The sequence below is a fragment of the Marmota flaviventris genome, chromosome 10 (genome assembly GCF_047511675.1).
Source record: "Marmota flaviventris isolate mMarFla1 chromosome 10, mMarFla1.hap1, whole genome shotgun sequence".
In the NCBI taxonomy this organism is placed as follows: domain Eukaryota; kingdom Metazoa; phylum Chordata; class Mammalia; order Rodentia; family Sciuridae; genus Marmota; species Marmota flaviventris.
Window position 1 is genome coordinate 46,925,825 of NC_092507.1, and position 72,089 is coordinate 46,997,913.

The following is a 72,089-nucleotide window of genomic DNA, read 5'->3' on the forward strand; positions in this document are numbered from 1 at the left end:
ACCCTGCACGTATCCACCACAGAAAGAGAACTAGGCAATGCTTTAAGGAGAAGACAGATTACTAAGCATCTTAAAATAGGGGCTTTTCAGGTCAGCCAGGGGAGAAAGGCTCTTTCGACAGAGGATACTGTGTGTATGATAGGTCACTCTACCAAAAAGCACTTAGATGACCCGCAACAGTTGAATGTTTTAAACTTATTGTCTTAAAAGAGCTCTTCGCAAATTGTTCATTTGAATTGCAAATATTTTCTCTCAACCCATTGCTTGTATTTTTATTTTGCTTTATGAAATTTTAGCTTTATAATGGTAAATGTGTCAATTTTTTTTCTTGCAACTTCTGATGTTTGTGCCTTGCTTAAAAGCAATCATTAAAAGAATGAATGTTTTAATATTCACTTGCAACATCAGGCTCAACTTCATGGTAAGCTCTCTTTGTTCAGACCATCACTATTTTCATGTGATCTAAGACACTAGTCCCTTCCCAGGGTACTGAAATCATGAATGACTTTTCCCTTTAGATGGCTTACTTTTTATAGAGGTTAAGCCTTCTGCTTAGTAGACCTTCGTACATACCTGCCTACAATGCAGTGTGCCTCCGTTATTTCAACCTGTACTCCAGTTGCTCCTTCTAATTGGAATGGTGGAAAACTAACAATTTTGCTTTTCATAATATCAATTCCACATGCTAATTAGGTTCTATCCCTTAGATGTTCCTTCAGGATATCTGTTAGGTGGGAGTGAGAGGAAGCCTTCTTTCTGCCTCTCTTGGGAAGTTTTTTGCTGGCAAGTGGGACTGTGAAACTGTGTGTTCCGTATTACTAACTCCCAGAGTCCATTCATGGGTAATGAGGGATGCTTCCTGATCTCTGGATGGTCACAGCCACAGCTTCCCAAGGTTTAGAGGAATCAGAAGGAGTAGTATTCATTGCAAAGGGGTAAATCCTTAATTCCAGCAGGCGTTAATGGTGAGCTCAGAGGTTTTTGTCTCTCTGGATGGTCATTAAGAATAACCTGCTGATCATTCTTGACAACCTCAATCAGAATCAAGACCTTTCTGTATTCCCAATGTTTTTGTGTCTAATTTTCTGTATCAATCCCTTCCTACATGAAATACCTATAGTGGTTTCTGTTTCCCACGTGGAAACTTTATGATAGGATATCTAAATAAGAATACTAACATCACTAATAAAGATAGTAACAATGATAAAAGCAGTAATAGTGACAACTAACATTTACTGAGTGTTCTGTCCTAGCCACTATTCTAAATGTTTTTGCAAGCTTAGTCCTTACACAACCTTCAAGTTAGTTATGACTGGTAACTTCATTTCCACATGAAGAAACTGAGACACAGAAAGTTTTCCCAAGGTCACACACCTAGGCAGCAGTGGGGGTGGATTAAACTTGGGCCATACGGACATATATACCACAGAATAACAATGTCTAGGAAGATGTCTTTCTTCTCTGTCTCCTCTGTTTCTCCCATCAGACCCAGGAGTTCACAGCCCCTCACTATCTTTAGCATTCTAAAAATACTTTATTAGCTACTCATAAAGAACTAGTCAGATCTGACCATAAAATGGACAATCCCATTATTATGATTCACACTCAATCTCTTCTCCATATGTACCGCAAAACCTGGTCAGCAAGCTCTAGGTAGGGCCTTCCCTATGTCAAGTCTAAATTGGGCAACAGGAAAATTTGTCTATTGACATTAGCAATAAATCATCAGGCTTTAAGTGTTCTAGAAAGATTTCAGAAAGGCAAGACCTAGGCTTAATCTTGGGTGAATCTGGAATAGTTCTCTTGCTCCTGAGTTATCACCACATTATCTTCGGGGTGTGGGGAGACACTATTGACTATCTTAACTGACTCTGTTGATCACCAATGTTCTGGGTAAAGCAGGGCTTTGATTCTGGGTGGGTTGTATCCAGAGAAACTCAAAAGGGCCTGTCAGAAGGAACTGGCAGCAGCAATAGGGAAAGTTTGGGATTCTGGCTGGGATTTCAGTCCCTAGTGGAGGGACCAGGGACAGAGGACAACAGGTGGACTTAGCAGTGTCTGAGGAGGCAAGAGCAGAAATGGTGCCTTATCCATGGGATGATTATGAGGGCTGGGGTGCGAATCAGAGAGGAATCTGGGACTGGGCCGACAATGCTAACCCTTCCAGAGGCTGATATGCCCTATGTCTTCCTCCTTCCCCAATAAACTCAAAACTGTTCCCCAAATTATAGGAAAGGGAAGAACCTGGGGAGGGAGGACAGCAGGAGGTGTCATATGGCTCCAGCTTTCAAGGCCAGGGATACCTGGGGTATTAGGCTAGGCCTGTAGTGTCACTGCATACCAGCTTGGTCACTCTGGAGACTCAGGCTACCCAGGGATCCAGAAACCAGGCCTAACTTGTAGGTGGGAGATTGGGAGGTTTCAGAGACAATCAGAGCCAGCTGTGGGGGTCAAGCACCTCATGGTGCCTTCCTGCTACACTCCCTCTTTCCCTTCCTCCCCTTTCTCTGTTTCTTTCCTTTTTTCTAAGATATAATCCAACACCATCAAAGTCACCGTATTAAAGTATATTTTTTAGTGTGCTCAGTGGTTTTCAGTGTATTTGCAGGGTTGTACAACCATCACCATCACCACCACCTAATTCCAGAACATTTTCATCACCCCAAAAGGAAACTCCATATCCATTAGCCACACACCCCTCCATCTTCCTGCCCCAGGTCCTGGCTACCATTAATCTACTTTCCATTTCTGTGGATTTGCCTACTGTGGATATTTCATGTAAACAAAATCATACCTATGGGCCTTTCACTTCTGGCTTCTTCACTGAGCACTGTGCCTTCAACTTTATCTCTTTTGTCATGTGAGTCAGGATTTCACTGCTTTTTGTGGCTGAACAGTATTCCATTGTATGGATACACTGTGCTTTATTTATTTTATTTATCCATTTATCAGTTGATAGCCAATTGGGTTGTGATATATGCTTTTTTACTTATGTATGATTTTCTTTAATTTAACTAGAGATGTCTGGTTAAATTACTGTCTAAGCAGTTCTGCCTTAGAGGACTCTCTTCCATTTTGGGATTTGATGATAGCTGTTGATTGCCTGAATCTCTTTTCACATGAAACACAAATATACCCATCTTTAAAATGGCATTTGACTCCCTCGAGGATCTTACCCCACTTCTGTGGCTCCTGATTAAGTTACACACAGTACGTACCACCTCACGGAAATCTTTATTTCTTGGCACTACTGCTGCTCTGCTGGACCTTTGGCCTAGTATGCTTTCTTTCCCCACCTCTGCTTGTCCAAATCCTGTTATCCATTTTATTGAGATTCCATTTTTTTTTCTAAAAATCCAGGGCTCCCAGTGTATGGTCCTGCCTGTCTGCAAGACCAAAAGAAAGTGCATGCTCCAGGCAAGACTCCCAGCTGGACTCCGTGTGCACAGATCAGGAGGTGGGGCTGCTGTATTCCTAAAGCACAGTCATGGCAGATTTCTTTTCTTTTCCTTATGCAGCAATAAAAAAGGCCCCCATTCTTTCAAAGCCTTGTTTTTATGTTGTTATTTTATTGTTCTCTCTCCTAAGGAGGAAGGGAAACTCCCTTCTGGGTCCTTGGATGGCTGATTCCCCCTTGCCCTGGGTGAAAAGAAAGTGCAGTTCATATGGTTTTGTCCAAGTGGAGAAAGGGCTGGGCTGCTCTCCTTGCCCTGCTCAACCAGGTCTGATGCTCTTTCTAATCTTCATTTGCCCCTGATAAACACTACCTGCCCCAGCAACACAGAGCCCACTTTATATTTGTCCCAAATCAAGTCACCTACGCACCTGTGCTATATTAAAAGGGATACTATCTCACTGCCGGTTTTTTTTTTTTTTTTTTTTTTCATTTTGAATCATTTTCTCCATCTACAGATGCTGTGGAACAGAACACAAGATGATGATGGAAATGCTTGAGCAGCTCTCCCTGTAATCTCATCTGCAGTGATAAAAATACTCAGGCTGTACCATGTTGTAAAGCAAACGAAGCCTCATAATTACCCATATTATGTTGCACTTTTGATTAGCAAATACAATTATGTATACAGTTTATAATCTCACCTGCCTTTGTGTTTTTGAGGAAATTGTAAGAGAATAGGTCTTCTGGTGCAAGCTGCCCTTGCTAATCAGTTGATGCAAGCCTCCTGAGCTGTCATTGCACTTGAACAAATGAAGACAGGCTGCTTCTTGGAGGGGCTTGTTAGCTAGCTTTCTGTCACTGTGACAAAATACCTGAGATAATCAACAAGAGGAAGAATTTATTTTGGCTCTCACAGTTCCAGAGGTTCCAATCCATGATCACATGGACCTGCAGCTTTGAGTCTGTAGTGAGGCAGAACATTCATTGTGGGAGCACATGGTAAAGTGAGGTGTTCACCAAATGGCAGTCAGGAAGCCCCAGGGACTGAACTTCCTTCCACCAGGTCCAACCTCTTAATGATCCCACCACCTCCAAATAATGCCATGGGCTGGTGACCAAGCCTTTAACACATGGTCTTTGGGGGACATTCAAGATCCAAATGATAGTAGGTGTTCAACTCCCACCCAGACTCTGGGCCTCATTTTTCAGAACAAATGGTTCTGTCTCAATTCTTATCTTCTCCTTATATAGTAGTACCTTCTCAACCATGTTCCAAGATCCTGCTGAATGCCTGAAAATAAGTATAGTACTGAACCCTATATATGCTGTTTTTATTTATATATACATACCTATGATAAAGTTTATAAAAAAGGCACAGAGATTAATAGTAATTAATAACAAATAAAAAATAATAAAACAAAACTGTTATAATGATTTACTATAAAAAAAGTTATTTAAACAGGAATTAATTGTGGAAATTTCTATTTAATATTTTTGGATCACAGAAAGAGAAACTGCAACTAAGAGAGAAAACAAGAAAATCTGATATTTGAATGTTACAGAACCCATTCCCCATCAAAAGGAAGGATCTGCCTTCCATTCTTCTTTTATTTCTCCCAATTATTTATTTATTCATCAAACTGCTATCAAGTGCCTTCTAAATTTATGGTAGACGTTATTTTAGGATCTGGAGTTACAAAGTTTAAAAAGGTTTGGCTCAGTTGAGTGAGGCAGCAGAAAAGTAAAGAGACAAATTAAAAACCAAAATATGACTTAGGCCACTAGAGAGGTAAGCACTGGGTATTAGAGGAGCCCAGCCCAAAGGCCCTTCACGGGGAATAAGAGTAAGAGAACAGGAAGGCTTTTTGTGGAAATGACATTTGAGTTGAATTTTGGAAGTTGCATAGAAAGATAAAAATGGTGTGACCAGGGAGATGTTTTGAGTATGGGGAAAGGAGCTGGAAAGCCTGCGGGAACTGCACATTTGGGTTGGCAAATGACTCAGAATGACTGGAGCTAAGAGCCCAAGGTATGTGTGCTTTGGAAGGCAGAGGGGGAGTGGCAAGAGCTGAGACTAGAGGGAGGAAAGGGCACATGTAAGGGTCTTCTATACTTCCATGTTGCATGTGATTCAGAAAACTCAGCAAGCCACATTTTAAGCAGAGAAGCTGACACAGATCTGTGCTTCATTAAAAAAAAAAAAAAAATCCACCTTGGCTGCAGTGTAGATGACATGGAGGTCAGGAGATGAATTATTTTTGAAAATGGAAGATGTTCTCCTTATCTGAATCCACTTCCCCTAGGCTTGGTCATAATAGGCAAGATAACAAACCATTTGGAGCAAAATTTTCATCCACAGATGAATTTCTTCTATTGTCAACATAAGAGACAAATCATCCCATGGTTTCAGCTTACATTGGGGTGAAACATGGCACAGGATTTATAATCACAGGATTTCTTTGGTTGTTCGGGGAAGGCAGGGATTGCTATGAGGTGGAACCCAGGAGCCCTTAATAGGGAATGTGGAGACCCCAACTTTACAACCTAGACTTGACTGGGTCTGTGGCTTGGATGAGTTACTTCTCATCTCTGGGTATCATTTCTTCCATCAAAAAAACAAAACAAAAAACACAAACAACAACAACAACAACAAACAAACAAACAAACAAACAAAAAAAACCGAGGAACTAAATCATTCCTTGGGTGCCTTCCAGCTCTGAAATCAGTAATATGAGTTTTGTCAGCTGGTTTTAGAATCATGTGGCTCTCATTTTGGATTCTGCCTCTGTCTTCTGGCTGCATGATTTGGATCAGTTACTTAAGTCCTCTAAGGCTAAGTGTAAAATGGTGATAAGAAAACTATTCTTGCAAGGTTGCTGTGGGAATTAGATACGATACTGTACATAAAGCTCTTAGCACAGTATCAATGTATAAATGTGTGGCTATTATTATAAATAAACTTCTAAAGTGAAGCTGGATAACTAAAGAGACTAGGGAACAAGGAAATTCAGTCCTAGATCACAGGACAACATGGAATTAGAGAAATTCAGCCACATGTGAAATCCTTTCTGCCTCAGACCAACCAACATAAAGGGCATGAGACTACCATGCTAACACTATGATGGGGCGCCTTCTAGTGGCTACATGTAGACATTGACATTTTCATTAAAATGATTGAACAAGTGTGGCTTTGTGGACATATAGATAGACAAACAGGGGGGATTTGGGGGCTCTTTAATCTTAGGTAAAGCTAATAAAGCTAATCTTAGAGAAAGATAGTAAAGTCTCATTAATTACCTCCCTCCTAAGAGTCATTCCTTAGTCAACTTTTCCATAAAAAGACATGTTCTTGGCATTTATAAGAAAAATACTGCAGTTCTAAAAGAGAAAATTACATTTTAAATTAAAACATAAATTATTCTGAACACTTGAATTGCACATAAAATCTTTAGGGTAGTTCTTTATGCCATTAAATTGAAAATAATCTTAGAGAAAGAAATCGCCCAAAAAACCATGCAATAGCACTTGTGTTAAACAGAAGGACTAGGGTCTTCCCAGAGGTAACCCTGAAACCAAGTTGACCGTATGACTTTGGCCAAGTGGCTTCATTTCCATGGACCTCAACCTTCTCACGTTAAAATATAGAACTCTAAACCCAAACATCTCCAAGGTCTTTCCTAGCTTTAGTATTTCTTTGATTTGAGAGGAATGTTAATTCTGCTTTAATATAAAGTATCAGACTTCAAAGAAAGTTGATCTCAGTTTTCCTTTTTGAACTTGCAGTCCCAATTATAGTAATTTAATGCCATTTAGATAAGTGTTTTTAACATTTTATAAAATCAACAAAGGCCATCTGGAGTAGAGATGGCTAGTCACTAACAAAGATTCATGTTACTCTCCCATTGTGTAGAACTTTGTGGAAAAACAGCTGTCCAATCAGGGCTGCATTTAGCTGTTCCTTTTGCATCTGGGTGGAAGTGTTTTAGTAGTTTTGGCCAAAGGAATGTAAGCAAAAAGTGTGTATTTCCAAGCTGAAGTAAAGAATCAGGTGTGTGATTCTCTGTTCTTCCTCTTTCCTCTAATGGAACACTTGTGTTACTTGGGGTCACAAGAGGGCTTGAATTACCTATCAGAGATGAGCCACCCATGAGAGCCACCCAATAAGGAGCACCTGCACTGGATTTTGTGTGAGTAATGGCCCCAAACATTGGGGGTGGTTTGTTATAGCAGCTAGTTTAAAATGTCCTGATACACTGTCCAACTTCATGATGCTGGAATCCAATTTGAGGCACTGCATTAAAGCAAACTCATCTCTCCAACCGATTGCATTAAAACAAATTCTGAGAAGGAGAAAAGTGAGGGAGAACTGGGAAAAAATCAAAATAGAAAAAGATTAGTCTGGTCTTTATTCTATGATTAAGAAAATAGCTTTGTTCTATTGAAAAGATTTATTTTTTTTGTTATTAGCTTTGCATTATTGTGACCAAAATGCATGATAAGAACTTAGAGAAGGAAAAGTTTATTATATGTTTGGGACTCATGGTTTCAGAGGTTCAGTCCCTGGTCTATTGACTCCATTGCTCTGGGCCTCAGGTGAGGCAAAGGTGTGGCAAAGGGAAACTGCTCAGTTCATGGCAGATGGGAAGCAGAGAGGAAGGGGCCAAAGGCAAGATATCATCCCCATGGGCAACCTCCAAAGATACTTCAGTGATGTAGACAAATATAAACAAGAGTCAAAAAAACCATCATAGTACAAACAGGACTGCGGGACTGATACTGGGAGATGGGAACATCTGACCCAGTTATAGAAATGAAACCCAAAAGCACGAACACACAAAGTTTTAATTAGCAGCTTTGCCTCAAGGAGAGAGAGACAGCACTGATGGAGATCAGGTTGCTCAAAAAACAGAGAAAGGGGACAAGTTTTATTCATGTGTAGGGGGTTGCCTAAGTGAGCTAGAATTAGAATTTTTTCCCTGGTCAAACATCCTGACCAAGAGGAATGGGCAGTCATTTTATTCCAGGAACTGCTGTTTCTTCTGTTGGTGTTGCAGCCTGCACAAACGTCTTGGACTTGTGGTAAGGTTGGGCTTTTGTAGCTACTGAAGGCACGTGGGTGGGGGTAGTTCATGTTTTTAATGACTGACAGGTTAAGGGACCAGGAGTTAGTTTGTCTTTTGTAGTGATCCTTAGCAGTCTCATTCTCCCATGTAGCTTATTTTGTAGGTGTTACTGCAAAGGCGTCCTAGCTTTTCTGATGCCCTAGTTGCTGTGGTTGACAAAACTCTGGGAGAGTGAGGTAGGCAGGGAAGAACACAGACTATACTTTTAATGGGTAATAGGTCATGAGTTAAGGTCTAGGGAGTACATTTGCCTTTTGTCCCCAAGGTGGCGCTGACTCAGGCCAATGCTGGCCTCTAAAGCCACAGGCTGAATAAAATGCTGTCCACAATCAGAAAATTACAAGTGCTTAATTAGCAAGAATCCATAACAACTCTACAGAGGAATGAACTTCTAATGAAATAAATGCCTCATGGAGTTAAAACTCTCAGGATTTCATTGTACTTTACAAACTAACATTATTTTTAGTTAGGTACCTGAGTTTAAATTGGTTCTGTAAGTAAGATGAAATGTCTATACTACTATGAGAAAAATCAGCTTATAGGAATTAAATTTTTCTCTGACACTAACAAAGGGTACAAAGCTCTTATCTAGCAACTAAGCTTCTAGGAATCCATTTTGAAAGTACTGATAGAGGGCAAAACCATTTTTTTTTTTCCATAGAAAAATGGAACAACCTTAAGTTCTTTTGTAAACTGATCAAGTCAATTATGACAAATTTGTACTGTAGAATGCTATGTAACTACTGCAAAGAATGAATAATCTGTGTGGATATGGAAAGATGTTCCTGAGGAGAGAAATACTGACATTAAAGATGGGATCTTGTTTTTTTATACATTTCTTATATGCCAGAAATAAAGACTGAAAAGTTAAAAATCAGAGTTAATATTGATTTTAAGGTGAGATCTGTATTTTATACTTTCTATAGCTTAATTTAGTTGGTTGACTGTGTGCTGCTTTCATATATCCTACTTTGATCAAAATATTCTCATTGTTCTAATACATGCACACCTACACTAAGATAAGGTCAAGTCTCTCTGTAACATTGTCCCTCGAACGTCATTTAACCAAATCCTGCCAGGGACCTCTTCCAAGAGACTGATCTCATTGCTTAAATTACAGAGCACTCTCTTGTCTAACTACCCTTTATCCTTAAAGTTTCTCACAGGCATTTATAATCAATTCCAGCTTGTATCTGAGCATTTAGCTATTGGTGTTCTTTTATATGTTCTCTCCCTTCTTAGGTAATAGGCTTCTTTAGGGAAGAAATCAAGATTTACTCATCTTTGTGTCCCCTACTATGTTCAACATAACAGATGTTCAACAAGTGGTTACTGAATTCATGTTTTTCTTTTTGCAATTCCATATGCATAATATTGCTAATAATTTAGAGACCAAATGACTAATTGTTTTCAAAATTTTATTTACACTGAATACTCAGTATTTTCCTTTAATAATTTTATCAGAAGATAAAATTCCAAAACTTAAAATCAGATATTTTATAGTATGTCACAAATGAGTATGGAAGGAACAGTTTAATCATTTTTGAGAAAGCCTTTTGTAATTCTACAAACACTAATATTTACAATAATCTTTAATATAGATATGTACAATATGGCATTATATTTAAATTTATGAAATAGTTTAAATCATTAATTTTGTTACAGAACATTCCAAAATTTAAACTAATAAAAAGAATCCAATAATACTGGTAACATTTGGGAAAAACATTAGCAAGAGATTTGTCAAAAGTCATGCAATACGTCTAGTAAACTTACACGCAATTACACATGTCAAATCCATAAATTTAAAGGCATATGATTGACTTAAAACATGCTAGAATCCAAATACAACTGTATAATTCATAGACTGAAACAAGTGCTTTGTGGTAACCTATAAAATAGGTATACAAACTGAAAGCATTTGAATAGACTTCATAATTCCTAAGAGACTATCCTAGGAAATCTCAATGACAGCAAATCAGGCATTTTCTCCTGAAGTTAAAAGTTCTTAGGAGTATATTCATAAACATTAACAGAGGAAAATAGAAACAACTCAGGTTTTATGAACCAATTTTACCTATTCAAATTTAGTTCCATATAGAACCCTAATCATAACCACAGCTTCTCTGGGAATTTTCCTTTTCTCCTGATTTTGTGGGAATATATTTATTACCTCCCCTGTTCCGGAAGGATTTAAGGTAGAAGACAGATTCAGAAATACCAAAAAGTACAATAATAGGATAAACAAAAAGAAAACAGAGTTTGGGGATTAGCACTCATAAAAATATTTAAGAAAAGGTCAGGAAATAATAACCAAAAAATTGTGTTACATTATTTTCTCACATTGACTTTCTGAAAAATTTTTGAGAAAACAAATTACTGGTGAACTGGAGATGTGGATCAAATTTCTTTGTTCAATTTTGTTAATATTGATGGAGCACATGATTATCAAAATATTGTGTGCTGTTTTTGTGCTTCACTAAAAGAAGTTTTTCTTACTGCCATACTATGTGACACTAGATTTAGTCACATGGTAGAGGAGAATGCTGGTGAAAAACAAAATGTGGGTACACTGACTCGATTCCCACTGAGAAATCCATCAGCTGGGTACCTGTTGGTGACTTGTAGATAGGTAGCTACAAATCAAGTGGCCAGACAAAGATGGCTCTTCTTTGGCCATGGGACAGAGCACCAATTCTAGGCCTTATGACTGTAGCAGCTTATCCTCCAGCTCCCTTGTTAGGACCCAGCAAAGTAAATGGGAAGAAGTTAAAGTAAAGAGCAGGAGGCTGACTCAGGTTGGTATGGTGAGGCCATAATCTCCTCTGCTGCCCAAAGAGCAGCAGGGATTCTGATGGTGCTTAGAGTGCATATTACACAGACCACTCCTGTGGTTGGGGAAGGAAGAACATTCTGGAGAGTAGGCTGAGGCAGCACACTAAACAGTTTCAGGGAAATATGAATAGGTCTATTTATCTTTATTCTATAGGCACAGATTTCAATAAATGATAAAAGATCTTGTATGTAAAAGAGCTAATTAGTAAAAGCAGCAAGGATAAAGGAAAGGACTTAGGGGAAGTAGGGAGAAAAGAAAGGCAGTAGGCTGTTCTCCTATGAGGTGTGGCACAGGTTTAAAACTAGATTAAGGACCAAATTAAAACCACCTATCTAATGACTAAAATTAACTATTTGCCTTCTTTTTTGAAGATGAGTGTTCCTAAGCAGTACTGCTGAGTTTTGGTTAGGCTGGGATTCTTCCTAACCCAACTTCATTCCTATGAAGTTCAAGTCTAACAATCTGTAAAAGTGGGAACTGCAGTGCTCTTGAATGGGGTGGCAATGACTACTCTAGCCCAATGATACCCTTCAGAACACAGACAGGGCCAACCTATCCAATTAGCAATGCCTCAGGTTCACAATATTCTGAAAGGCCCACAAAAATGTTTTCACATTTTTTTAACTTAATGAAAAAAAAAAAAAAGAAATTTACCATTAAAACAAAAACAAAAACAAACAAAAAAAAAACACCCAGAAAAAACCATTTTAAACCTAAATCTAAACAAATTCATTTTATACAAACATAATTTTAAAATACAGTTTTAAAATTTGTACGGGAGAAGGGGTGCAAGAAAGCAAAGTACTGGGGAGGCTGAGGCACTAAGCAACTCAGTGAGACCCTGTCTCTAAATAAAATATAAAATTGGGCTGGGGATGTGGCTCAGTGGTTGAGTGCCCCTGAGTTCAATCTCTGGTACATCCCCCCGCCCCCCCAAAGAAGGCAAAGTACCTGGGGCAGAGAAAATTCATCAGATACCTCTAACCAACTGTAGAAACTGAAGATCATTTAAAAGGATTACAATCTGTAATTAAAAAGACTGTTCTCTCAAAGAACAATGGTTCAAGGTTAAAATAATGGAGGGTTAAAATAACGGAGGAAGAAAAGAAAGAGAGTCTGATATTACTGGTCTTGTTTCACTGATTTTTCTTCTTTTGAATATTTCTTTGGAATTTGATTTTTAAAGAAAACTGTTTAATATTGAAGAAGTACTTATATCAATCTTCATTAGCCAAGCCAGAACAAGAAACAAAGTTAAGCTCATTATCTTATAATCATGTGCAATAATATTAAATAACAGACTCAGGATGAAGAGACCTGGATATTTTTGAGTTCCTTTTCTACTTCTGGAAACATTATTAGAGGTGGGTTTTTCTTTTGGAGTCGGCCTCCTGAATTTCCTATATTACAAGTTCTCTCAATTCTAGGCTTCCTCTTTGCTTCTCCAAAGCCCTGGCTGCAACTGCCTAAGGTTGGTGGTATGTTTAGAATATGAGAAGAGAATAAAGGAAGCAAGCAGAATGACTAGGAAAAGAGAAGAGGAAAACAGTAAATTTTCTGTATTTAAAAAATATTTTATAAGATAAAAAATACTTAATGTAAATACTAATACTATAAATATTGTTTTAAAGTTATTTTTTAAATTGTTCTCTCAAGGCCCTACACTATGACAATTACCATCCTTGAGTTCCTTATAGTACTGGATTGGTTAGTAAATATGGTTAACCATTGACATTTAGAAGCCCAGAGTTGAGAACAGTACTTTTAACATTTTCTATCATCCAAATTCATCAGGATTATAGGGATATATATCAATCCAGAGAGCTAAAAATTACTACTTCCTAGTGTCCGTTCCTCCATGTGCAATGAGGAAACAGATCAAAAGACGAGCACAAACGAATAAATTATTGCCTTTCATAGAATCATATACTTCTTGTGCTTGAAGGGAACACCAAAGTCATTTAAAATTCATACACTTAATTTACAATCGAGGAGCCTGGGGTTCAGAAAGATTATATGATTTAAGTCACACAGAAAAGCTTTTACCAGAATCAGATTTCTTGATTTTTAGACTAGGACTCTTATATTTGTAACCCTCAAGGTTTTTTTTTTAATCCACACAGAGAAATGGAAAAACTACCAGTTTTCTTTTCAAAATGTTAATCTGAAAACTGCAGAATTTCAAAATATAAAATTTCAAAGAAGTAGACCAACAAATAAATCAAAATTTTAGACCCAGAAAGATACTAGGAAGTTAAATTGGACTCTGGCTACAGAAAATAAGTTAGGTCAGGGAAGATAAACTATACCTCCCCAAAATCACAAGGTTGAGACTCAGATAACCTAAAATTGGAAAGCTGCTTCTTTCAATACTACCTTATTCTTCCTTGGCTACTGATTATAACCAAATAAAACAAAAACATGGATTCACATCCAGTCTAGATATAATAACTGTTATTACTATACCTGGAGAATAGGTATAAATCAATTCTCTGCTTAATAGAAATTAACTAAAATTAATTTTGTTAAATTTTAATGAATGAGGCAGCATAATGCATGTTTTCATTTGATAATGTACTTAAGTGTGGATCAAAATTCTGAGTTTTGTTGTTTTTATTATGAGATGGTGTTTTAGACTCAGGAATCTAATACCAAATTAGACTGTTTGCAGTTCTTTAGATCAGCAGCCTATATTTTGTGAAAGCAATGACCTAAGAATGATTTTTTCATTTTTAAAATGCTATTAAAAAAATTGAAGAATTTCTGACAGAGACCACACATGGCCAAAAAGCTGAAACTATATAGTAACTGGACCCTTACATTATAAAAGTTTGCTGGATTTTGACAGTTCTCTGAGTCAGGGCTATCCCTTTCACCTTGAGGTAAAGACCTTCTCCCTGTTTTCTTTTCCCAATTAAGCTTTGCTTATATACTCATAAAAAAGAAAAGTTTGCTGGCCTCCATTCAGAAAGTACATGAAACTGGGATTGAATATGTAAAAATACATGAAGGCTTTTTTGCTTGTTTGGCTTCTAAAAGTTAAACCTCTAATTTATTTAGACTTTACTGCAATTTGCCTTTCTTCTGATAGTAGACAGTGGAGGAAAAAAAAAAATCTTGTTTGAGGGTTACAATTACCAGATCCAGTTAAATGATGATCACAGACTAATGGAAAGTGAACATATAATTGGAGCTAATTATTTATGCATGTGAAATTCATAAACATTTCAGACAGCTGAGAAAACAGCATATTCTAAAGTATTGTTGGCTTTTTAAAAACATAATGGAAGCAAACGGGCAATTCAAGACTGAGTATTCACCACAGTGGCAGGCCACTGGCCTAACATATATGAAGCCCTGGCTTTGATCCCTAGCACCAAAGGAAGGGGGAACAAAAAAAACCCCACCAAAACCAAACCCTGGTAATTTAATTCTCTTCCTCTGGTTTCTTCTGTTGGTTTTTAAAATATTCTCCTCATGCCTCTCATGGCCCCCTACAGCATGTTGTTATTTATTAATTAGTAGTTCTCCACTATGTTAATTATCTCAGTGACCACCCATCCATATCTCATTTGCAATCCTGAATAACAAATACACAAATCTCACCAGAACATATGCAAATAATGGAAGTGCTTCTAATGAGATGTGAGATGCCAAAATGAAAAATAGTGACTAGTTCAGGGAAAAAGCAAAAATTAAGGATAATCCACTTATCAATCTGAATGTAACAGTAAAGCAGACCACCTGCATAAGTTTTCATAGTCTACTGCACTGCGTGATAAAGGACAGGAACAGTGTGATGGGCCCTGGTTTACACAACACTCTGATAACCACTATATGAAAACAAGTCCATATCTCCTCCTTTCCATAAATTTATGTGGAAAAGTGTAGATTTTTGTTCACTAGAGAAAAATTATCGCAAAGTCATGCCACAGTTAAATTACAATCATTTCAAGGTTATAACTTTAAAAGTAGGATCTATTCTATAGATTAAAATGTCTTACTTTAATAATTACATTAATAATTGCTTTGCAGTATCTTCAGCCACTTCATTTTCTTGCTTGCTTTTGTAATTGGAAAGGAACAAATTTTCTATTTGCGTCAAGAATTCCTCAGCAATGAAGCAATTAGTTACTTTGCTCAGAGTTTTTCTCAGACACTCCAAAAGCTAGTTAAAAAGAAAAAATTTATGAATAAATACATTAAAAAGTATAAGAAGAGGAACTAGTTAAACATCACCATTTTGTCTCTTTCCAAACCTCACATTTCTTAATGATCAAATGAGGAACTCTCCTAAGTATGGCTAAAGGCTGACTTATTTTCAACTGCCTGCTGAAGTATTGGAAACCAGTGAGGAATGCTTAGCTTGGTTCCCTTACAACTTTATGTAAGAAGACAAACCTATGATTGTATATGTGATGGTCTCTACTTTGGACAAATTTGTGACTTTTGCTCCATTTTTTAGTTGTTGCACTCACAAAGTAAAATAATATTAGGATTTTTAAAAGAAAAGCTTTGGATCTAGTGATGTAGTAAAATGCCTATTAATTCATTTTTGTCTCAGATGTAGAACACCTAAAAAAACTTAAGTTGAGCAACAAATAAACTAAGATAACTTTTAAATTATTATGTTTTCAGGTTCTATTCTTTTGATAAAATAGGTGAATGAGTAGTGTTTGAAAAAATATATTTTCATACATATAAACACAGAGGAAATATAAGCTCTAGATTATGAATTTCAATTTATCTTAATGCTTATATACCAATTTCATTGAACTATTTGCAATATTGAAAACTTGAGACTTAATGGGTTAATGTGCAAGGTTCTGGGATCAACCTCCAGCACCACAAAGAAACAAAACAAATCCAAATTAAAAAAACCATGTAGATAAAAACATAAGTCTCTACTGTTCAAAAATTAGAATGTTAGAATCTACTTTCTGAGAAATGTGTATATTAGTCTTTCAATAGCATATGGAAAAATGTGGTTATAAAATTAAGAAGTAAAAGATACTGAAAATTAATGTTTAAAAATTTTCTATTCCCAAATTGCTACCAAAAAAATCCCAAGACAAATGTTGCCAATCTACTCATTATAGAAGCAAAATGAGAAGTGAGATAAAATAATTCAAAGTTCTTATTTCCTATTAGAAATTTAAATAAAAAGACCATTTAAATTTAATTGTTAGATTTACACTATCATTCTTAAAAATGATCAATTGTTAAGGCTAGAGGGAAAACATGGTGCTTTTGAATTTAATAAAATGAGAAAAATGTTCTCCATTGTGCACAATAATAATCTGCTAAGAAATTTATCAGTCAACACTTGACAAATTTATTCTAAAATAGTATTATTTCTCTGTGCAAGTTTGGGCAACAAATACACATTACTAATTATCTTCTAGAAATTAACTTTAGAAAGAAAAAAGCAATAAAGAATCTATATAGAAAATGTATCCACAAAGCATTAGGCATCAAGGGAAAACACATCTAGATGAATAGCTTTGGAATCTGTGAACAACAGAATCAATTAAAATGAAGGCAGCTTACTTTCTGCAGACAAGTCAGGTCAGAATCCCGGCGAAAGATTTTATCCATGGGGACACTGCTGTAGGAAGAAATATGAAAACAAACTGATGAAACAAATACTATAAGGTAATCAGTTGTGTAATAAACTATCACTGATGCCATACATCACAGTTTTATATTTAACTTGGGTTTTCTCTAAAACATAATTTAATGAGAAACACTGCAGATGTGCAACCATCTCAAACCACAACACATACCTAGGGGAGAGCCTGTATTTTTCTATTATCCATCTTGTCTTTTCAAATACTAATCCCCACCGAGGTTCTTCTAACATCTGTTGTACTTCAAATTTGTAAGGTAAACCTAGAAAACCATAAAGAAGCATATTTTCAACTATTTCTTAATCTCCAGTCTTCTTTTAATTACTTAAAATTCCCTTCAGTGTTTTAACAACCACAGCATGGCAGACCAGCTGAACAGCACTTTAAACATAGAGGGCAGTCATTAAATATTTATTGCCTGACTATACTTGGTCCACCAAGCATATTAATGCCAAGCTATTAATAATAATGAAGAAGAGTAAAAGTGACACTTTCATGACAATTCTACACAAGACACTACGAGAGGTGGGGTGAGCACATAATATGTTATCCAAACCAAAAGACTTTTATAATGAAAGGAGACAAAATTAATAACTATGCCTAAACCACAGGCTTAAACTGGGATAGTAGTCAAGACAAGATATATGGCCATCCTAGTGATAAGTTTTTTGTTTTTTTTTTAGGACAAGTGATATCAAGCAGCATTACTCCTATTTTTCAGAGGAGAAAATTCAAGTTAAGCTATGTTAAATACAATGTTCAAGTTAGCAAAATTGGAGCTTAGATTTCACATCACCTCCCTATAGGTGCTAGTCTAAGACTAGACATGGAATGGGATCAACCTTGGAGAGGCAGCAACTGTACTTGAGTCATAGCTGCCATACCAAACTGGAGGAAAAGAGCCCAAAGGGTAGACATCACCACACAATGAGCCATCTTAGCAATCTGTCACATATCCTTCAACACTGCCATGTAAATCTACAGAATATTAAAAGAACAGCTCAAGTGATTCATTACCAAAGGTTTACCATGTGCCAGGCATCAGGTGCTTTAAGTATGTGAAGTCATTTAAATGAAGTAGTTACTATTATTGTCCCCATTTCCCATTTTTCAATGAGGACACAGAGCCAGGAAAAGGTTGTGTATAAGAAGGACTTGAACCCCCAGGCCATCAGGCTTGATAATAAAAATATTTATTTTTTAGTTTAAGGTGGACACAATATCTTTTATTTTATTTTTATGTGGTGCTGAGGATTGAACCCACTGTCTCATGCTTGCTAAGTGAGCACTCTTACCACTTGAGCCACAACCCCAGCCTTATAATGTATGTTTTTAACTTTTGCACTCTACTGCCTCTCAATCAAGGTTTTTTGCCATAACAAGGCTTTTCAGGTTAATAAAAATCCAGCAAGTCAGAAAGCAAGAAAACAGGGTGGGGGGTCGGGGGGTGGGAGTGCGGACATGGTATTCTTCATAATAAAACAAAACATGCTCTAAAAAAGGCCACCCTGGCCCCAAATATTTGGAAACAAAGAAAGGGATAGCAAGACTACTGATGACTAATTTTTTTTTCACTTCTCAATTCTCCCTCCCTCCATTTTATTTCTCCCTTGCAGAAACTTAAGAAGACTGATACATTATAGTACATGGACTATTAAGCAAATTCTTCTGGTGATAACAAATCAACTAAGCAGAGAAGCCAGCTACAATGGTAACTACCTATTTTGCTAAATACTTCACATACATTACCAGAATTTCTCACCCTGTAAGCAAGATAATATTTTTTTCTCACTTTACAGAATTAACAAAAGAGAATGAGAGGGCCTAAGTAATCTGCCTAAGGTAAAATAACTAGTAAATGTAAAGTGGTGGGATCTGAATATAGTTGAATGACTTCTATTCCTAATGAAAACTGAAAATGGGAATAAAGAGAGGTAAAGAATGCATTTTCAATCAGAGCTGATGGAAAAATATAAACACACAAAAACTACACAGAGGTATACTTGGCATTATTTAGAAATTTTCTTCTAAGTTAAAGGCACTAAAGTAAAAATTTCCTTTTGTATAGAATATTTTTATCCACTGAAATATTAGAAAAAACTAATCACTGACTATATTTCCTGACTGATACAAGTACAGAAAACACTTAACCATTAGACATTTTAAAGACAGGAATAGAGTTAAAAGCACTGTAGCACAAAATATCTTGTGACTTCTGTAAAATCTTAATTCTTATACAAAAGGATTTCCAAGAGAAGCAAAGCCAAGGACCTAAGATTAGAATCTTGCATGCAGTTCTAACAATTGACAAGTCATTAACCAGGCAGCTCTACTCAACAGAACTTTCCATAATGAAGAATGCTGAATCTGTGTGCTGTCCAATGAAAGCTTATCCTTTCAAGTAATCCCTCCCCAGCCTGAGCTAGTTCCTTCACACACACTGGTCTGTACTTTGCTAAACATCTGAGGGTTCCTTCCACAAATCTTCAAAATTCACTCTATTATCTGGCTTTCTGTTTGTCCTCCTTACCTCCATCACCTCAACTCTGGTGGCTTTCTCCTCCGGTGCCATACCTGGAAACTTAGGTGGACAGAATGCCTTTATTTTATTTGTTTATTTTTATGTGGTGCAAGCTCTCTACCACTGAGCTAAAGCCCCAGCCCCTGGAAACTCTTTTATGTCAGTAAGTAACAGTAATTTAGAGCTCAATTACTTTGTTACCTGTCTCTTGGAATCATCTTTCTTTGGTGCCTGAAGTTGTGTCCTAAATACCACTGTTGGATATGTTTGTCTAGTGTTTTGGTTGTTTCAGACAGGTCTAAACTACTTCATTTTGACTACAAGCAGAATTGCATGAAGTGAATTTTAAACTTCAATTAATTCCACTGAATTTAAGTCATATGTATCCTATATTTATTGTATTAGATGGCATCAGAATAAAGACTCTTAACCAAGATCTAGCCAATAATGACATAAGAAGTAATTTAAATTGAGAACAAGTTGATGGTGTTTCTTTCCTTTATAACTCTTTGTAAAACTATGCTTAGCCAAAGAATGATATATACCATGTGCTATGCTCAAACAGGCATTTAAGACTAAATCTAATGCCAATGTTATACATTCAGTAAAACCCAATAGTGTTGACCACCTCCTAGATGCAAGACAACTGATTAGGTGCTCCTGGGGATGCAAAGATAATTAAGACATAGTTCCTGCTCTTTAAAGAAAATGCAATTTTAACAAGACTTGCAAAACAGAGAGTATCTAATGGTAAATGACATGGCCGTAGAGCTGGGAAGTCTAATAAATACAGGACATCCAAGTGAGATGATTAGAAATGAAAAGAAATTATTAAACCAACATTCATTTAGTTTAAACGCCAAGTCTTGTACTAGTAACGGGATAGAAAAATGAGCACATATCCATAATGAACTCATGATTTAATTCAGAGGAAATCTGAAATTCTGCAGTGGTAGTAAGAACAAAAAGAGAATAACATCCTAGAAGAGCCAACTGCTTCCTCCAACCATTTCATTTCCATCTACATCCTCTTCCTTTTCTAATCTGGTATACATATTCCCTATCCAGCTAGAGTTGATTAGATCACAATAGACATAAATTCCAGAGAAAACACAATGTCTGATGGGATAAGCCAACCAAATTCTTTCATGAGACAGAATGGGGATTAAAAGAGTTAGTCATTGGTAAACCTAATATCACTAGAAGATGATAGAGAGCAAGGTTTTTTGTTTGTTTGTTCCCTTTTCCATTTCCACTGCAGAGAAAGCCAGTCTGCATTTATAAGCACACTTTCATGAGATCAGGGACTATGCTTATTTACTGCAGTTTCTCCAGCATATACAGCAGTTCTCCTAGCACATACACTGCTTGCCTATAACTTTTCTCCACATTTTCATCCTTTTGCCCAGTTGTCATGGTAACACAGGGGCTATTATGTAAAAGAAGAAGGTGGTAGCACTAAATAGCATAAAAATAGTGATTCTCTAGTTGATGGACAAACTTTTCCATTAAATAGTTTTGTATAGCTGTAAATTCTTTGATTTATAAGATAAGAAATAGTAATTAGTTGTTATTGTTGAAAACTTACGATAGGAGCCATCTGGGCTAATTTCCTCACTTATAACCAGGCAGGTAATCTGGGAATATGGTAAAGGATTGTTTCGATTATAGGGACTAACAATCATCCCAATGAACTTTGCACCTCCTCTGGAGAAGTAACTCTATAAAAAAAGTAAAATTAGTTTCAACTACATAAATTCAAAGGTCAGTATTTAATCACACTAACATCTACTGGGGGGGAAGGGAACAAAAAGGTACATTATGAACTTCATATCCAAACATCAACAAAATGAAATGCTGCATGTATTCATTTCACACTGTGAAATTTTTAATTAATTAAATTTATTTAATTAAAATGTGTCAAATCCAATCTAAAATGACCCTTAAAAAATATCACAAAGCCTACAAAAATCTGCATTTGCTATGAATATGTTTACTAATTATAATGGTTATTTTTCAACTATAATCTACAATAGCTGCCCACAGCTAAAACACTCATATATCAAACATAAAATTGCAGGAAAAAAAAACTTGTTTTCTTCAGATGGGTAAATTACATGAATGTTTCCAACTATTTTAACTATTCCCTGTCCTAATTTTTCCTATCATTTTTAGAAGGCTCTGAAAATATCAGTATTACTTTTGTAGCTTGTCTGTACTAAACAAAATTGCTGACTCTCCAAATGCTTATACAAACATGTATTATTATTACAACCAGAGAAAAGAATTCAAGTTAATTAAAAATCCCAGATGAAAGAATATCAAAAACACTATGCTTATTAAAGAAAAAAAAACACAATAGGATGTGTAATCATGTACAGCAGGCACACATACAATACCTATATACATACCTGGTATTTGGCTTGTGTGTCAATATCTCTTAAGGAAGGATTAGGATCAAATGCAGGATGAGAATGATACCATCCAATAACACTGTAACCTCTAACAGCCAAGGTTTCTGAGGCCTGTGTTTGTGATACAGGATCCATCTCACACTGTAGTCCTGTACTCAGACTGTTACATGGTTCTGCTGCACAGACCTATGAAGGATTGAGCCTCTTATGATTATTCTGAAATCCTCTTAATTCTATCACTTGCAAACAAATTATACTCCCAAAGTGTGATTGTATGCTAAGAACTTTGCATGCATTTTTCTATTTTAATAAGGTCATACTAATGGCTACTTTTCCAAATTGAACTATATAATACAAGTGCTAAGGTGTTCAACAATTCCTGTTATTTATGGCAATAATTTCAAATTGATATGCAACAGAATAATGCATATCAACTTTCAACTACAAGTACCAATACATATTTTTGGCATCTTAGGAGTTATAGCTCTTTATTGATAAAGGTAGTGAAAGGCCAAGGCTTGGCAGTATTCTCTTTCTTGATGAGAAAAAGAAATAGGTGCTCAGTATATATGAAATGTAAGTCACTTCTGGGAATAATTTGCATGTTCTCACACATACAATAAGTAAAGTCTATTTTGATATAAATACTCCATAAAAATATTTAGTATGGCAGCAGGATTAGATAGTAATTAAAACATTTTTTTTAAAAGAAAGAACTTACTTCAACTATCTTATTAACTTCTGAGTATCTTCCTCCTAACAGACCAATTACTTCTGCCATAGAGACGTGAGCATGCTAGAAGAAATACAAGATTACTTAGCTCAAATGCACAAACCATCTGACAAAAATCAGAATTAAACTCACTATTATAGGAGAGTCACTTCTAAATACACCTATGCTATTCTAAAATAAGGTCACATAGGTTAACTAGATGTGAGTCTGAACACAAATTTCATCTTTCTTCACTGCTGGCTGAGAAGTTTTGAAGCAAACACTTTAATACCCCAAGACAGCACTTTTTCATTTAAAAATGAAGACATTATTTGTTCTCCCTATTCAAGAAAAGCATTACAAGGACACAAAAGTAAAAATTACTTTGGGTCCTTCTACAGAAAACACCACAAACTTACACAACTGTTAGAGTATTGGTAGTTTAGTGCAAAAAAGGAACCTCCAAATTACAAGTTGTGCTTTGTTTCAGTACTCTAAAAAGGCAGCAGACATGAGACATTAGGAAATGAAAATAGGGTTAATGATGGCAAACAGTCTGCAAAACTCACATTAATTTATTTTCTCTAAAATATGGAAACATGCACTTGTATGGCTTTTCTTCAAAAGAAAAACTTATTTTTAGATTCCTTGTCTTAAAAGAGGATAATAAAGATCCAAAATAAATGTCTTCCATACTCTTCCTGCAATAAAAGTACAAGAGTAGAAATCAGAGTAAGTCAACACAATAGATTATCCTTACCAAATCCATTATTAAAAGTGCTTCTGAAGCTACTTTCACCTGAAATGGCTCCTGAAATACAAAAAAAAAAAAAGGGAGGGGGGCACATAAAAATAGAGATTGTGTTCTCCCCAACTCAAATGTCCACCCTTTTCTCGTTTGCCTCTTTCAAATTCTCACCACTAATCAAAGTTCAATGCAAATCAGACTTTTTTAAAAAGAAATTTAGCCTTCAAAACCTAGCAGGAAGTAATTCCCTCTCATTTTCCATCTGTACCAATCAATTGGCCCTTAATATATCTTATCTGATCCTTTCATATACATATTTCTTGCATATACAGAATAAGAAAAAGCATTTCTTGTCAGACAGTGACATTACCTATGGTTTGTCATTGATATATAAATAGTACCTGCTTTTCTTCACTGAAAAAATTACAAGGTATCAGTTGGAAGGGATCAAATGAGCTGAAAAGAAAAAAAAATACTTATTTTAAATATAACCTCAACAAGATTAGGATAATTATTATAAAATTATTTACAAATTTGAAAATGTACATCAATAATCTAAATTCAAATTCTGAGAAAAATATAAAATTAGAAAAATCACTTAGTACATTCATATAACCTTTTTGAAAGAAACCATAAGCAACTTAATTTCCTAATACCCAAAGAAAACAGGATAAATGGTCAGCCATGTTTCCTATGCTGAAAGGAGATTTTTAGAAGTTCCAGTAAAGGAAAAAGAAGAAGAAGTTCCCTGACATGAGATACCAAAGTTCATGGATGTTTCTCAAAAAAACTTCTCTCAGTACAAAGTGCCCACTACAGAGTAGATTCAATGAATACTTTTAAAATAAATGAATAACAAATAGTTCTATTAAAGAAATTAATGTACAGAGGAAGTTCTCTGGAAAACTCTTATTATATAAAGAGATGAAAAGGGGGAACCTAAGCAAATCTAAATAAAAAGGCCATGTGTAAACTTGAAAGACATGTCAAAATGCTTTGACCAGTAAAAAACTGAGTTTGGGAAAAATATTAAGCACATTACAAGGTTATTTTAGGCTATGCTCACAGAAAGAAAAACAAGCAAGAATATGTTCATGATGTTATGACTGGAAAAAAATAAGACTATTATGTTTCCATTGTAAGAATGAGACAACCAGTGACAAAAGGACATTGTGTATTATTTAATACTGTATCCCAAGGGCCTAGGACAGTGCCTGAAACACAGTAGGCATTCAAAAAATATTTGTTGAATTAAGAACTTTCAATTACCAAATAAAAAAGAACTAAAGGCCAAGACAGATGAGAAAAATAAAAAGAACAGTGGAAGAACATCCCAGAACACTTAATAACCTTGAACGTAGAACCTCTGTCAATGCTTCTTAAGGGTTAGAGGATGGTGGATTGGCAATTATTGAACCCGGGGGCCCATGAAAAAGCAGACATCAGAAACAAAAATTAAATGCTGATTACCAGGAAAACTCTAGAAAAGATTTTTAAACAGCTGATTTGTGAGCCTTTACTAAGTGGAGGGGTAAATAATGGGTTTAGGAAAATTTAAGTCATAATAAAGAGATCTTTCCATAGATACGTCTGATGGGGATAACTGGCTAGAAACCAGAAGACTACACGAAGATTCAAATTATTTTATCCAAATTTAAGCAAGACATACACTATCATTACTTTTCTGAATAACAAGAAATATGGGTTAATTCTGGTAATAAATGTATCTGACTATGTCTGATATTTATATTTATTCCAGTTAAACATTTTATGTGGCAATTAACAGAAGAAAAGGCAAACTTATTGAAATGTTGATGATTAGTGGCACAAAGGCTAAAATGTGAAAAGTAGATCTGAATTTGAAAAGGTCCTGACACACTGAATCGATTTGAAAATAAAAATATAAAGTATAAGTCTCACAGATTCAAAAAATCAAATGTTTGAATACTGAATGAAGAGGCTTGGTTTATAGATGACTGTATTCATAGTCTAACATATTTTCACAATAACAGTATTAGTTTTAATTTCTACTTCACAGAAGCAATATATAATGTAGTAAATTATATATTACCAGGAATATGGATTCTTAAGCCTTATTGTCTGGGCTTAAATCACAGTTCCAACACTAAGCATCAGCAAGTTACTAAATTGCCCTTTGCCCTCAGTTTTCATCTGTAAAATGAGAGTGATAACATCAACTATTACAGAAGGTTTCTATGAGGATTAAATGATTTAATATATGTGAACTGTTTAAAACATAGTGAACTGTGTTAGCTATTTTAATTATTATTTCATAAACAAGAACAGGAGGTCTATCCAAGGTCACACAACTTGCAAGAAAATGATCTAGTGGCATTCCTGGGTATCTTGTTTTAAAAGGGAATAGTGACAAAACTATGATCTAATCAGTGGGATAGGTATCTGTAGGGAATGGAGAGGTCTTCTAGAAAAATTCAAGGCATTTGACTTACTTGGCAACCCTTATATTTTGCAAATTACACACACACACACACACACAAAACACACACACACACACACACATTTTTTGGTGGGGAAGGGTATTGGAGATTGAACCTGGGGGCACTTAACCACATCCCCAGACCTTTTTAATTTTTATTAAGACAGGGTCTCACAGAATTGCTTGTAGCCTTGCTGCTGAGGCTGGGTTTGAACTTGTGATCTTCCTGCCTCAGCCTCCTGAGTCACTGGGATTAAAGGTGTGTACTACTGAACCAAACTAGTTCATATATATTTTGAGAGAACTAGTCACTTCCTGAGGTTACTTGTCCATCTCTGGAGTTGAATGATCTCCTGTCATAAACAAGGTCCTTTTGAAACATATATTGGATCCCATGCTCACTCACCTGAAGTTTAAAACATTTGATTATAGCAACAAAAAACCCCCCAAAATTTTATAATTATTTTTAATTAAAAAAATTTTAACTGATCCATTTTAGTGAATAATAGCATAATGTAGCCAATGGTCATTTGTCTATACATTTTCTGTCTGATAAGTTAAAACAATTAAATTTATATAACATAACACTGTACCTTTTTGTTGGTCTTGACACTTTTGAAGGTTTAACAGGTTTGCCCCTTTCCTCTTCTCTTCTTTTTGCCAACTCCTCAGCAGACAGATGCTAAAACAAAACACCAATTGTTATCAAAGAGTCCATCAACTACACAGATGGAAAAGTAATAAAACAGTCATTTAAAATCAATTTAAGAGCATGTAAGAATAAGATAGACTAAACTGACTTAAATGGGTCTCCTACTGGAGAATATTTTTTTTAATTGTTTTAAATAAAACAGCCATATCAAATTGAAAATATAGTCCTCTGGATATGCCCATTTCAATCAATGGTTTCAATCACACAGGTTAAAGAATCTTAGAATCATCTGAGTCTTTTAGTTTCCCTTTCTAGTTACTAAGTTCTACTGTGCTGAATTTTCTTTCACAACTGGGACAGCACAGTGTTAAAATTAAGAACACATATTTTGTAGGGTGTGGTGGCACACACCTGTAATCAGCTCAGGAGGTTGAGGCAGGAGGACTGCAAATTCAAAGCCAGCCTTGGCAACTTACAATTCTTGTCTCAAAAAAAAAAAAAAAAAAAAACCCTTGGGTTCGATCCATGGTACCCAAAACAAACCAAACCAAACAAACAAAAAAAAAAACTCAAAACAAAAACAACACAGTTTCTAAAGGCTGAGAGTGTAGCTCAGTGGTAAATGTTTATTTAACAAGCATGATGCCCTGGGTTCAATCCCAGCACTTGGGGGTTGGGTGCAAACTCCAGAAGGATTCTAGAGCCAGAATGTCTGGCTCTGCTCTTCATTATCAAAAAAGTTGATTTCATGCTTCAGTTTACTCATCTTTAAAAATGGGAAGATTAAGAGTAATAATAACAATATCATGGTGTTACTGTGAAGTTAAGTGAGTTAATGTTCATACTTCACTAATTTCATCTTTACTACCAACCTTACACCTTAGCTGAGATAAGCTAATGCACCTTTTCCAGAATATACATATATATTTTAGTATTTTCCATGTCTGCACCTTATCCACTTCCTCAGACAGGAATATTTTAATCCACTTTCAAGATGATTCTTCTGTTGATATTTTGGATCAAATACCACCTCTTCTGTGGAAACCTACCCTGATCATAGTCTTTGAGAGGGCCTTATAATTCATGGACCAACCTTATGTAACTCGGCATAGGTTTTTGTCTTTCCTAACAGAAATATAAGTTTCTTATGGTAAGAAACCATGTATTACTTATTATTGTGCCTAGAAGAGTGTTCAGGTGTTAAAGTTAGGGCAGGAAATGGGGATTGAAGAGAGAGAGCCAACATTTATCTAGTACATTATGCATGTTGGCTTAGTGAGTATCTAATACTAAGACTTTTATATACTTCATCTCATTTACTTCTTACAAAAATCCTTTTGTGGAAGTACTATTATTCATGTTTCATAAATTTAAAAAACACACAATTCAGTGAGGTTAAGTAGTTGCTCAAGGTAACAAAGCCATTAAAAACACAATCATGCATTCTTTACATTCTACTGTACTGGCTATTTAGAACAAATTGTATATTTAGAACAGGGTGTGCATGTGTATATACACAAACACAAACACAGTTACTGCCTGTGTTTCTTTTTTAGGAATTAGTAGAAAAACATTTCAATATTTGTATATCAATGTCTAATGTCTAGAAAACATCATTCAATAAGTATTTAATGAAATTAAACAGGCATACCAACTCTTTGACTGGGCATACATTCTTGAACTAGAGATAAGATGTACAGGGAGAGAACCAAAGTGCTGAAAATAAGTCAGACTCCTAATTAACTGTAGAAACAAAGCTTTCCATTTTGTGGCTTACTAAAAAGTCTAGACAAACAAATTAACATGAGACTAAAGTTGTATATGTGTTAACACATGAAACAACTATAATATTATGACATTAAGATAGACAGATGTATATTGACGAAAACAGTTTTCATGGATAAGCCATGTAAAAGGTCAAAATTACCTCAAATGTTTGTCCTTCTAAGTCCTTTGCATCACACCAGTTTCCCCATGGATCTCGAACCCTTCGTCTCCTTGTTCGCTATGATGAGAATAAAATAAAGCAAAAGGTAACAAGATTAACTTGGAGAAATGATAGCACAAAACCAAAATAATAACTATATAAAATTTAGTTAATTTATTTATTTAAATATTATCATCTCTGATCATCAATGACTCACTAAACTTTATTAATTTATGTTCAACAGTTAGTACTCAGAAATACATCAGTAATTGTGAGCTATGGGTCAAAGCACTGGCAGCAGGTGAGGAGAGTAGGCCAGATGATGAGGCAGAGACATTGTTTGAAAAGAAAAAAATCTGTGATCTTCTGTCTTTTACTTGCATTTAATTTTCATTTCTGTTTATCATTTGAAAGCTAAAAACCTAGGACAAAATTATTTTTAAGACCAGAAAGAACCACCAAGGAAATGGCTTCCCTTTATATGTCAGCTTTAGAAAGGGGACTATGAAGTTAATACAAGTAGTGAAAAACAGAATTTGTTGATATTACTAATATTCAGTTTTACAAACCTCAATACTGAGACCTTTAAGATGGATAAGCTATGAAAGGGCAGTATGACCCGTATCATTTCCAGAAAGAAAAAACATCCTTTCTTAATAGAGTAAACCTAGGTAGAAGTGGTTTGCAGCCTCAACAATGAGAAAAATAACTACTAGATAATACTTTTGTTTCCCCCATGCATTTTACCTATAATCAACTTAGCTTACATGCACAACAAGATTACCTTTTAAATTTTAAAATACAAAATTCACTGATTCTAAGAATTAAAGGTAAATGTTACTCCAAAAAACTGATTCTTATGGAGACAATTTTTAAAGACACAAAAATAATAGAAATGAAAGAGAAAAATAGACCTGAACTGTATAGTTTTGTTTGTTTTTTGTTTTCAGTGGTGCTAGGGATTGAGCCCAGAGTCTCCTAACCTAGGCAAGTCTCTACCACTGAGCCTTATCACTAACCCCCTGAACTGTAAAGTTTTAAAAGATACATTTCTAAATCAAAACTAAACACCCAAAACCACTTTAACAAAACATTATGGCTTTGCATGTTTGTCAATGAATTTTGAGGATTTTATAGTTGGTTTTGCTTCATAAACCAGTATGAAATTGAACTGAAGCTAGAAAAATAAATGGCTAAGGTGAAGTGTAATAGAAAACATTTTCTTCCACTAAATGGCCATTTGTTAAGCAGATAAAGTAGGCATTCTTTACTAAACTGGTAAGGAGCAATGTAGAGGAATCACTTAGAAAAATGGCTGTTTACCATAGACTGCAGACGCTGGGCAAGCTGGTATGCTTCTACTGCATCTTTTCTGTCTCTGATTCGAACTTTATCAACTGGTTGTGGTCTATTATATACAGCCTGTTCTATTGGAGTTCAGGAAAGATAAACAATCTATTATTTTGTGAAGTTCACTTGTTAAAGAGGAAGACACATTTACAAAGACTTTATCTGAGCACCAATGATTCTTATTCCATAATCATACATTTAATGTACTAATGTTGTAGTTCCCAGATAAAAGTAATGCTATTATTAAAAGGAAATTTCAGTAAAACGAATATAGGAAATCAGCAATTTATTTAATTTTTGACTACTGAGCTCCCTTTGCTCACTTTGGCAGTCAAATATAGATCATTTTTGTTTTGTAGCTAAGGAAGCTAAAATGTTTTAATTTTCCTGAAAAGCTAATTTATAAACATAGGGCTTTGGGCAAACCAGGCCACTGAAATGAAAAAGAGTCTCCAAAGCAGACTGTAAATTCTCTGTGCACATAAAATAAAATAAAGGTGCTATGAGTTTTCTAGTTAGTTGTTTCACTTTCACAGAAAAGAAACAAAATGTACTCCTCTTAAATAAACCATGGGCTCTAAGATTCTAGTTATCTTATGACTATGCAACTATGGCTATTAGCTTTCTTCAAAAAGTTTTTGTCATGTCAATTCAATGAAAGGATGGAATACATTTTGAAATATGCCTATTCCTCAAATTTAAATATGGGGGAAAATGGGTGAAAGAACTTTCTTCCATTAAAATATTTTGGTACTTTTGATACATTTAAGTGTGGAGGCTCTTAAATTATTTCCTTTATTTAATCATTACTAGATAGCATTTCTATCATAAATACAGTAAATGTTAGAGTAACCCTTACCCTAAATGCTCAAAGCCAGAAGTACTTCAGATTTCAAACTTTTTTTAGATTTTGGAATATTTGCATGGAAATGCTCCAGTGTCTTTAACTTTTTAAGCACCATGTTGGCCTCAATCTGTATGCATAAATTTAATGGGCCATTAATAGAGTTTTCATAAAATTATTTACTTTTGCCTGACAAAGAACTATACTATTTCTATTAGATTATTTTTCCTTTAAAAACTATACCTTCAGTTTTCATTGTAGATCAAAAAGAAGCACAGTTTAATCAACAAAAATTTGATTTACAGCAAAATCGTAATTATACATTTATTCCATAATGGTTACCTCCTTGAATTCTATATACTTAAATTTACTTAAATTCTAGAAATTAATAGGTGCTATAAGGATACAAAATATTGAGTAAAAGATGTTGTTGGATTTTTATTTTTACCACATCCAAAATTGATTGCTCCTATCAACTCGAGGTATGTATGAATCCGTCCAATACAATTAACATCCCCACAGTTCTTCAGGCCAGGACGTACTGAGGTCTTATTTAAGTATTTCGGTTTGCATATCTCCCTAATTAAGAGATGGAAGTACAATTATTTTGGATAAATAAAAACATAAAAAAAGATTTCTGGGGAAAACTTACATGAAATATTTTAAAAATTTACCCATTTCACTGTATAAAGTGTATAGCAAATATAATACATAACCCAAGTGTACTTTTTTCTAAAATCTTTAAACATCTTTAAGTGATGCAATAACTTACAGGTACCTGTACTGTGTTTTACAAGTACTATTCTTTTACCAATAAAAAAGTCAATATTCCAGTTATCCCAGGATCTTTAAGTTAGAAGGCTATTTATGTATTGATCCAAATTCAAGTATAAATCTTTGGAAAAAAGAGCACTTTGACAATATATTAAAAAGATTTAGCATTAAACTTTTCAATTTTTTTTTTTTTAGTGCCAGAGAATGAACCGAAGGCCTCCACACAGGATAGGCAAACATTCTACTCCTGAGTTCTATCTTCCCCTACACTTTTTCCAATTTTTAAACATATTACTTAGGTCAGATGTCTCTTAACTATTAGCTATCTTACAAATATTTACATTTTTATATTCATTTTAATAATGAATCTAGTAAATATTAAGTTCTTACTCTCAGTGGAAACAGAAATAGATATTATAGGGGATTCCAAAGAATCAAGACACTCCCAAAACTCCAAACTCCCTTTCCTGAACTTCATAGTTTTTAAATGTGTATTTATTTGAGTAAGCTCTATAAAGTAAATAAAACACAAGATCAAAGAATGAAGAATAAGAAGATATATTAGGGTGGTCAGAAGCCTCTCATTTTCCTGCGCAGACCTGAATTGAGATGAGAAAGCAAGACTCTCCAAGATCTGTAGGAAAGCAAGATCTAAGACAGAGTGGTCAAGGCCCTGAGTTGGAACTGTAGGAACAGTGAGTCAAGACTCCAGACTCTGAAATCATCTTCACCTAGTGTGATCTAGAACAAGTTCCTTATCCTCTGTGAACCTAACTTTTCTCATCTGCAAAATGAGGACAAAATTGTCAAGAGGATTGCGGATAGCTTAAATATAATGCCTGACATTTGGTAGAAATTCAGTTAACTGTATAGATTATTGTTTTAAATAAAAACATTCCTCTAACCAGGGAGTCAATTACATCTACTTTTATGGAAAGGATTTATCTAAAAACAAATTTGGCAGACTTCTTTTTATTTTGAAAACTTTTAAGTCTTCCTTTCTTCTTTTTTTATTTTTTAGTACCACCTCCAGTCCCTAACCAAAATTTCAGTTCTGTTGAAAACATTCCTTTTTGCTTTCACACTGTTCTGTTAAATTATCATATTTAAATAGCAAAACCAAATTGGTTTCAAGAACTAAGACAAATGACTTAGTAAACTACTGCCATATCATTTATATATCTATGTAAATTATTCTGCCTCATATGGAATCCAAAATGCAAAGCAACAATTTGATTAAACATTTAAGTATATATTGATGATCTTCTTATAAACATTTTATTTATTTATTTTTTTTTTTTGGTACAGGGGAATGAACTCAGGGAGAGACACCCAGCTACTGAGCCACACGCCCAGACTTATTTTGTATTTTATTTGGAGACAGAGCATCGCTGTTGCTGAGGCTGGCTTTGAACTTGCAATTATCCTGCCTCAGCCTCCTGAGCCAGTGGGATTACAGGGGTGTGCCACCAGGCCTGGCTCATATAGACATTTCAGAAGTAGTTATTGTTCTGAAGTCCTTCAATTTTGGCTACCCATCTTCTTATTTCCAAAAAATAAAAGTAAAGACCAATAGAAATCTCATTCCATTGGTCTTTTAAAACGTAAGGGCAGAAATGTAGCTCAGTGATAGAAAGTTTGCTTGGCATGTACAAAGCTTTGGGGCACAATCCCTAGCACTGCAAAAATAAATCAAAAAGGGCTGGGAATGTTGGTAGAGTGCTTGCACTAGCATGCGTAAGGCCCTGGGGAGGGAGGGAGGGAGGGAGGAAGGGAGGAAGGAAATAAATGAATCATCAAACAAGTAAATATACTTTTAAAAAATAGTGTCAATTAGGTAATGTAGAATAACAGAAAGACTTGGACTAACATCTTTCATAGTCACTGGCTGGTTGTGTAATCAAATACAGGTCACCTAATGGTCACCTGATCTCAGAATTATTCTTTATCAAGTAAGATTATACCATCTGTCTATTTCACAGTATTACGGTGACAAGTCAAATGAAATAAAGGAAAGCTTTCTGTAAACTGCAAAACACCATGTAAATGCTAGGAGTTGTTCCTCCTCAGTATTCTTTACTATGATAGCAACACTAGCCAGAAGTTGTACTTTTAGCACTTTAACCAATTGAAATGATCATGAGGCAAGAACAAGAACAAATCCTCCTGTTGGAATATGGCTGTCTTTGCAAGCCAAATAATGTAATACTGTCTGTATAAAATGAAGATATCTGATTCAACAAATTATTTGTTTCCTTTGTTAACATCCCCAGGATATAGCAGAAAGTTACTGAAACAGGACAGAAAGACCTGATAAAGAGAAAGAGAAAAACAAGGGACACTGCTGAATCCTCACCCAAGGGCCCATCACCTGGAAGCACTCTGTAAAGTTGGCCATATACAATTCAATATTCTTGAAACAATAACAGCAAATTGAATATTTAGTGATGACTTAACTGATAAGCTACAAACAAAAATTCAAAATATTTTTGAGTATTTAGGTTAATGAGAAGTATTTTGTCTTGTTTCCTATTCCATATTAATTAAAATATACTGACAATTTAGAAGGTAACTCCATACATTAGAAAATTCCTGTATCCCGATGAAGGTAGATGCTAAGAAATACCTTATTATGCAACAAGTTCAAGCTGAAAACATTTAAGACAGCTATTTAGGAAAACTATTTATGCAATCTAGCTACATTTAACGACAGTGTATTCCTCTGTCACCTAAGTTTTCCTTCTTTATACTTAAGGTACATGAAAAGAAATTCTCTGTGTACATCTTCCCAACACTGTCCCAAGAAGTTGCTTCTTAAAGGAATCATCAGACCTTTTCTTTCCAGGCTCCAACACTCTGAAGAACAGATGGATTATGAGAGCCATAGGTTACAATGTTTAGCAATGCTTTTAAAAAAAGACCACTATGATAAATGTTTAATCTTTCCTCCTGAAATGATAATACATGTGAAAGCTCTTTGGATCACTAGCAAAATTTTAAATTCTACATAGGTCTAGTTAAAATACTCCACAGAATATCAAGTTTTCAAAGCAGCATCCAAAATGTTATTCTTACCACTGATCCAAAATGTAATTTCTAATTTTCAAATAGCGTTCTGGTGTTTTAGCTTGGCGTCCCTCAAAAAACTCAGGAATTGCTTGTTTTTCTTCTTCCTGAATAATATTTCTATCTATTTCTACTTCTTGTTCTGGTGGCTTAAGCTCTTCTTCCTCATGGCTTTCCTCCACCATTTGGCAGGAAGAATGAAAAAGCATTTCATTATCACTAAAATCTTTCTGAATTTCACAAGGCTCTGGAGAAGGACACTGCCTGGAGTCATCTATTCCATTTCCACCTTGCTTGTCACCATTTTTAATCAGTTTATTGCATTTCTGATCATTTACTTCAGCTGAGTCATTTTCATTGTTGCTCTGTTTTTTGGTCCATGATGTAATTTCTGAGCTTGAAAGTGTTTTCATCTCATCTTGTTTTATGTTCTGAAGATATTCCCTGGAAGATCTGCAAAAGAGAATTTCCTGGCTTCTGATTTCTTGACTGGATTCATGTGTTTTACTATTAGGAATGTCTAACAAGAGACCACTGCTACAATTCTTATGTGATGTCTGAGAAGCCCACTCATCCACCTCATCTGTGATGTCTACTTCTTCATCATCAGACAACTTTTCAATTTTTACAGCATTCAGGTTGGGATCAGCACGTCCCCTTAAACATGATGGTGTCCATGCCTTTGTCCCTTTATCTTCATTTTTAACCTGATGATCACTGCTGCTCTTCTGATTTGGTGTTTCTTTCTCTGGACTCCATTTTACCTTATTAAAAATCAGAATAAGACACCCATAATATTAAGGTTTTAAAATTTTTTTTTTTTTTAATATTTATTTATTTTTTTAGTTTTCAGCGGACACAACATCTTTGTTTGTATGTGGTGCTGAGGATCGAACCCGGGCTGCACGCATGCCAGGCGAGCGCGCTACCGCTTGAGCCACATCCCCAGCCCAGGTTTTAAAATTTAATCAACTGACAATAAATAAGATATAATGGTACATTAGACCTTCACTGTGCTTCTCCTTAATGTGTTTAAAACTGCTTTTTAAATGTAAAAGATCAACATTTTAAATTCCCATATATGACTCATGATTTGGTACTTTTAAAATAATAATGATCTATATAGAACTACCATGTATTTATTTTCAGTATTAAGTTTAAAATAGGCTTGAACTAACCAGAGACTAAACCAACAACTTTCATGTTAAGGTGTTCTATAAGATATTAAAAATATTTATAAAAGTCTACTTTTCAAAATGACAACCACAGCTGATCATTTCTTATGATGCTAAAATAATCCTTTACTTGGGAATTTACGTCACATATTTACATTCAGTAAGTTCAATCCATCTTTCATTTAACTATAGAAACTATTTTTTTGCAGGTTAACTTAATGCAGCTTCAATATTACAGAGTTTATAATGTTAAGCCATGGTATTATCTTCCACTCCTGATAATACCTGATAATGTAAGAAAAAGATGAAAGTCAATGAGTAAATATGAATTGAAATGAAAATTTTTATATATAATATTTTTGGAAAATCCTATAAATGACTGACACATCCAAGAGATATGATAGCTCTAAGTAAGAGATAATAGCTCCATTGTCACAAAAGAATCCCAGGATCATGTAAAGAACAAAAGGGTAGCAGGGGAAGGAGAAGATTTGGACATATAGCCTCATATACCATTAAAAATCTTCTTATTTATTTGCAGCCTACTACATTTTAAGGTTTTCTGTTTGTTTTGCAATTCTGGGAATCAAACATGGGGCCTCATGCATGCTAGGAAGAACTTCACTGAATGAGCTAGATTCCCAGCCCTCAGCCTCCTGTTTTTAATCTCAAAATTCTGGATGAAATTTTGCATTAAAGTTCATAAAATTCTAATGTCTGTTATAATATAAATGTATCCTTCCACCCCACATTTATAAGTACAACTGATACTCCAACTTATTCCACATATTCTAATGTAAGAAGCATGGTATAAGAATAATCAGGTGAAGCTGTTTTTCTGTTCCTTATTACCTCAACCTTGATAAACTACTTCAAGTTGCTTTTGTTAGGTTGAAAGAGGTAGCAGCTAATTACTATACAATGAATACCTTCCATTACTTACTACCTATTCCCAGCTAACACCAAGACAAATATTGTATACTAGTTAGAACACATTAGTTACATTAAAACACCAAATTTCACTCAGGACATTTCCAAATTTTATATACTTGCATATTTAGAGCTCAAGCAAAATATGTTAAAAAGTTCTAAATATCAACATTACACAGCTGAATATAGCACAAATTACTTGAAAGATTAAGAAATTATATAACTATGTCTTTCTGAATATTATTTATTAAAGTTTTCAGAAAGTTCTCCACAAAATTTATAAAAACCTCGTTACTATTAAATAGATTCCAGAATCATGTTAGCATTTATGTCCTCTAAGCTGTAATAATAGATAAACGTCTTTATAATGCAAATACTTAAAAAAGAAGAGATATTGTTTAGAGGAACACAAGACCTCTAAGCTTTTCTCTTAGGAATAATCCTTGCCTTCTAGAATGTTTTGGGGTAGTTAATATTTACCCTTAAACTATAGAAAATTAGGTAGTATAGTATATAAATACTATTTAATAGCAACAGTTAAAAAACTAAAGATATGCTCTAACGTGTTTAAAGTCAAACATACATAGTGTTTTATGAGGTTAAAATACTTTTAATATAAAACTTTAAACAATAAGACACTAATACTTACATTATATATTTCTGGTTACTAATTTTGTTCTGCTTACCTTATTTTTAAAGTATTGTCTGGCATAACTCTTCACTTGTAAAACACTGCGACTTCCAATCAGCTTTGCAATTTTAGTCCACCTTCGACCAAATTTAGCCTGCGTTATCAAAATGGAAAAAAATTGCTTTTGATTAGCTTACTTATTAATATTTTAAGCAATGGCAAATTTGAAAAACAATTAAAACTATCTTTATCTATAGACTAAACCAAACAATGAAATCCTCCCTATAGACTGTGCTCTTTCAAATCAAAAAGCTCTCCCTTGAACCTGGACTTCTGAAAACAATCCAAAGTGATTTTAAAAATCATAGAAAATAATAATATATATGAAGATCCACCACTTGTGTTACCTAACTGTATACATTCATACTGCACATTACGATGTTCCAAAATCTAAGATATCTTTTAAAAATAAGTAAGTGCTCAAAAAGGAGGTAGGTGAACATTGGACATTTAAAGGATCAACTGAACATGTTTTACACTAATCACAAAATTTTCAGAACATCCATTGTGCCCCACACAGACACTTTTACTCTATACAAGTATCAGTGCAATGACTTACAAGTTTGAATCACGAATGAAGTAAACCTGTATCTAATGCCTCCCTCTTAGTGTCAAGGCTGTGCACCTGCTAACACTGAAGCTGAGGGGGAAAAAAACTGGGAACCGGAGGGAGCTCCCATGTTTTGAAGTACAGAAAGGAACACATACAATTTTATACAAAAGGGATTTTTAGGTATCAAGTATAATTCTCATTTAATATGTAAATCCTCTTTATAATATCACCACACAGAATACTTTCTACTTCTCAAAGTAGCTCAACCATTTCAATTTTTTAGAATTCTTATAAGAACAAACAAACAAAAAAAAGAAAAACCACCCAAAACTCAGGGAGGTAGACCCTAGAGGCAGATCCACAGGTCAAACAGTCACGTCTTATCAGTAACAAACAATAACAAATCATCTTCAAAGATCTGACCTGAATGACAAACCTTAACTTGTACACTTATTTCTGATATTCATTAGAAAATCTGACATGGACAATTTCTTAAAACTGAAAGTACTTCTGAGAAAATTGTTAGTAAGTATGAATTAATTACTGAAGATCAGCACTTAACAAGGAGCATTGGCATAAGCCTGTAATCACAGCAACTCAGGATGAAGCAGGAGGAGCACAAGTTCTAGGTCAGCCTTAACAATTTAGCAAGGCCCTAAGCAACCAAGTGAGATCCTGTCTTAAAATAAAAACTTAAAAAGGGCTAAGGTGGTGAAGTGCCCCTGGGTTCAATCCCCAGTACAATAAAAGAAAAAGAGATCAGCACCTAGTTGAGACTAACTTACTGAAGAATCAGTTCTCTTTTTTTGTGTGAGTGGGTAGTAAAAGCAGTTAAATAACTTGATAGCACAGAATAGTAGATCTAGAGATCTAGATAAAAGTATATCACTGGGAACATCAGAAATTTGGACAACATGAACACTGGAGAAAAGATACTAATGAGAGTAGCAAGGAAAACATGCACCAATTTCAAAATAAAGGGACAGTCCACTGCCAAAGGAAAATAAGAAAAAAACCTTCCTTAGTTGTTCAGTATCACATAATTCCCTTCTCGTATGCCTGAGACAATTCAGTATATATGCAAACTCTGTTTTTTGTTTATGAAAGCATTCTAATTCAAATATCTCTTAATGTAGATAGGTAGATTTCTACCTATCTCTATATAAGTAAATACATATTTGCTTATAAATGGACAAAATATCTTAGGAAGGATATACAAAGATGATGACACTGATTACTTCAGAAGTGAGAGGGAGACTTAACACCCTATAACTAGATTACTTTTGACTTTTGAGCACACAAATGCATTCCCATAACTACCAACAATGTCAACAATTAACAACCAAAAAATGGTTGAAAACAAACTATTTCACACATATGTATATCTGATCTTTATAAGGGACAAAACATAAAAGCTGTCAGCAGACTAAAATAAATTACTGGTTAATTAAAATTAGACTATGATGCAACGGACTGAAATACCAATATAGGAAAAAAATCACCAGTACGGGGGAAAAAAACCCTCAATATCGTTTAGTATTCACAGAATTTATAGATACCATGGTTTTAACTAGAAAAGCAAAAACATTTTATTTCTCATCATCTATAGAAATGTAAATATTTCAAACTGCATTTACAAATCTTAAATAATTACACAAATATTATATATATATAATTTCTAAAGTAGTTTATAAAATACAGAGTAACAAGTATCTTAAAAGAAAATATATAATCTACTCTTGTTAAAGACAAATTTCCTGAACATTTTTGTTAAAAATTTCTTCATATTAAGGAATATTTTCAGAAATGAGCATACATCTTTTCCCCATTATATAATCTGTGCATTTTTAAATAGATTTCAGTGAAACATTCATACAAAAGAATGTTTTGTATGAATTTATTTTGTATGAAATTATTCTGGTCTTCATATCTATGCATAAAACATTTGCCTGTGTACATAATGGCAAACAGTTTATTAAAGAACAACTCAGCTGATCACCCAGCTTAACACAAAGTTTTAGACAACTAAATATTTTACCTTTTAATACAGAGAGTTGGTGTCATGTATACAGATAACAGCACAATTTCTTGGATTTTACTAATACCCCAAAAATGTTTATATCAAAGTACTGATTCAAATCTATTTTAGTACCTTAGTTAAAAGGAATTCTCTTGTACTACACTATAAACATCATTACTCTAACTACAGAAAAACTCAAGTTGTTAAATAAATTTAATTAAAAGCTCTGGTCTCTACAATTTAATCTTATAACTCTATCAGTATTTGCTTTTAGAATCATTTTTACTATAAATTAAAAATTGCTCTATTTACCAGCCCTTGTTCAAACAGCTCTTTTTCTTCTATCGTCCACTTTACTGAGTAACTGGCTGGTTTTGTAGGAGAGTGTACCCTGAGGGGAAAAAGAGGAATTGCAAAAAAATTTCTGAAATGGAACATTCCTTATGTATGCAGCTAAAGATTATAGATAGCCATGGGCTAAAACGAATCAAAGAATTAAAAAATAAAACAAAAAAAGAAGGCTACAGCCTCTACCTAGGGGGAGAGATTTACCCTGTCATGTATCTCTACTATGAATGATACGAACCCCAAAAGATATAATCCCAGGGTTTGAGTGAGGATAAAACTAAAGACATCAAAGGAAGTCAATGTAAAAACCAACAAAACAGCCCTCTTAGAATGAATACAAAGCAGCAGGTGTTAATACATTCCCCAATCCTAAAGGTATCTAAGAATTTACAATGATTCCAGAAATATCTCTGATTTAATTACTGGGTAAATCCATATAAATACTGAGCCAGAAGAGAAGTTGCAAAACCATGGCATTACACTTACTGCTTTTAAAATCATTTTAGTAAATTAAAAATAAAATGCTGATGAAGCTAATTCACTCAAGTCATTGATCTTTCTATTAATTTCACATTGTTATTGTTCACTCCACAAAATACAAACATCAAAGGCTGCTCAGTGGTCAAGTTCCTGCATAATTACCACTATGTAAATTATATAAATCCATTTTTTTTTATACTGGGGATTGAATACAGGGGTATTTTACCACTGAGCTGCATTACGAGTCCTTTATTTATTTATTTTGTTTGTTTGTTTAAATTTTGAGATAGGGTCTCACTAAGCTGAGGGTCTCACCAAATTGCTGAGATTGGCCTTGAACTTTCACTCCTCCTACCTCAGCCTCCAAAGTTGTGTAGGATTACAGGCCTGTGCTACTGGGCCTAGTAATCAATCCATATTTTAACCAACTATATACTTACAAGTTTATAATGCTAAATAGTTTTTTTACTTACAAGTTTATAAATGCTAAATCAATATTTTCCAAATATTGGGAAAAAATATTTGTAAGATAAAGTTTCTAGATAATGCTTGAAAGCCATAAATCCAAATTAGATTTCTGCTGAAAATTAGTTAACACAGCAATAGAATTCAAGTTAATATACAATGTATTAGGTAATAGGTTTCTTAAAATTTCTCCATAAATCTCTATGAATCTATCTTTCCCATAATTTGATGAATTGCCTCTATGGGTCACAAAAGAAATTCTAGCTAATAAATATCAACATACTTATGGCATTCTTACATCTGTACTAGAAACTCTGTTTTTATATTTATTTTGTTTTTTAATCAAGAGGGCTTTTCCTCAAGATAACTATAATTTTTGAAAAATATTCCATAATTTTAAATGATCAGAAAGGTTTTAAAAATATAAAACAGAAGTACATACATGATTTTTGCTGTTTTCTGCAGACTGCACCACATGAAAAAAAAAATAAGGAAGCTTGAGAAGAAATTTCTAAAAATGCATTTATATGTTTAACAGTTTAAACTGATTTTACCTGTTCGTTTGTTTTTTATTATCTTCCTTTTTATCAAGCCAGAATTTTCCTGGAAGTGATTTTTTAGATAAATAATACCTGTATGATTATTAAGGACACTTTTAAAATAAGATTAATCTCATAAAACTTTTGTGTGACATATAAAATTGGCATTTATAGACTCATGAAAGTCATACTTTGTTTGACTTGGAAAACTTGAAATTCACAAAACCAATTCTGAAAGCCTCTTCTAGGTCCACAAAAATTATGGTAAAAATATCATACCTCAGTGTTGTTACAGGTATAAATTATATGTAATATCACACAATGCCTGCACAAAATGTGCTACATAAATGCTAATTTCTCTTCTCTATTAGAAGTGAGAAGAAATAGCCTTACTGTTTAAAACTTTTTTTCTAAAATATACGGGGAGTATAATAGATGAATTAGATTGGTTGTCTACAGTAATTTGAGAATATTGTTTCCATATTTCTAAAGATAACAGAGAATAGTTCAGCATTCCCCTCTACCCTAATGAAAAGAACACCGAGATCAAATCTACAAAGGATCTCCTTCTCTCAAGTTCTTGAAACTAGCCTATTGCAATAATGTCATTAATCCAAACTACTATTTACTTAACAAATATTTATTGACTATACACTGCACCAGGTATTATGTTAGGTACTATGAGTTGAGGACAAAAAATATAAGCAGACATTACCCTGTCTTCTAAATGCTTGCATATAATTCTCCTCTCATTATTATAATTTCTGTTACCATTTCTTAAGTAACTATTTCAGTGTTCATTAACCTAGAATTCTACCGTTTAATATAGTGGCTACTAGCCATATGCGACTCTTGAGCACTTAAACTCCATAACTGGCACGAACTGAAATGTTTTCTAAGGATAGAAAACACAGGGTTCCAAAGATTGAGTATGAAACAAAGAATGTAAAACATTTCATTAATAATGTTTACAAAAAATATTTTAAATGATGTATTATTAGAATTATATATATAAATGATATATTATCAAAATAATTTTATCTGTTTTAAATAACTAGGAAATATTAAATTATATGTGCCTCTCATTGAATATCAATTATTTAGGCTATAACTGCAATGTTTGGGAAATGTTAGAAAATAAGAAAGTCTATAAGAAGCTAATCTTTGATAATTAAAATCAACACAGCAATAATTGGGATGAATTAAAAATAAACCATAATTTATTAGACTATTAATAATCTTTATAAGTCATATAAGAAATCATTTTGTTCAACCTTTCCATTTAACATATAAGAAAACTGAGTCTCAAAGAAGTTAAATAACGAATATCACACACAAAGGAAAAAATGAGGACAATAAATCAAAGGCATTTCTGTGTATCAGTGACAAATCCTCTGAAAGGGAAATGAGGAAAACTACCCCATTTACAATAGCCTCAAAAAAAAAAAAAGTACACACACACACACACTTGGGAATCAACTTAATGAAAGAACTCTACAATGAAAACTACAGAATGCTAAAGAAAGAAATTAAAGAAGACCTTATAAGATGGAAAGATTTTTCTCTTGCTCTTGGATAGGAAAAATTAATACTGTCAAACTGACCATACTACTAAAAGCACTATACATACTTAATGCAATTAAATCAAAATCCCAATGTCATTCTTCATAGAAACAGAAAAAATAGTCATGAAGTTCATCTGGAAAAATAAGAGACCCAGAAAAGCTAAAGCAATCCTTAACAAGAAGAATGAAGCAGGTGGCATCACTATACCAGACCTTAACCTATACTACAGAGGAACATAACAAAAACAGCATGGTATTAGCACCAAAACAGACTTGTAGACCAATGGTACAGAATAGAGGACACAGAGACTAACCCATATAATTACCGTTATCTTATATCAGACAAAGGTGCAAAAATGTTCATTGGAGAAAAGGCAGCCTCTTCAACAAATGGTGCTGGGAAAACTGGAAATCCATATGCAACAAAATGAAATTAAACCCCTATCTCTCACCATGCACAAAACTCAACTTAGAGTGAATCAAAGACCTAGGAATTAAACCAGAGACACTGCATCTATTAGAAGAAAAGGTAGGCCCAAATCTCCATCATGATGGATTAGGCTCAGACTTCCTTAATAAGACTCCAATAGCATAAGAATTAAAATCAAGAATCCATAAATGGGATGGATTCAAATTAAAAGGTTCTTCTCAGCAAAGAAACAATCAGTGAGGCAAATAGAGTGCCTACATTTGGGAACAAATCTTTACCACATGCACATCACATAGAGCACTAATCTCTAGGATATATAAAAAAATCAAAAATCTCAACACCAAAAAAAAAAAAAAAAAAAAAAAACCCAATCAATTAATGGGCTAAGGAACTGAACAGACACTTCTCAGAAGATATAAAATTAATCAACAAATATATTAAAAAATGTTCAATATCTCTAACAATTAGAGAAATGCAAAACAAAACTACTCTAAGATTTCATCTCACTCCAGTCAGAATGGCAGCTATTAAAAATACAAACAACCGTTAAGTGTTGGTGAGGATGTGGGGAAAAAGGCACACTCATACATTGCTGGTGGGACTGCAAATTGGTGCAGCCAATATGGACAACAGTATGGAGAAACCTTGGAAAACTGGGAATGGAACTACCATTTGACCCAGCTATCTCACTCTTCAGTCTATACCCAAAGGACTTAAAAACAGCATACTGTAGGGACACAGCCACATCAATGATTATTGCAGCACAATTCACAATAGCTAAACTGTGGGACAAATCTAGATGCTCTTCAGTAAATGAATGGATAAAGAAAATGTGACGTATATACAATGAAATATTATTCATCATTAAAAGAGAATAAAATCATGGCATTTATAGTAAATGGATAGAGTTGGAGAATATAATGCTAAGTGAAGTTAACCTATCCAAAAAAATCAAAAGCCGAATGTTTTCTCTGATTTAAGGATGCTGATTCATAATGTGGTTGGGAGGTGGGCATGGGAGGATTAGGACAAAGCGGAGGGAAGAGAAGGGAGGAGGTAGGGGATAGGAAAGAAGGTGGAATGAGGTGGACATCATTACCCTAAGTACATGTATGAAGACTCTACTTTGCATACAAGCAGAGATATGAAAAATTGTGCTCTTTATGTGTAATATGAATTGTAATGCATTCTGCTGTCATATATAACAAATTAAAATTTTTTAAAAATGAGGACAAGAGACTAGTGGCTGAGGCTGAAACATAGATAAGTAGCCACAATTTTGGGGATAAAATATTCATTCTACAGTATTTGCTTTATGTTTTGTACTTAAGATTCTTCCCACAAAACACCTGTAAATTATAGAGTAAAAAGTGAAAAGAACTTTTACATATTATAATTTTGAATCCTTAGAAAAATGAACCTCTTTTAAGTTTTAACTCTGAAAATGGAAATTGGCTTTAAGGTTCTGACTGACTTAAATATTCTATAGTTTCAATTCAGTACTCACATATCACGAAGTGTTGGCTGACAACAAAATTCTAAAAAATATTAAGTTGGATCTCAGACTAAGCAATAAAACAGAACTTGAAGAATAAAATAAATGCTTTCTCATAGATAGAAAATATTGTATTACATGATAGCAGTCTGTAACCAAGTAATACCCATCTAGGAACTAAAGTAGCCTCTCTCATCATTTTTACATTGATTTTTTAAAACTGAAACCATAAATGCCCCTATAATCACTAAAGGATACTCTTCTTCCAACAACATTTTCTCAATGACAGCTCTGTTCTCTTCACTGATGGTGCTATCAAGAGTCCAAGGCTATTAAAAAAAAAAAAAAAAAAAGGGAGTAAGAACACATATTTTTATTATGTTTTGGAAATATTTTTCATGTTTTAGTAAACAAAAATATATAATATTATAATTACAAATAATAACAGCTACTATGTATTGAGTGCAGACATCTTTGATTCTCACAAAAACTATGAGATAAAACTTCATGCTCACTGATAGCACTGCAGCATTTTAGGTGGAAGAAAGAGTCCTTAAACCAGCATTGCCAAATTCCAAGGCTCATGTTCCTCCCCACAATGAGATAATAATGGCTATTATATATGAGGAGTTATTAGGCATCAGATATCTTACTAGACACTAAACAAATTTCCAAAACTTACAATTCTTTTTTTCCCTCAGCCACAATCTCTCTGTGGATGATCATGCATATTTTCAACTCCAAAGTTATAAATTATCAGCTCATATATGTTCTCCAAGCTTACATCCAACTGTTCTCTCAAGATTTCATCTTGGATATAATTGGCTTTTCAAATTTAACATATTCAAAATGAAACTTACCATTACATATCTCCAACTGCTTCTTCTGTTGCTTTTCCAACATCGTAAAAGGCATTACTAGTCACTAAGTTCCTCCATCTAAAAACCCAGTAATTATTGTGGATTCTTTCTTTTCCCCAGTCTCCATATTCAATCTGCCAACCAGCTCTACCTCCAAAATATAATTCAAATCTGTTAATGTCTCTCTCTTTTGCTACCACTAGGGACAAGCCACCATCATAAATCTTACTTAGATTACTTCAAATGTTTCCTAACTGGTCCCTTTGATTCCACTCTTGCTTCCCCTCCAATCTAATCTTTACCCTAGCATCCCAAATTAATTGTATCAAAATGAACTTACACATTTGAATAGAATCTATATCCTAAATTAACTGTATCAAAATGAACTTACCCATCTGTATAAAATCTATGTAAAGTGTTTCAATGATGATTCAGTTCTCTTAAAATAAAATGTAAGCCCTTTAACATAATTTAACTCACAAGCCCTAAATGACAAGAGTTCTTACCTGCTTTCACATCTCTCTTTCCCACTATATTCTAGACATGGTATAGGGCTCCTTCCTTCAACCAGAGCTTTTGCAATTGTTATTCCTTTTACCTAGAATTCAATTCTTTTCTCAATTCTTCACATATCTCCCCATTCTTCCTATTAATTTTTAGCTTAAAATATCACCTCCCCAGTTTCCCTCATTGACAATTTATCTCAAGGAGGCTCCCCACCCTGGTATTCTCATCAGCACTTTATTTCCTTCATAATCTACAAATGGTTTGCCTACTTATCACCTCTCTCTCCTACTGAATGAATACAAACTCTTTGAAAGTAGGACCACATCTGTCTTGATTATAGCTGTATTCCCAAACCTGGACTAGTGTCTGGCATATAGTAGATATTCAATAAATAACTGATAAATAAGAAATGAAAGTAGGGTTAATCCCCACTGTTTACTTGAAGAAACAAAGGTTCACAAACCTGAGAAGTGGCAGAGTCAAGAATTTGTACCTAAATCCAACTGGCTCCAAAGTTGTTTCTCAATAGGACATTTTTCAAAATTGAAAGAAAAATGAGGTTTCTTCCATTATGAAAGTAAGAAAAAAGTTCTTATGTATTATCTATGTTATTTCTGAAAACTAGCCCTCTGTTAAAAATAAGAAAGAGGCACTCTGGGCAATGATAACAGTTTCATACAATACTTACAATAAGGCCATTCTCATTTCTCCATGATGAGTCCAGATAGTGATCTTGTAAAAGTGATGCTTTATTTTCATCATTTCTGTAATAATTAAGAAAATGGCTATAAGAGATAAATATTGGTTAATGGCTATAGCTCATACTCAGGGACTCTGGTGTAGGTTTCTTCTCCCCTTAAAAAGATTTAATATAGCAAAAATACCTACTGTACCTCCTTGGCCTATAAGGAAAAAAATACCCAGGCAACAACCACAACATACTCTGTGGCCTTGAAGTACCACTTCAGTTTTGACTCATGTACTCATATGTGTAAAAGAACTCAACTTTGTAATTTAACCTTTTAACTATATCTAAACCATAAAAAACTTCCATCTATAGCATCAACCTCAAAATGAAGAAAAAAAATCAAAACTAGATGGAAAAATTAAAATAGAAATTACTAAATGAAGTTTTAATGACATCCCATACACTTTTCTTTTTTGTAATGGGGATTGTACCAAGGGATACCTCACCATGAGCTACATGCCCAGTCCTTTTTATTTTCTAAGACAGGGTCTCACTAAATTGCTGAGGCTGGCCTCAAACTTGCGATCCTCCTTGCCTCAGAGTCCCAAGTCGATGGGATTACAGTAGTGTACCACCACACCTAGTTCTACTCATATAATTTTTAAAAATTAATTTGGGTTATTTGGAGGACTTCTATGTCCATCGGGGAATCAAACTTTATTAATTTTCTCACTCCTTTCATTGTACTAACAAGTTACAAAGTACACTACATAAGTAAAAAGGCTGGCTCGTTAAGTTCTCAGGACCACAAACTGTGATATAATTAAATTTAATATTTTGCTTTTGTACACTTGAAGTTACAAATTTTCTAGTAATGACTTTTCCCTGGCCAAACTTTTCCCCAGGTTTAAATTCAAGGACCAACTCTGATCTGGAAGAGGCTAAATAAAGGATTCTGTCTCTTGTATCAGCAAAAGGAAATATTTGCTCAAATAACTAGGTCTACCAAGTGTGTGGGAGTTGGGACTATTATCATTTCAAGTTCACTGCACAAATCTCTTCACATAGTACTCTCTAATAGGAAGGATTAGCAATATCTACACTCTGGTGTATGCATATGAACACTGCCCTAATCTCCATACATACCACAAATCAACATGTGTAAGTCTAAAATCACTTTTTCTCCCAAATCTGTTACCCTTCCATTGTTCTTTATCCCAGTTAATTGCACCATCACCTCCCTGGTTATCCAAACCAAAAGTCTGAATCTGCTGTTCTTTCTTCACAATCCTTATTCAGTCTGCTTGACAATTCTATTGTTTCTCCCTTTTCCAAACCTAGTCTTTCCACTGTATTCATACTTAGTTTGAGATCTCATAGTTTCAGACCTTACAGCTTTCCTGCCTAAGTATAAGAGATAAAGCCGACAAGCTATTCATCTTTCATCTTTTCTTCACTTTATTCCATCTGTCACTATAAAACGTTTACTGTCTATCTTATCCAACAGCAATATTAGTTCTGTATGAGGAGGGACTTGATTTTTACAACAGCTATATACCTAGGCCTGGCATGTACATGGTGCTCAATTCACACTTGATTGAATGAACAAAGTAGGTGGGTCACAAATCACACAGGTCTCTAGTAGGGAACTGAAGATTTATCACAAAATCAATTGGAGACTGAAGGGAATAATATTCACATTTGGTAAGAAAGACCCTATCTTTAGTAAAGAATAAAGGGGGTCAAGGAGACAAAGACCAGTAAAGAATCGATTATAAAAATACCAAAAAAAAAAAAAAAAAAGGTGGCAGCAACTTATACCTTAGGAACAAACAGTGTGACCAGAAGTAAATACATTTGAAAGGATATGTAAACAGAATGAACAGTTCCTTAACAACTAATAGAATGGGAAAGTAGAAAGAGTTAAGAAAAAGGGATGAAGTTTTAGATCTGTGTCTTATATGACCGGATGGGTGGCTGCCGGTGCCACTTAGTAAACTAGGGAACATCAGAGAGGCAGGTCTGGTGGAGAAAGTTTGTAAGTTGAGATTTAAGTACTTGTGGGACATCCAAGTGCTGATAGATTCAGAGAGTTGAGTAAATTACTCTGAAGCTCAGGAGAAAGATTTGGGTTACTGACAGATTTGGGAGATATTAGCATGTATTAGGTTCAACTTGGGGAACTTGCATGGAAGAACATTGGTAAAATTTCATATGGAGCATCTAACAAAAATTACGTGACTATGAAGAAGCAGAAGACCTATGACAAATCCCTTTTTAATATCATCATTTAAAGAACAAGCAGAAGAAAAGGAAGACAAGAAAAAACGATAAGAATAGAAGGAAAACTAAAACGCCATCTTTTAATTTTGGTACCTAGCACTCAGAAAATGGTTAAAAGCAGTATGCTTTAAATTTATCTTCAAGAGTTCCACAAATGCTATTATCAGCTGTAATTACACATTTCAGGGGGCACCAGTTATACTAAATTCCAGATGACTGTAGCCCCATTTACAAGAACATAATGTCAATAAGGCTCCTTGGAATCACATAAAGCAATGAATCTGACCATCAGGAGCCAATAATCTTTGTAGTTCTGCTTGTATGAGACAGATTGAAGAGCCACCACTACACCTAAGGCTGAAAAAACAGGAAGGAAGAAAACGAGAAAAGGGAGAAAAATTAAACACAATAAGAAAAATTAAGATAAAACCATGAAAGAGGCATAGAGCCAAAATCCTCAGATGATCTTCCAAGGCAAACTCATTTCTTTATAGACTGCAGATTAAGTATCCCTGTCCACTTACTTCATTGACTTGTTATGAAACATAAATTAAATCAAGCATTCAAAAATACTTAAAATTTAAAGCCTACACAAATTGTGAACAATTGTTATGAAAGACTTCCTACTTATCTGTATAGCTTCCAACTGCTCTGCGTAAAGATCCATATTCCTCACATTTTTATAGTTCTTTAGAATTCACACTTGAAACTCCCTATCTTAGTGCCTCATGGTCAAGGTGGGTACTTTTCTCCTTCTGAGCCCTGATATCAAGAGGAATCACATGAAATTGCCACTTCACATGTCAAAAATGGCCTATGTAACGTAACTCGATGCAATTAGAACATAGATCTGATTTCTATTTTGTATAGACTAGAAAGGGACAGGGAAACCGAAGATGGTTCCCTGGGTCATTACTGAAAGGAAGCACATTTCTTACTTTGAAAGCAAAGGCGCAAAGGAGGTTGTTTCAAACCATATCATCCTGTTCTGCAGGAATAGGTACTAAAGGAAACCATCCCCGAGGATGAGGACTCATTTGATCTTCACAACGACCTTATGAGATATACATCATGACCCCCAACTTACATACAAGCAGTCTGAGGCTCAGACAAGTTAAGCGTCTTGCCCAAGGTCACAAGGCTAGTTACTGGTAGAACCAGCAAAAGCAGAAGGAAAGTCCAGAACTGTCCAGAACTCTAAAATCTGACCCCTTTCCTTTAACTCATGCTGCCTCTTAGGAAGTTTTTCGCAACTACCCCTATGTAGAAAAAGGAACGAAACGACTCGTCCAAGGTCGCACGGATAGCAAGCGATGGAAGATGAGTCCCTGAGCTCAGGTCCGGTCTACTAGGTGCCCTCATTCTAGTTACTGACGGCAGATTCTGAGGCAAAGGGAATGCAAGAAGGCATCCGAATTGTTGGAGCAAGTGCAATAAGCTAAGAGAAAACTGCTCCCTCACAGCATCTCTGTAAAAAAGTTAAAGAGCCATGCGGACACTTGAGTACCTGAGCTCAAGTACCATTCTGCTGGGCTCAGGACAAGCTAGCGGGCGGAACCCGCGCTTCGACTTCCGGGACCAGAGGAGACTCTGGCCCAACACACCATCTTCGGTTTCCCTGTCCCTTGCCGGACCCGCAGCCAAGGATCCACGGTCCTCCCCTCGCATCTATGCCCGCCCCCATCCCGGGGAGACCCCGTCTCTGCGCCTCACCCTGGCGGTGCCGCCGCAGCCGCAGCCACCACATCCCCTTCGATATCCACATCTGCCTCTTCCGCAGCCATGATGGCACCTGACCCCGTCAGTCTTCCCGAGAGATACCGCGAGAGGTGGCGCGCAGGGGCGGGGCCGAGGTCGTTGCGTCACGGGGCGGAGTTGAAACCTCGCCCCAAGCTAGGGAGGCGGGACTATGAGAGGAACTGGGTCTCCAAAGGCTGGGGCTTGGTATTAAATGTTTTGACGTGTAAAGAGATCTAGGAAAGTCACCCAGGCAGGACTTCTAGGAGCTTGTGTTCCAGGACAGATTCTTTGACGCCTCACTTCTCTCATGTGTGCAATGGGGATACCAGCAAGTATCTTTTTAGTCAGATGAAAAAGTCAAATCAGACCTACTTTGTGAACTCCTCAGGAGGCAAAGGTGAAGGACACTTTTGGGCTCGTTAAATATCTCTCTGTCGTTCTCTCTCTCTCTGGAAAACTTGACTTGTGTGAAGTGTAGAAAGACTTACATTTCAAAATGCAACAAAAATATATTAATATAACTTATGGTTGTGTTTTTTATGGCGATCTTTACAATTTAAAAATCACTCTCATGACTGTTAATCCTTATAATAACCCAGTAAGGCAAGCAAGGCCATATCATCAGTTACACTTCACAGATGAAAAACTGAAGCTCAGAAAATTAACATGATTGCCCAAGGACAGCCCAAGGAATTCAGACCTTTTTGACTCTTCCCTAAGTGTTCACTGCATATAAATCAACATTGTTAGAAGCTCTTGAGGATAAACACCATTTCTGCCAAAAATTGATGGCTTTTCAAGAACTTAGACATTGCCCTTACACATTCCTTTACTTACTTCACCAAGGATTCCCATTGACTCATTTGTCTTCATCCCCCCCACCCCGCCCAGTTATGAATACTTGAAGGATAAAAACTGTCTGATAGTCCTTAAACTAACAACATTCAGCATGGTATCAGGAGTGTAGTAGTGCTCAATAAATGTTGAAGAAGCAAATGAGTCAGCAAAATGAGCTTATTTCCCACATCATTCTTAATTTGTCTCATCTCATTTTTGTTTATTCTCAGAGCATAAGATGGGCTGAACCATGAATGTAATGGAAAGAAGATGGAGAGAAAGATTTTTAAAGATGAGAACCCAGTGCTCAAAAACTGAACACTGTGAGTGCCCATTCTCAGGCCACCTGAGGGTGCTCTTCTGTTGTCAAGGGTCTTATCCAGTGACCAGCTCCCATGATAACACCATGTCTGCACAGAGTAGGTATTTTAAAGTGTCTGTTGAATTTAATTTAGAGCAGATTTAGGATTTGTTGTACATGGACGAGATAGTAAAAAAAAATGTAGAATAGAGCTGGGTGCAGTGCTGCATGCCTGTAGTCGCAGCAGCTTGGGAAGGATTGCAAGTTCAAATCCAGCCTCAGCAACTTAGCAAGACCCCCGTCTCTAAACAAAATATTCAAAAACCCTGTAAATGATGTTGCTCAGTGGTTCAGTGCCCCTGGGTTGAATCCCTGGTGGGAGGAGGAGGAGGAGGAGGAGGAGGAGGAGGAGGAGGAGGAGGAGGAAAAGGGGAAGGGATGTACCTTTCACTGACATTTACACACCAGGTCTGGATGAGGACCCTGGCAACACTGGAAATTTGTTGTATCAAGTTCGATACAACAAATTAGTTGTATCCTAGAGAATAATACACAATACTGTGTGAACAGTGTCTCCTGTAGGCTTTTGCTAGTCCAGGACCCTACATTGGTAGGCATTGAAATATAGATGGAAGGAAGGAAGGAAGGAAGGAAGTCATCTCAATGCCTCCCTTGACAGAGTCCTTAGTTAGGAAAAAAGTCATCTCAATGCCTCCCTTGACAGAGTCCTTAGTTAGGAAAAAATATCAATTGAAATCCATCCAGTACTGACATGGCTGTTAGACTCACCATACCAGAACATTAAAGCATTCTTCATAACTGTATTGTGTAAATTCAATAAGTTAATAGAGGCACGGAAAATACAAAAAAAGGATAAAATTCAACTTCTGGGGATGAAAACTACAATGTGTGAGATGAAAAATACACTATCAAGATTGATGACATGTTAGATATTGATGAAGAAAGGATCAGCAAACTTGGATACATAACAAAAAGAGACCAAAAAAAGGAACACACAGAGAAATAAAAAAAAAATTAAAAATGAACAGAGAATCCATAAGGGAACTTCAAGCATCTCAGTATGTATGCAATAGGAGTCTCTAAAAAGCAGGGGTAAGGGATCATAGAAAATATCTGAAAAAATAATGCCTGAAAAGAATGTCCAAATTAGAAGAATACTGTAATCTCATAGATCCTAGAAACTGAAGAAACTCCAAGCAGAAAACAATAAATAAAAAATATACTAGGATCCATTATGATCAAATTACTCAAAACCAATGATAAAGAGGAAATTTTGCCAAAGGAAAAAAAAAGGCATGTTACCTACGTAGGGACAAAGAATGACATCAGATTTCTTGTTGAGAACAGCGAAAGCAAGAAAACCTAAAAGCAACATCCTTAAAGTAGAGAAGGGGGGAGTGTAGCAAATCACCTCACTTAAAATTCTATGCCTAGTAAAAATACTTTTCAGGAGATGAAGGCAACCTAAAGACTTTTATATGATATACAAAATCTGAAAGAACAAGAAACATTAGAGGACATCTAATCAGGCAGAAGGAAATTACGTAAGATGGAAATATGGATCTACACGGAAGAATGGAGATCAGGGATAACAACTACATAGGTACATATGCAAGATTTTTTCTTAGCACTTAAATCTATTTAAAAAGAATATTAGCCATTTAAAAATAATACCAATATACTGTGAGATTCATAACATATATGCAAATAAAATGTGTGACAACAATGTAAAATCTAGGAAGAAAGACGTGCAAGCACAATATTGTAAGGTTCTTACACCATTCAAGAAGTGGCATAATAGCCCTTGAATATGCATTAGAGATTATAGTATAAACCCTTGCACAATTACTAAAATAACAAGACCATGTTTGAATGTTAAAATTTGAAAAATACATTAATAAATTACTTGCAACTTTTTAAGTAATAAAAGGGGGTAATTATTAACTTGCTAAGGGACACAGATTTAGGAAGTAATGGAGCAGAAATTCAAAGGGACAAAGATATTATTTTTCCTACCCCAGACTGTCTTTCGTATGTGTGTGTGTGTGTACACATAGGTGTATCTTCAGAGTTAAGTAGGAAGACCACCTCATCAGTGTAGAGATGGACAAGTAAATGTAAATGTAAAGAAATGGAAGGACATTTAGGCCTGAATGAATGTGCACATCTAAGTTCACAGTGTTAGATGCTGCCAAGCAATGTTGAAGAAAAAGGAAGCTGGAGTGTTATAGGTTGCTGGTTCTAATATGGCGGAAGATTCTAATATTTTTTGTCTCATTGGCCTAATCATGTATGCTCTGATAACTTCTATGGTAGGAGGATGATTTTTTTTCTTTTTATTGCTTTATTCCTATGGACTACATCAGTATTAGTTTCATAGCAAGCATTCAATAAATATTTGTTGAATAAATGATCAAAAAAAAAAGACCAACCAAAATGAACACACAGAGGAATTTTTTAAAAATTAAAAATGCATACAGAATCACTGAGTTGTAAGGCAAATTCAAGTTCCCCCAATATATACGCATTTGGAGTCTCTGAAAAGCAGGGGTGGGGGGTTTTGCCCCTGTATGAAGCCATTACATTGGAAACATAGCTGAGTCTCCTTGTTCTAACTCCAGATTCAGAAAGCAATAAACCTACATATATTATGACTTATCTTTTCACAAAGCAAGAGAATGGACAGATCATACTGATGGGAGCTTTACAGACAGGTGGCAGTTACAATTCTTGATGCAAAGGACAACTTGGCAGGCTGGTAAGCCAATCAGTCTTGTGAGCCTTTCAAGTAGTACGAGTCACCCGGGTCTGGCCTCTTTGCTCTTGGAGAGGACAAGCCAGTCTGCAGGCTCTTCAAGCATGTGTGCTCCACACATCCCTCCACTATCTGACCTTGTCACGTCACTTTTACTATTTTTTTCTTGTTTATTTACAAAAAAGAAGAGGGCAAAATGGTTAAATTCAAGCTAGTTGTCTTTGCAATTAACAATTTACTTCCTTTAAACAATGTTAAAATTAAAGTCTTACGGGGGATCATATATTTAGATTTTTATTTTGGAAATTAACTTTTATTTTTACTCTTAATCCTCTTAAAATGTCATTATATATTTAAAAATGCATAATGCTTATATAGAAAAGAACATTTTTATTCGTTCTGATTCTCTGTTTTCCTGCAAACTGAATGAATATTGGGGTAATTTTAGACTGTAGGGGGAGAAAGATGAATTATGGATAGAGAGGATGTGCCAAGCCAATATGAACACCTGCCTATCCCAAATATCATGTAAGGCAGGATCTTCTTTGACCCTCCTAGGATTCTTGCCAAGAAAGTATTATCATCCCCAGGTCAGGTAACTTAAGATTCAGAGAGTGATGACTACATAGCTAGTGAGTATCAGAGCTGGAATTCCAGCCCAGGTCTTTCTGATTCTGTACTGACTCAAGTATACTTTCTTTTTTTTTTTTTTTTAAGTTATAGGACACAATACCTTTATTTTATTTATTCATGTGTGCTTAGGATCGAATCCAGTGCCCCACACATGCAAGGCAAGCACGCTACCACTGAGCCACAATCCCAGCCCTCAAATATACTTCCATATTAGTTACAGTTTGGATTTGAAATGTCCCCTAATGGCTCACATATTGAACGTATGTTCCCCAATGCAGCAATGGTCAGAAATGGGGCCTTTTGCAGGTGATTGGATCATGAGGGCTTTAATCTTTTCAATGGAATAATTCACTAATAGATTCATAGCTAATAGACTACTGGAAGATGGTGGAAACTGTAGGAGGTGAATATAGGCGAAGGGGGTGGGTTCCAGAGAATGTGCTCTGGAAGCTTGTGTCTCATCCCCAGTACCTTCCTCTCTTTCTCAACTTCCTGGCTACCATGAGTTGAACAGCTTTGTTCCTCCATTCCCTTCTGTCATAATGTCCTGCTTCACCACAGGCTCAGAAACAATGGAGCCAGCCGACCTTGGACAGAAATCTCTGAAATCATAAGCCAAAATAAATTTTCTTCCTCTAAGTTGTTTTTCTTATGTATTTTCTTATGTCACAGTGATGGAAAGCTGACCAATACAGTATTATAATAGAAATAATGGGGTATTTTGCTATACAATGTAAGCTGGTTTTTTTTTCATGTTTAAGAATAAATCAGAAGTAGAAGATTTTCTTGTTTCTTTGAGGTATTTAAGTCTAGAGATAAGTAGAAAGTATATTTGAAGGGTTAGAACCTTGTTGTGGGTTTATAAATTGTTTTATCTAACCATCAATACCGTCTATACACTTTGTTGATCCTAAAACAAAGTTAGAAGGAGGTACCATACCTCCTTCTAAATCCTTGTGGATGTTGTTAAAGGAACATTCAGCCACTTTGCAGAAACATAACCTGACAGCACTGTATATCTCTCACTTTATTTTATATTTCAACTACATGGCTTTTGAATGCATTGAGGAGACAGCTTATTTAGTTCTTGTTTTTCCACATTTCATTGCATTTTTATTGAACAAGCAAAGTATAATTGTAATATTAATCCATAAAAATCTGGCATGTTATCCTTCTTGTTAATTAGCTCAGATTTGTAAATGCTTTAAAAGCAGGAAGTGTCATGCAGCTGCTCCTGATATTATCATTACTTTACTAGCTGAACCGTCAGCTAAATGATTGCCAGGGATTCAAAAGAGTTCCCATTTTAAAAATACAATAGCTAGTGAGAGGGAAGGATTCTGCACTTTGTATTTGGGGTAAAAATGGGAGTTCATAACCCACTTGAATCAAATGTATGAAAGGTGATATGTCATGAGCTTTGTAATGTTTTGCAACCAATAAAAAAAAAGAAAACCACTTTATCTATATAGAGGTGAGATAATAGATGAATGCAGACATAGACTTATGGGCTACACTTGGCAGGCATGGGATATGGCTTGAATTGTTCCAGGAAATCAAGCTGCATTTTATTTTCTTTTTCCTCTCCCATTCCCTGAAATCACATAAGGTAGCTACTGAAAAAGCTGTTCTCAATATGTTGTAAAGAAAGTCTGCCAATGCACTTCTTACATTTTAATTACAGTAATGCTACATCCATCTGACATTTTTTGGAAGGAAAAAAAAAGGTGCCAGCATTAATGAGCTCCTACTGTGTGCCAGGCATTTTGCATACATTATTTATTTACAGCCAGACAACAGATCTTTGAGGTAGGAAGTGCTGTTTCTGTTTGCAGATGTGGCAACTGAGGCTCAGAATAGCTAAGTAACTTACCAAAGAAATGTAGCTTATCATCTTTTTATTACATCATTCTGTTTCAAATTAGGTATAGATATCATCATTCAGACTTAAATCTTTTCTTATCAGCAAACCCTAGTGGAGGGATTTTACTTACTTTCTGATAGATCCAGGTGGATGGGCGTGGCCAGGCCTGGGTCCCATGCCAACCTTGAAGCCAGGAGGACTTTGTGTCATCAGGATCATATGGAATAAAGAGGAATGGGGGCTCTCCAAGAAAAATATGATTTATTTTTCAGAGAGCAGAAAAAGAATTTGGGGCTGGCTGAATAACAGGTGCCCATTATGCTGTAATTTCCCTCTGTTGCCCCAAAACTTTGGGTCTGTTAACCACCACAGATCCATTCTAGTATTACTCAACCTCTATAGACTCCTGTTTCTTCATTTGTAGGGTTAAATGTTGGTGGCTAAAAGACCTATATACTTATTGATTGCTATGGATACAAAAGGCTAGGAGAATGTTGGAGTCTACGTGGGTTTGTATATGTTTATAAATTAAAGTATGGACCATAATTGAAGTATTACTTCTACCTGAAGTCCATACCTTTCTCCCAATCCCAGCCCATCCACATTCTCAGAGGCTCTGGCTGCCTCCTTACCTCTAAAAGGGCAGTAAATTCTGACTCAGCTCTGACCTACTATTGCCAGGCTGGAACTTTGGTTCAAAGTTGCTAGAGTTTCTGATTTTTCTTTTCAGGGAAGCCAGAAATCAAGATTAATTTGTAAAAGCCAATTCAAGATTGAAAAAATAAAAAATAATTAAATCAAATGAACATTTATGTGGGTTGTATGTCTCCCACAGTTGGTGACTTTTGGCCTACTTCCTTCTCTTATATCACATGTAGTGTGGCTAGGATTTTTTAGAATTGCAAAAGAAAACTTCTTTTATAAACACTTAATCACTTGATACTGAGTGGGTCATGGTATAATCACACAATGTTTATTTCTGCTAGGTTTCTTTAGGAAAAAAAAATCCCACCAAGTATAATTGATAATGTTGCTAAAATGAGAACTTGCCCCTTGATCGTGAATGAGCACATCTTTGGGTCAACTTTGTTTTCAATTTTGGTTTTCATTCTGCATTTCTTCCCATCATAAGGTTTCCCTTGAATAGTTAATTAACTCCTTGAGAAATACAGTGGCTGCTATAAAGTTATCCATTAATTTAAAATTTGTGTTTTTACTTCTTTCAGAGGTCCTAAGACTACTGTGCTAGATGCAGTAGTCACTGAGGTGAGCAAGATCTTGTCACCACTGCTAAGAAGTTCATACTCATATAATATATTCATATAGTTCAATAATCATTCCACAACAACAGAACAGATGCCATGTGCAGAGCGCTGTGCCTGCCTCCATGGAAGTATGATGGGGCAAGTTTGACTCTGCATGATAGGAAAGTCTAACCTTTTTTTGTGGGTACTGGGGATTGAACCCAGGGGCACTCAACCACTGAGCCACATCCCCAGCCCTATTTTGTAGACAGGGTCTCACTGAGTTACTCAGCATCTCACCATTGCTGAGGCTGGCTTTGAATTTGCAATCCTCCTGCCTCAGCCTTCTAAATTGCTGGGATTACAGACCTGAGCCATGACACCCAGTGGGAAAGTAACCTCTTGGGTACTGCCTCTCATCCTCTCAGTCTACCTCTTACTATAACTATTGCCATAACAACCACTTTGCAGAAGCATAACCTGACAGCACTATGTATCTTTCACTTTCTGTACTAGGACATCCTTGACTCATGCACAACCTGGAAAAGCAAGAGTGTTAACATCCCATGAGGCATCTTATGACCTATAGGGAGCAGGAGGTGATGAATAAATCATAATCCTATAGGTAACAATTCTGAAATTCATTCCACTAGATCCTCAAATGGTCTCTGAAGGATGAGGCCCAGTTGCCCACAGAAAAGAGCCCTGCAATAATTCCCTCTTACATCGACATTTTGTCCTTCACTATTTCACACTTTCCAGTCCTCCATCCTAATCCTTGTGTTCATTTCCCAAATAAATTACTATCTTAACTTCTGTCTCAGGCTCTGCTCCCCTAGGGAAGCCCAAGCTAAGAGACTAAACATGAGTTTTCCACAAGGAGATACAGAGGAAAAGCATTTGAGGCAAAGGGGAAAGCATGAGCAAAGTCAGGAGGCATGAACTGCACAGACATGTTTATGGCTTGTCAGTAATCAGCTGTCGCTGAAGCATGGGTAAGTGGAAGGCATGAGGAAGAGGGAATTACTGGAAGGTGTGTTGACTGGGAAAGATCTACCAAATACGCTGACCTGAGAACGTTGAGAAAATGTTCACCGAAAGTTTTGCTTGTTTTTCATCTCAGGCTTCTGTATTGTTCTCCTCTGGGAAATCAGTGGCCTGTGGACTGAACCATGATTTAGACCCTGAAATCAAGACAAAATGAAATATTCTGGTGAAAGATCACATACTGGAGAACAAAACTACTGATAGTGTACATATTATCTTCAGAAGAGTATGATGAGTGCATGATCATCTTATTATGACTGAAAGAGGGGGCTTCTGAAAAACTTCAAGATAAGAAAATGGAAATGAAATTTATGACACCTATTATTATCCATTAAAATGATGAAAGATAGCAGTACATTTTCATCATTACGAACAAAAAAATTTATAAGTGCTTTTGTGTAATCATTCCTTACTTTACTACTTAATTTGCCCATTGGGACTTAAGTTCTTCAACTACAAATACTCTTCTCAGGAGGGGTGATGCTTTTAGGTTTGAGAGGGGAATTGGGAACTTTTAATTTTATTATATTTTATGTAACACCATATTTCATCCTGGTAATGGATATTAAACTACCCTATTATTTATGTACCACTAAAAAAGAAAAAGCAATGTTGATTACATTTTCACACAGTGTCAGTTGCAAGATGCATCCTGATTTCAGAGATTTGAGAAAATATGTGACTTAAAGCCAATGCCTACTATTTCATTTTCCCCACCTGAATGGATTCGGTAAGATAGAAATCTAATCTGTTCAACTTTGACTCTTTCTAATACTTGGTACAATTTTGGATATAGGTATGGTTCACAAGTGTTCAAATATTTGTTGAATTACACTGAAAAGGTCCCTATCTTTACCCACTTTGACATAACTCTTAATATCTTACCTCAGATAGGACAGTTCATAGGAAAATATTTTATCACCCATCTCAGAACCCTGTGTAGTATAAGGAAATACACCTATTAATAGTCAGCATGAACAAAAATCTCTCATGACCGCCCTCTATGAAACGCACCAGTCACCTGGGTGGAGAAACCAACTTGGTCACCTGGGAGGCCATAGAGGAGAGCCCGTTGTGACTGCATGAGTGGAGCTCAGCTGTGGATGCCCAGCATGGATGACTACACCGTCCTGAGAGTGATCAGGGAGGGCTTCTTTGGCAGAGCTCTTTTGGTTTAGCAGGAAAGCAACAATCAGATGTTTTCCATTTAGAAAAAAAGGCTTCTAAGTCTCCCTCTGATAGACAGAATCCTAGGAAAGAGGCTGTTCTGTTAGCCAAAATGAAACACCCAATATTGTTGCCTTTAAAGAATTCTTTGAGGCTGAAGGACATCTGTATGTGATAGAGTATTGTGATGGAGGAGATCTACTGCAAAAGATTAAAAAGCAAAGAGGAAAATTATTTTCTGTAGCTATAATACTTAATTGGTTTACACAAATGTGCTTTGGAGTAAACCACATTCACAAGAAACGTGAGCTACACAGAAATATCAATTAGAGGACATCTTCCTCACCCAAAATGGAAAAGTAAAAATGGAAGATTTTGGATCTGCACGTCTTCTCTCCAATCCCATGGCATTTGCTTATACATATGTGGGAACACCTTATTATGTGCCTCCAGAGATTTTGGAAAACCTACCTTATAATAAAAATTGACCTCTGGTCCTTGGGATGCATTCTATATAAACTCTGTACCCTTAAGCATTCATTTCAAGCAAACAGTTGGAAAAGTCTTATTCTCAAAATATGTCAAGGGTCCATCCACCCACTGCCATCTCATTATTCCTATGAGTTTTACTACCTTGTCATGCAGATGTTCAAAAGGAATCCTTCACAGTGCCCTTCAGCTACTACTCTGCTCTCCAGAGGCAGTTTAGCTCTCGGCTAGTCCAGAAGTGCTTACTCCCTGAGGTCATCACAGCATATGGAGAATAAATTATTAGATGAAACCAAAATGTGTCAGCATAATACACCAAGAAAAACCAACCCCGGGAGAATCACGATAGCTCTGGGAAACGAAACAAGCATGATGCAAGAGGGAGAAAAAGAAAGTGTAACCATCCCAATTTAGAAGGTACTAATACAAACCTGAGTGAAAGTGCATTGAGGAGAGTAACCAGAGGAAAAAAGAGTCAGGTAATCTGTCAGTCCTTCCATGAAAGCCAGTTCAACCAAGTCCTCAGAGGCAGCAGTGGGAGAAAAATGTACCCAGTACAACTCCAAGAGCTTTGGAAAATGCACCCATACTCACCTCCAGTTTAACTGCAGAGGATGATGGAGGTGGTTCTATAATATAGTGAAAATAGTACCTGTAAGCAGTGATTCAGAGACCCCTGACACCCTATTGAACATCCTTAACACTGCTGATCTCAGCTCAACATTTCAAACATGCATGATATATAGATGATTTTTGAAAGGCTCCCTGTCTGACGAAACAGAAGTATCCGACAGTGTTGATGGAGGTTCCAATTCTGTCGTTTTGGATCCAGAGAGACTTGACCCTAGGCCGGATGAAGAAGACATGGGCTTTGAGGAAGATGACCACAACCTTGACTAGGTGTCATAATTGAGGAAGCGAGCTGAATGGCAGGGTGTGTGTGATGGATAACACCTGCCCCAGAGAATGTGTTGGAGTCCCATAGGAGAGATGTTTCAAATGAGGAATTCATGTTTGGAAATAGAATGAAGAGGAATGAACTGCTAATACTTAAAATTGCTCCTGAATAGCATCACAGTTTTAAAAAATCTAGAACTCCTCTGAGTGAGCACAAGGGAAAAGGTATAGCAGATGGCTATGAGCTTTGCAGTCTGATAGAACAGAGATTGGATACTAGCTCTACCACTAACTAGATGTGTGATTGATTATAGGAAATTAGTTCTTTGAGCCCCAATTTTCTTAATTATAAAATGAGGATAATGATGCCTACCTCAGATGGACGTTGACCATATACAATTATACTAGCTCATATGTTAACTATTCCTGTTGCTACAACTTCTGTTTATTACCATATAACACTTTTTACATTTTCTCAAGGTTTGCAGATCTAAATACATGTAACTATAACATAAAAATATCTCACATTACCATTTTTTGTTTATACCACCTTGAGAACTCAAAGTGTGGAAGATTTTTCACAATATATTTTGTATATATTTGTCTCCATGCCATGGTTTGTATTTTATCATATATGATAAAATATGTATTTTATCATATATGATAAAATATGTATTTTATCATATATGATAAAATATGTATTTTATCATATATGATAAAAAATCGTTGTTTAGGTAAATGTGGTAGTAAAGATAATTTTGAAAGTATAGATTTTGTATTAATTATTTACATGAGAGGGTGTGTTTAGAAGATCACAAGATGTCCCTCATTGTTCTAATCCTTTGAAAGGATTTACTATGGAAGAAAATCACTGGACATCGAGGAATTATTCGCAAACATTTTCTGTGGAATTCATTTAGGGTGGGAAGAGAGTTTTCAAAGTTTTGCATGCCTTTATTTGATTTAATTTCATGCTCACTGAAGCCCATTTATATCAGAGTCACCGGCACCTTGAACTTGCTGTGATTTTCCTCTGCTTAGTAGCCAGATGATATTTGGTAAGACTCTTGGCTTCTAAGCCCCATGTCTTGGAAACAGTCCACACTGCATTAGTGAAGATTCCGGGGCATTCTTCTTACTGATCCGACTAAGCCTTTGAAAATATACTATGACCACTAGGAAATTTCAGACTTAGTTTGAACTTGGCATAAAAGGATCCAAAGACATGGAAGGCTCCAGTGCCTGGAGTGCAGTGATTACACCTCATTATCCCCAGAGTAGGGGCCCGCTCTTCCTTCCCCTTGGGTCTCTGTGTCTTCCCATCCTGGCCTGGGGCCAAGGCTGCCTGAGCCATGGGAACAGAACAGCACAGAGTCATCTCAGATGCCTCCTAGGAGAGTCTGTGAGGCACACACCACCTCCTCATACTCTGCTATAGGAATCTCATCTTCATTTCAGTTTTGTCTACCCAGGGCTTGTTCTAACTTTAGAATTTAGACAGATTCTCAGAATGGAAAAGGTGATGTTTGCTGGAGTGAATAGTGAGTGGTGGTGGAGTGGGAGTGAACGGTCTGGAATCTGGTTGTGCCATTTTACTATTGGTTGTCTTTGGAAGTATAGTAGTACTCCCCTATCAGCAGGGAATATGTTACAATATCCCCAGTGGATGCCTAGTACTGTGGATAGCACTGAACACTATGTATATAGTATTTTTTTTCTATATGTGTATCTATGATATAGTATACCTATGATCATGTTCTACCTTTTCTTTAAAGGAAGCACATTACAGCTTTTGTTCACTATATCTGAATTGCCAGCATCACTGATATTGGACTTTGGGGGTTGTCACTAGGTAAAATAAAGGTTATTTGAACACAAGTACTGTAATACCGCCATAATTGACCTGATAATCAAGGTAGCTACTAAGTGTTACTGATCCATATACAGCATGGATACACTGAACAAAGGCACATTTCCTCCAAGAGGGATGCAGCAGAATGGCTGGAGATCTCACCATGCTACTCAGAACTATTTGTAATTTAAAACTTATGAATTGTTCACTTCCGGATTTATATCACTTAATGTTTTTAAACATCTTTTAACTGCTAACCTGTGGTTCAGATGTCTGCTTTGCTGGGTGCTGGCCCATGGAGTAGGGTGGGAGCTTCTAAGACCTGCTGCATAGTATTGAACATGCTCCATCTCAAGGACTCAGAGGCGAGGAGACTCTGTACACACATTTCCTTCTCCTACGACAAATACACACTGGAAAAGTGGTAGGATTGCTATGTTTTATTGCTGTTCTTCACTTTAATTTCCATTGGTTCTCTCTCCTTATCTTTTATCTTTTTCCTTCCTCCACTCACTCTTGGAAAACCCTAAAGCAAAGTGTCAATCCAGAGGATAACTGTGTAATCTGTTAACTTTGTTAACTGGATCAAGATATTTAATTCCTTTGAACCTTTTTTGTGAAGAACCATATTTTTCACTTATCCAAATATTTACTAATTCATTTACTAATCAAATCAGACTTTGGATGCCAGGCCCTGAATGAGAGATACAGAGAGATACAAGGATGGTTAAAATATGGCCACCCCCCAACCCAGGATGGTCAGAGAAGGGTAGAGAACTGTATGTACCTAGCTCACAATGTTGTTTTGTTGTTTCAATAATTGAGTAAAATATTGCAGGTAAAAAATTTTGTGAAAAAAAAATGTCATATTATGAAAAGTAAGCTATTAATACTTTTGACTCTTCAGGTAACTTCTGAAATGGCTTAATTTTTGCCGTCAAAATGTCCTTGTTGGGTTGACTCAGATTGTTAAATTGCATGATAAAATCCTGTTGAAACGGGTCCTCAATATGGTAGATGAGTCTTTCTCATTTTAACAAGCCATGCATTAGCAAACTAGGGCTGGTGTGACAGTTCCTCCATGGACCACTTGGTGGCTCCCTTAAGTGTTGCCCTCCTATATGATTCACATGGCTGCCAGAGTTACAGCCTGGCATCAGCCTGCAAAACAGAGGTGAGAGGGAAAGAGAGGGGCATGCCTCTTACCTTTGAATAGCTGCCCACCTCTTTCTGCTTATGTCCCATGAGCCGAAATTTAAAATTAGATGACTGAACTTCAGGGAAGACCAGGAAGTCTTTATTGTGGACATTCTGACACATCCCACAACCAATCTGCACAAACATACCCAGAAACCAGCCCCTTCTCACCACCCTTGCTCCTTTCTTGATTATTAACGCCACTGTCACTCTTCCCTGGATGACTGCAATGGCCACTGAACTGGCTTCCCTGCTTCTACTCTTGCTCTTGAAATCTTTGCTTAACACACCTTGTAGAATGGTTCTTCTGGAATGTAAGCCAGATTTTTTTCCTCCTCTGCTCAAAGCCCTCCAATGGCCTATGAGGTCCTCTGGGGTTTGGCCTTCCTTCCCTCACCTCTCCCTCACTGGAGTCAGTCACACTTGCTCCCTTGTTGGTCCTTAGGATGACAAACACATTTTTTGACTTGCCACCTCATCAGCCTGGAAGATTTTTCCACCTCAGATATTTGTTGTTTTCATTAACCTTACTTCCTTACTTACTTGTCTTAAATATCACTTTCTCATAGAGGTCTACCTTAGCTGCCCTATTTCAAATTGCCAGCCTAACCCCTCACCTTCAGCTCTCCCAATCTAACTCAGTTTATTTTATTTTCATGTCAGGTACATTTTCTAATGTAGTCATCCCCCAGTAACCATGGGGGATACTAAAATCTGTGGATGATCAAGTCCTTTATGTAAAATGGTGTACTATTTGTATTTGCAGACATTTTTTGTATCTACAAATATTCTCCTGTGTTCTTTAATTAGTTGTCATTCTGTATTGTGTAGGGAATGGTGTCAGGAACACAGCACCTACACATATTCAGATGCAAACTTTTTATCCCAAATATTTTTTTAATCATGATTGGTTGCATCTGTGGATGTAGAACCTGTAAATATGGAGAATCAACTGTATATGGCATACTTGACTACCTTTACTGATTCGTGTGTGAGTCCGTGTCTGTGTATCTTTTCTTGTTAGAATGACAGCCCCCCGCAAGCCAAGTATTTTTTTTTTCTTCACTGAATATCCCCAGTACCCAGAACAGTGCTTTGCTTGGTTTGTAATAGATAATAAATATTTGTTGAATGTAAGATTCAATGATGATATGGAGCCAAACCCAGCTCTGATGACATCAGTTGAGGGCTGGACCCACTGTGCCAGAAGCAAGGCTAATTCTAGACTTTTCAGTTTGGGGATTCAATAAATTTCCTTTTGCTTATTCAATGAAAAGGCTACTTAATGAAATCAAGTGGATCTGGGTTTCTGACACATGAAAGAGAAGAACCCTAGCTTCCTCAGGAAGCTATGGTCGACTTGGAAGTCATAAAAGACCTCTCTGAGGAAGTGATATTTAGGTATATTTAAGTGATATTTCTTTAATTATTAATAGAAACTGGTGAAATAAGATGAGGAGGAGGAGAGGCAGTACAGGGGGAATATTCTAGAATGGTGGATGATGGAAGCCGCAAGGTGGGCAAGAACAGGAAGCTGTCCACTGAGGCTGAGATATAATGAATGAGGTAGAGATTGAAGCCAAGAGGTAGGCTGAGGCCAAATCACAGAACCCTTGCAAACATTAGAGAGGATTTTTAGGCTCTTCTGCCAGCAATGGAGAGCCATCTGTGGGTTTTAAGTAAGACGGTGACATGATCTGGTATACTTTTCTTTTTAGATTACTCTGAGTATTGGATGGTTAATAGATTGTGGAGTGTGTGTGTGTCTGTGATTTAGTGGAACTGTTGTGAAAGTGGGGAGAGAAGGAGTCCAGATGGGATATGATAGTGTTTGAATATGGTTAATGGGTATTGGAGCAAAGTAGATGAAATAGAAATATATTTTTTAGGTATAATCAACAGGATTTGGTGACAGATTGGCTGTGGGGGTGAGGAAGAGGGAGGCAACAAGAATAACTCTTAGGTTTTTGGCTTGAGCAACTCGAGGATGCAGGTGCTGTTTGCTGAGATACGGAAGACTGCAACAGGAGCAGATTGAGAATGAAGCCCCTGGTCAGAGCAGCCTGGTCTGATGCAATGTGCTTTTTTGGCTGAGTATTGGAGACATTTTCTATCTAACTTAGACACTGAAATGTCTTGACTATATTGGAGAAGCAATTTTGTGTAGCACAAATTTTCCATAAGAAAAAAGTAAGGACAATGTCTTGCTTGCTCTGTTTTTCTCTCTGCACATAATTTGGTGGTAGTATATGCTCACAAAGCAAGAACTCAGCCCAGCTGAGAGTGGTGACTTCACCACTGTGATGTTGAGGGCAGTGATTGGAGGAGTATTAAGGAGTACTGGAGGAGTATTAAGGATTGTTTACCGCACCCTTGATGGAGAGTTCCAAAAGGTAACATCATATGAACATTAGAGTAGCTAGCTGGTCTTTGAGGTCCTTCCTACCTTGCAGTTCAATAGTTCAGTCTGTAGCAGGTGTTATTAAAAGAAAGCAGAAGCTGGAAAGGATGAAGGAGGCCTTGGGATATTACAAAATATAAGTAGACTCTTAGAATTTATTCATGTCCTCAATGTGAGAATTTACTTTCTCGGGGCTTTCAGGATTTTTGAGCCATCTCAGTAGACTTATTGTCTGCCCATTAGTATCAAAATGTGAACACAAATGAAGGTTAAAATTTTGAACTAGCATAATATTTTAGGAGTGTAAATTTCGGGGGAGGGCAACAGCAAATATGAAGTGTATTGTTTTTGGCACTAAAAACGCATGAGTCACGGAGTCAGACAGACTGAAGTTTGAATACTTATTCTGTCAAGCACTAGCTGTGTGATCATTAATAAATTACTCAGCCTCCCTGGTTCTCACTTTTCCCAAATGCAGAGTGTAGGAATTCATGGTTTCTGCCTCATAGGAATGTTGTGTTCCTTCACAGGGTTGCTGTGGGGATTCACCAAGCTAACGTACATTGTAATCACTACTTTAATATATTTTACTGGAGGCTTATTCTTCATCTTGGCAATCCTGTTTCTTATTTTTAAGTAAGGTGATTGAGGGATACCAAATGTGATGGTGAACTCACCCATTAACTGGGTCACAAAGGATTTTCAAAGTTAGTACTCAAACTGGAACACTCAAAGTTGTTTCAGAACACAATGTCCTTGGAGGATCTGCCTTTTGCCGCCAGAGTCCTAGCTATATCGTGGTTGTGGCACTTATCACACAGTATTGCAATTGCCTGCTCAATCTGTATTCCCATTCCCCATGAGGAAAGGGCCCAAGATTACTTATAGTTAAATGCCCAGGACCTACTATAGATCCTGGCTCAATGAAGTCTCCCAATAAAGACTCATTCAGTGATTGATTGGATGAATGAATCACACCATTAATTAACATAATTAACAATCATGGAAAATAGGCAGAAAATGCCATATTTGTCACCTTAACAGAATTTCCACTTTTCTTTGTGTGTTCTAAGCAGCAAGAGTGTTTGGAAGCAGTACAATAATAACTAAAATAATAATAAAGGCCCAACAGAATTCAATAAAGCAGATGCACATGTTGGCTTCACAGTGATTGAGGAAATTGGAAGTCATGTTTGAGTCTTGTACAGGATATGATGGCAGTCTCTGGGGCTTTGTTTACTAATTCAGCTTTGGTGAGAAATTTTTGTCTTGTTCTTTGTAGAAAAGTAATGTAGACAACCAGCCTATCAATGGTGTCAAGAGAAAACCAACGAACTCATGAATTATGATTATACTTGTTTTAGCTCATTTATAGGGAAATTAAACACATTATTAGCACCATGTGCAAGAATTGCATATAAGCAAGGGCACAGGGCAAGTTAGGAAACTGCCTAACACCTGACCATTTACTCTGCTGCATGCCAGAGGTTTAAGGGAGCTTAGGTTCTGGTTCCATCTAAGAAATGGAAATCATATTACCCAACTATTGGTTCTGAACCCATTGAATCAAAGAGAAGGAGATGAAAACATCAGACTTGGACTGGAGAATGTAGCCCTGACCTAGAACAAAACTGGCTTCTTCAGACCTGACTACCTAATCACAGGCTAGGACAGCCAGGCAAGCAGCTCCCTCCAGAGGATGAACCACTCACTCTCAGAGGAAGAGAAAACTCACAAGTCACATGAAGGGAAGGAATAGTAAGCTGCAAGGAATAGCAGTCTCAGATATCTTAACCCTAACGAATACAGGATTATAGACCAATGAAGATTAAACTATCGCCAAACTATGTATCACTAATAAGTTAGTAAGGAGTAGAAACACCAAAAAATTTACTCTAGTAGAATGTTTGGGGTATCTACTACTGTTTAACAAAACATCCCCAAGACATCCCAAAACACAGTGGCTAAAACAAATTATATGTGTATGCCAAATATATATGGCATGATATATATTATATTATATCAGTATGTCTGAGAAAGTTTGGATTAGTTACTTAAAATAATCATTGGGAAATGCCACATTTTTCACCTTAACAGAATTTCTCTCCTTTTATGTCCCAACCAGCAAGAATAAATGGAAGCAGTACAGTAGTAACTTTAATAAGTAAACAAATCAATATCCACGAGAATTCAATAAAGCGGATGAAAATTTGACTCAACCATATGTCACATACTTGATTTAAATATACATACATTTTTCTTTCACAGTGTCATTTAGCTGGGTGTCCCTCACAGCATGGAGGGCTTAGAGTAGTTGGATTTCTTACATGGCAGCTGGCTTCCCTGTGGGAAGTCCAGATGAAAGTTGCAAGGTGTCTTATGGCTTAGCTTTGCAAGTTCCTAGGACAGGATTTCTGGTACATTCTATTGGCCACAGAAGTCATTAACATTGACTCAGATTCAATAGAAGGAAAACTAGACTCTACCTCTCAATGAAAGGAATAGAAAAATTTTAAAAGTATTTTTTATTTCGGAAGTTTCATCATGAAACATGGAAACAAGGAAAAGCAGCTAACAATTTTTCAAGGAACTATATTAAAAGCACATTTTTAAATATCATGTAATTTTCATTAGAAATAAAAAAATTTAAGTCTTATTATTCCCATTTTAGGTGAAGAATCTAAGGTCCAGAGATTATATGCCTTTCTTGTCAATAGGTGGTAGAGTTAAAAAAAAATTATATCTGATTTAAAAATCTTTTTTCTTTCTACTGATTACATCATCCTTCATCGATTACAAAACTTTTATTTTTACAAAAGACAAATTGAAGCTCTCTAAAAAGATCCGTGGACTACTGGGCTTTAAAAATGATTTTCATGACAGTTTTTCTGGTCCAATATTTGCTCTAGTTCAACGCTTAATGATTTTATCTTGAGCAAAACCCATCCTGTGCTCATGGAATGGCCCGCCAGGCGAGAAAGGCTGTTTTTAACGAAGACTCATCAAGGGAGCTTTTTCTATGGGGGAACCCAGGAGAGCTGGCCACCTGCCACATTGTTGGAGGTTGGGATTGCTTTTCCACCTAGCGTCTTGAGGTGTTCTTGCTCCTCCTAGAATCTAACCCAAAGTCCTCATGTCTAAAACATCCTTTAGTTGTGGTTCAGAATTCTACAACACCTACTCTTTATGATAAACACTTTAAACGCCTCCTGAAAATTCTGAGAGGGAAATCATACAACTGACATTCTAAGCTCTAAACAAACCATGAAAGAGAAATAAAAGCAAGGTGTTTATAACAAAACAATGTGTGTTTTAATAAATAGATGCTGACACATATCTATATGAGATGGTATTAGTGATTCTCAAACTGTGAAGAAGGACCAATTATAAGTTTTCTTATTTACTATAGATGGATACTTTTGTAAAACATAACGAAACTGTTGCAGTGACGTGAATTTGCTGTAACAGTTCCTAAAAGGATCCCTGCTCTTCAGTGGGTGACTGATAATGGCTGGTTACAATTTATAGACCAGCTCTGGTCTCAGATCCTACTTTGGGTAGCATTGCTTTAGATAAGAATAATAGCCACCCCATTAAGTAGGTATTATTTTATGTTTCCAGATTATATGTGAGAAAATAGAGGCACAGGGAGGTTAAATATCTTCTGAAAAGCTCATATTCAAAACCACACATTTTGACACATCGTCAACAGCGGACTTAACCTGTTACAGAATAAGATTTGGTGCCTCCAAGGTGTGCACAGTCTGTTAGAAGAAACAGAAAGAAAAATAATAGGTTAATCTTTTTTTAAAATTGATAAAATATTTATCATCAAGTAAAAACTGAGGTTCAAATTGCTCCATTGAAATTACTCCAGGCTCCCAGATAGCCCAACACTCAGCATTTTGACCTCAACGTAAATAGCACAACTATTAGAATCAGTCACATCTCATTGTGACTTTTAACCAGCTCCTCCTCCAAAGGCCTGGAGAGCAGGAGAAATGTCACTTCCCATCCCCAAGTATAACATCTTTTCAAGCAAAAATCTGTGCCTCTACTTAAGGAGTGTGTAGGGGACATGATGAGAAATTAACTGCCACATCTGTTCTCCTGTCTGCTCGTGAGCAGCCTGTGATCACAAACAACTCATTTAGGGCCATCGT

General features: G+C 35.8%; 1 protein-coding gene and 1 pseudogene across 5 annotated transcripts; one reads left to right on the forward strand and one right to left on the reverse strand.

Moving 5' to 3' along the window:
* Positions 1-9,924: 9,924 nt before the first annotated feature.
* On the reverse strand, positions 9,925-51,276 carry Mysm1 (Myb like, SWIRM and MPN domains 1). 5 transcript variants are annotated; one of them, XM_071617885.1, is made up of 20 exons: positions 51,195-51,276; positions 47,199-47,274; positions 45,402-45,472; positions 41,669-41,746; positions 41,557-41,580; positions 40,134-40,212; positions 37,244-37,342; positions 34,462-35,216; positions 31,061-31,191; positions 29,742-29,845; positions 28,419-28,496; positions 26,433-26,521; positions 23,783-23,837; positions 23,394-23,444; positions 22,643-22,717; positions 21,919-22,107; positions 21,096-21,228; positions 17,143-17,248; positions 16,907-16,961; positions 9,925-15,524 (listed from the first exon to the last, which is right to left on the reverse strand). In XM_071617885.1, exons 1-20 carry the CDS (start codon positions 51,263-51,265, stop codon positions 15,369-15,371), a joined length of 2,475 nt encoding a protein of 824 aa, XP_071473986.1. In that variant the 5' UTR covers positions 51,266-51,276; the 3' UTR covers positions 9,925-15,368. The 5 variants fall into 5 exon arrangements, with proteins under 5 accessions (XP_071473986.1, XP_027800809.1, XP_071473987.1 ...); XM_027945008.2 differs by having other exon boundaries at positions 16,907-16,964; XM_071617886.1 differs by lacking the exon at positions 41,557-41,580 and having other exon boundaries at positions 16,907-16,964.
* A 9,759-nt stretch (positions 51,277-61,035) lies between these two features.
* LOC114100299 (serine/threonine-protein kinase Nek3 pseudogene) lies at positions 61,036-62,530 on the forward strand (annotated as a pseudogene).
* Positions 62,531-72,089: the final 9,559 nt, after the last annotated feature.

What these genes read in the sequence shown, in the direction of transcription:
- Mysm1 (XM_027945008.2), bottom strand. Translation starts at nt 51,265, where the DNA reads ATGGCTGCGGAAGAGGCAGATGTGGATATCGAAGGGGATGTGGTGGCT. An exon ending in AGCTGTTTGAACAAGGGCTG is followed by an intron (nt 37,343 to 40,133) that starts GTAAATAGAGCA and finishes TTGATAACGCAG; the next exon opens with GCTAAATTTGGTCGAAGGTG. An exon ending in TTTTCAGTGAAGAAAAGCAG is followed by an intron (nt 23,445 to 23,782) that starts GTACTATTTATA and finishes TTTGTATTTCAG; the next exon opens with GAGCCATTTCAGGTGAAAGT.